The following is a 72089-nucleotide window of genomic DNA, read 5'->3' as shown; positions in this document are numbered from 1 at the left end:
ATGATACACCAAACGAAATACATCAAGGAGCTAATAAAGAAATTCGGTATGGCAAACTCTAATTCTAAACCTACTCCTATGGGTACGGATAAGAAGTTGACCTTGGATGAAAACGGTAAGTGTGTCGATGAGACGACTTATCGAGGTATGATTGACTCACTTCTTTATTTAACTACAAGTCGTCCGGATATTATGTTTAGTGTATGCGTATGTGCTCGGTTCCAATCGTGCCCTAAAGAATCGCATATGATTGCAGTTAAGAGAATCTTGAAGTATTTAATAGGTGCATCTAAATTATATCTGTGGTATCCTCTTGAGTGTAATTTCGATCTCATAGGGTATTCAGATGCAGATTATGCAGGTTGTTCACTTGACAGAAAAAGTACTTCCGGCATAGCCACGTTTGTTGGACCGTGTATTATTACGTGGGGGTCAAAGAAGCAAAATTCTGTTGCGTTATCTACAGCTGAAGCTGAATACATTGTTGCTGGATTGGTATGTTCTCAACTTTTATGGCTTAAGCAACAGTTATGTGATTACGGTGTTAATGTCGGTTGTATACCTATTTTATGCGATAACACAAGTGTAATTATTATATCTGAAAACCCTGCACAACATTCACGAACCAAGCATATAGACATTAGACACCATTTTCTACGTGATCATGTAGATAAGGGCAACATAAGACTGGAATTTTGTAGTACAGAAAAACAATGGGCTGACATTTTTACCAAAGCATTGGCTAGAGAACGTTTTGAGATTTTACGGTTGGAAATTGGTTTAATTGGTGGCAACTAAACTTGTCACAAATATTTTATTTTCCATATGACTGACTAGTTAAGACGAGATTGTATGTCTGTGTTCGTATTTTCCGTTGCAAGTACATTCTTATATAGTATTTTATTATTTTATGAGAATATTCCATTTTCTATTCTGTTATATTTTGTGTTGTATACAAACCATATCTTTCATCACTTATACATTCTAAGGTTTAGAGCTTCATAAACCAATGACATTCATGATTGGTTTTATTTAGGATGTGAGTAGTACTCCTTACATGGCATGTAACATCAAATTGCATAAGCATGAAATTTGTCTCTTATTGTCTGTATACACTCGGTTTGTGGTGGTGACACATGTGGAGAGGCGACCCTTCCTTTATGTTTTACCTACTAACCTCACATTAGCTAAATTTGCCTTGTTTTGACCTATTTATTCGACTACATTCCATATAGCCTGCCCTTGTCAAGCTAGTCTTGTTGGTAAATTTGGAATTCTTGTTGTGGTAAATTTTGTTGCTTTTGTGATAGATATTGGAAGGAAGAAGAAAAAGATGAACTGAAAAAAATGAAAATGAAAAAAAGGAGAAAAATGCTATTATAAAAGATGGAAAAGCAGAAATCTCTTATTACTCCTATTCTTATTCATTTCCATATTACTTGAGGAGAAGTACTTGTTGATGTGAGTGAGTGTGTGTCGTACTTGGCATGGTGCATCATCTTTAATGTTGGGTTGGAAAGTGGAATATGGTTACTTTTGGTTGTGATCGGTGGTAGCTTGGCTTTTACCTCCACATATCCAAATTATTTTGCCCCTTCTTACCTAATTACTTCACCTCACATTACTTTGTAAGTCCTCGGCATGTGTTTTGGACCTCGATTGGTTGGAGTGTGTATGTACGGTCACTAGAGATATCTATCATGTTAGATTGCATGCATGCTTTTGTAGGTCGTAGTTAGGTGAGTGACTATTTCCACTCTCTTACAAAAATCTATACTCATCTTGGTTTGTATTACACACTCTATATTTAGAGCTTGCTTATGTTAAAGTCGTTCTTATGCTATAATACTTGTCTTGCTTAACATTTCTTGCCTCGGTTGATATCGTTCTAGTCGTTTTATGTATGTTCTCGTCTTTTCGATGATGTCGTATGTTCTCGTCTTTTCGATGATGTCAAGAGGGGGAAGAGAATGATCGTGACTTAAGTATTTGCCTAAGCTTGCTCCTTGTCAGAACCTTTAATCTCTTAAGGTCCTTAGAGTCTATACTTTGTATATAAGTGGCTTGTTCTTGCGTTCAACTGTCTATGACTTTATAGTATTATGTTGAGGGGGAACTTACACTTAGTCACAAATCGTAAGAGACTTGTCATCATCAAAAAGGGAGAATTTGTTGGACCATATAAATATATGATTAAGTTTTGATAATGACAAGTGTGTGCTTCGTTTTATATATGTTCTTGCTCGTAATCGTTTGTTTAGTCTTTGTTAGATTGACTTAGATTTACAAGTTTAGCAAGCAATGTTATAGCATCCTTGGCTATAACATTGAAGATTTGTGAAGCATCGTTCAAGTGATGTTATAGCAGCTTGAGCTATAACATTGAAGATTCTTAAAGCGTCATAGTAATTGTAACAAGTTTCAAGGATGATGATCACTCAAGCAAAAGGCTCGATCAAGTCTTTAACAAGCTCAAGATGAAGAGCTTATGATCAAGATAAAGAGATGATTCTACTACTGAAGATCTCCAGAAAGATTAGCTAGTATAGGTCATCATTCGATAACGGTAATTTTAGAAGTAATCTTGACAAGTAATGTTATAGCTGTTTTATTTATAACTTTACTAGTTGAACTCAAAGTTATAGGTGATTCTACTATAACTTTGAGCTGCAATATAAAGAACACGATTTTAATGTTTTTAAAATATATTTTTCAAAGCTTAAATAAGAAAATCTTTAAAGAAAAGTATGTTTATAGTCGAGTGAGATTTGGGACATGATTAGATCAAATGCGTTTGAGATTATCCTATTGATTAGTAAAACAACTTATGAGTTGTCATGCTATCTAGGGGTTTCCTTTAATTCATATCTAAACCCTAATTATCTAACCTAATATCTTTGCTAGGGTTTCCGTTTGGGTGGCCGGCCTATGAGCCGTTTTGTCCTCCTTATTCGAATACTCTTTGTGCAAGTTAGAGTTTGGAATAAATCTTAGTAATAATATTTGGTTAAGATATTTTATCTTCATATATTATTTGATTTATTCTTTTCCATTATATAAAGATATTATTAGGTTAAAATTAGATCTCCTACTTACTATATACTTCACACATGATCTATATAGTATCTAGGGTTTTATGGTAAAAATATTAAATAAATATTTGTTAGAGATATTTTATCTCCTTATATTTATTTTGTATCTTTTATCTAAAATAGTGTTGGATTAAAATAGGAAAAAGATAGATCTTATTCCTTTCCTAATCTACACGAGATCTAGGGTTTAGGTAAAGATCTTAGATAAAATATTTGTTAAATATATTTTATCTCCTTATATTTATTCCATATCTTTTGGTAAGATAATATTAGAATAAATAAATGGATTAAGATCTTTTTCTTACTTGGATAAGAACTAAAGTAGATCAAAATAATATTTGTTAGAAATTTCTTATATCCTTATATTATTTTTATTCCTTCTTACTTTCCAAGATTAAGGAAGATTTGACCTAATCTCTTTCTTGCCTCTCACGACACACACACGGCATCTAGGGTTTTCTTCCTAAACCTAGATCTCCTCTCTACTATAAATACAAACACTTATTCATTCTTTCAAAATACTTTTCAACCTTGAGCTTTAAAAAATATCCTTGCAAACAATTTAAGTTTATCATTATTTTGCAATCGAAAATTATTTTGAAAAGTCGTGTTGTTCTTTATTGCAATTACTTTTGAAATTAAGTTATTGGATAATAGCGCTTAAATATTGTTTCTTACTCGTTCATATTGTGAACACTAGAAGAACAATCAAGCACTTTCTTAGTAACTTAAGATAGTCAAATCGAATATCTAGTGATATTCAAATTGAGTTATAACTAGAGTTAGTTATACGAGTGGGTTGATAATTTTGTAATCCGGAGAAAGGTACTAAAATTATTAATCGAGAATAGTGGACGTAGGCTTCGACGTGTGAAGCTGAACCACTTCAAATATCGTGTGTCCTTGCAGTTTTTCTTTTCGTTCATTTCATTACGTTCTTAATCACTTAGTTAATTAGTTAAAGTTTAATCAATAAACTTTAAGTAATTAATCATTGATATAAAATAAAAAGTGGGCATAAGTTTTTAAATACTCCATTCACACCCTCCCCCCCCCCCCCCCCTCTCGAGTATTTCGGGTGTAATAAACTCTTCATAATCTCTAAACAAGGAAAATCTTTCGAATGAGAAAACTCTATCACTCACGAGTGCCATTAAAATCACTCATACTCTAATATCCTCAAAGCGAGTAGTGCTTACTACCAATCACAACTCTCAAGCATCAAAAAGTTTAATATAAAATCTCGATGATTCTCGATATATATCTAGTATCCAAACTCATCAATCTCAAACCTTAAACTCTGACTAAACTGTCATAATTCTATCCAACCTCAATCTCATGACCAAAATCATCAGCCTTACTCGCAAGACCCAATCATTCCCTTTGAACACTTATAACCACGACTTTCCTAAGCATCAGAGGAACCATATTCCTTTAGTTAAGCTAGTACCTATTGTACCACAACATATTTGCCATCAATAACGCATTTCCATCATTGCCTAGTAAAAAAATAACAACATCGTACAACTATCATCGCTTGTGCTCATATAATCACCAAACTTATAACCTCAATTTGTATTTATAGTTTACTATCCATGAATATCATCTCAACATCACAAATCCACAACAAGACAATATGAATCTATGTCCTTTAAATAAATACTCATACTCTTAATGAAACGCTTTATCCCAGATAGAACAAACAAACATCTATATGCCCTCAAACATTCTTAGCTCAGTATAATACCTTTAATACTCTTTCTCCAAAACTTTATTTGTTATCTCAATTAACACTCGCATACAACTATGTTGCTAAGTTCTCAACCTCAAATAACCAAACATCGATCTCGAAATATCTAACATCGCTCGCCAAAGGATCCAAGCCTCCACTACGAGATGATCACAAGTAGCTTTAAATAAGGAAATTTAAAATTTTTCACATCACCATGAAAGAATAAATAACTTGCAAACCAAAACAAAACATTTTCGTGCAATAACACAAGGCAAAAGAACAGATTATTTTGGGAAGTAAAAGCTTAGAGAGAAATCAATATGAAAAGGTAAATACATAAGTTCAAAGAAGAAGGAAACTGGAGTTTAATAAAGAACAAATAGAGAGTAACGATAAATAAAATAGACACCGGACAAGGATAAATAGAAACTTTTGGCCTGAAGGTTCAAATAAAAGAGGTATGGTTAACACGTGCAAGGATGACAAGAATAGGCGACTCCAAAGACTAGTTCATCTACCCGAAAATGACACCTTAAGATAAAATAAATAAACAAATAACCAGGGTTTTACAATTCTCGTACAATTATCACTTAAGGTAACAACGTCTCTTAACATCCTTCCGTCGTATCTCCATAATTCCTCAGAGCCAACAAATCTCTATATAACTTCTCCGTTAACAATCACTACATCCTCAAATTATCAACCCTCAACATCATAAACTCTCACGACCATCAACTCTCAAATCCTTCCACTCTGAAACTCCATCCGATCACACTTAAAGAATCAATCCATAGCAATCTCTATACCCTCAAAAGATGAACACCACAATACTAAGTCAACCCTAGAGCACTTTAACATTGACATCTCACAAGTCCATAAATTAATGTTTGTCTCTCTCAAACAATCCTTTAAAACGTGTAATCAGTAAATAACTCCTCAACGGATAAATCATAAAATCTTTCATAACTCTCTAATAGTCATTAACGATTCTTACTCCTCAAGTATGATATTCCAATTAAAGACAAGCTTAGTCCTCCAAAATTCCCAACGTGCTCAATCTAAATTCCACGATAACATTCAATTCATTCCCCTTAATACTCTCGATCCTTAAATAACTCCCATAACCTTTTCTTTAACACAAGAAAAAAATCCAATAATTCTAACCAATAAGACCATAAGCCACTATATTCCCAAATATTCCACAAGATAAATCCACCTATCATGTCTCTCACTTCTAGTGAAACTGTGAAACCACAATCATATATCTCATGCCACATATCATCACTCTTTATCATTAATAAGGATTTCCTCAAGCACATAAAAGACTTAGAGATATCTAATCCCAAAGGAACTTCATTTTAACAACCACTAATCCCAAATTAAACTTCATCTCAACAACATCTAATCCCAAAGTAAACTCTTCGTTACCAAACTCATAATAATAATAAACGCTCTTTTCTTTCATACTTGAACATCCCAATCTGTTAATCAATCCTAACTTGATGTCTCAAGAAACAACAAGGGAATCAACCTCGAAATCACCTCAAACAAGGACAACACCAACAAAAGGATCCAAAAAGGATGAAAGTACGATACGAGTAAAGCTCGGGTTACCAGGGATTAAAAGTTTTGACCGACATATAACCAAAATGCACGACACGTAACATGCAAAGGATATCTTCAAAATTGACCAACTTTAACACAACAATGGATCCTCGAAAAAGTCATACGTGGAGAACGCATTCAATGCGATTAATAACGATAAAAATTAAAGCATAAACGAACAAATACACGAATAAAACATTTGACACAATTAATAACATTATGAAATGTTAAGGCATAAACAAAATAATACATGGACAAAACATATAATACAATTAATGACGATATGAAACATTAAGACACAAACAAACAAGTACGTGAATAACCCATGTAATACAATTAATAACGATGCGAAACATTAAGGCATGAAAAGTAAGTACATGAACAAAACATGTGATACAATTAATAATTAAACGAACATTAACGCATAAACAAACAAGTACATGACTGACAACACATGTAATAAAATTAATAACGATAAGAAACATTAAGGCATAAACAAACAAGTCCTTAATTGTTTCTACCCCATTTACTCTCACTCATTTACTAAGTCATTTATTTTAGTCATTAACTACGCGAGAGTTGGGAGCGTGTTCGCTCTGATACCAACTGTAACAACCCGATATAAAGGAAATATCAGAGTATAATACTGATAAAAGGGTCAAGGTGGCGGAAACACCTGACCAATCCGGTTCGCTACTAAATCCAAAACAAAACTAATACATTATTCAAAGGTTCTTAAAACATAAAGCAAACTCCTATTTTATTATTAAACTCGCTTCACATATTCCCCAAGCAAGCATAAACCAGTCAGCAACAATCTGAACAACCTGAGAAGGGGGTCGACAATTAGTCGGGAGTAACTAGATGTTCTCCCAGTCATGTTTACAACAATTGAATATAACTAACAATTATTAACAATTGAAATGCAAAACCAGTAAACATGTGAGACCATCTATACTCATGAAAACTGGACACCAACATACCATTGAACAATGACAAAGATAAACATATGAAATGATAACTCCAAGTCAAACAACATGTGATGACGCACAAAGACATATACCATATTACGACATCATACGAATCATAGTTCCATCATAACCACGACATATAGGAACAGACCAAACAACAAAGCACAATGTATAGAATGAACGCCGTTAGAGCGATTAACGAACTGCCTCCATTCAATGGTATGGGCCGATTAACGAACTGCACCCACAGTGGACCGATTAACGAACTACATCCACACTATGTATAGCGTATAACCACTGCCTATATGCCTAAGACCTGGCCAGACCTCTCGGTGCAATAACTGTACACCGAACGACACACGGGGACCAGAGCGATTAACGAACTGCCTCTGACCAATCCCGAACATAAACCATAACAAATCCCCGAAGGGTAGCCTTAGTTCATTCCGGTAGTATATAACTGATACTATCGTCATCTATACATCAGTATAACTGACTGTACCAAAATGCATGAACAACATCATGACACAACTCGCAGAAATCGACTTTAAAGAAAGGCACAAATCGAAATCCTTGAAAACGTCATGAAAGACTCTTCTTCGTTTTCACCCATTAAAGTAAGAGACCTTAAAGGTAAGTCAAAAGGTCCATACAAATACTTCTCATAAAAATATTTGGAGATTAACATGTTGTAAAGATAAGAGCAAGGATTGTGAAAATATAATTTGTGTATGATTTTGAGAGAAGGAAAGATATTCAACAAAGGAGTCAAAGGGAGAAAAGAGAACAAAATAAAGGAAAAGTGGAGGAGGTCGTGCGGCTGGTTTCACGTGAAAAACAAATAGGTTGACTTAGTTGCTTGCTAGGTTAATTCTATTTATAAGGAGATTAACTAATGGGCTTTGGGTCCATTAGCTCATACAATGGATCATCTGATTATAAATCCGATTGGACCATATTAAAACGCAAGGAGAGCTTATTATAGAAAAGAAATTATTAAACTAAAATAGTAAAATCGTGCACAGACATTTTAACCCTCCCAAAAGTAGATTAAAACGAGAAATAATAAAATAGAGAATGAAGACGATAAATATAAATATTTCCAAAATATATTCATCCACTTCGAAATAATTAATTTAATAAAATACTTTTATAATAAAATATTATTATAAAATACGGGGTGTTACATACTGCACCGCGCACTCCGCAACAAAATGGCATTGTTGAGCGGAAAAATCGTACTATTGTTGAAATGGCCAGAAGTATGTTAAAGGCAAAACAGCTTCCAAATAAGTTCTGGGCAGAAGCAGTTGCTACAGCAGTTTATCTTCTAAATTTATCACCCACAAAAGCAGTTCTTAACAAAACACCTTATGAAGCATGGCGAGGTTCTAAGCCTCAGGTAAGTCATTTAAGGTTTTTGATTGTGTAGCCTATGCTTTAATAAAATCCTATCGCCACAAGCTTGATGAAAAATACGAGAAATGTGTGTTTATTGGTTATAGTATGAAATCTAAAGCATATAGGTTATATGATCCTGTTAGTAGCAAGATTATTATAAGTAGAGATGTGGTGTTTAATGAAGATGCTAGTTGGCCATGGAACAGTACTGATGATAGAACGGTTCTATTTCCCGAAGATGATGAAATGCCAAAAGCGACAATTGAGGAGCCTGAGAATTCAACTTCTTCACTGGAAAATGGTGGTGGCTCTAGCCATAATTCACCAATTTCAAATCCTTCTGCTAGCACAATTCAAGCACCGCCCAGCTCACCATTAAATAATTCATCTCCTACGAGTTCATCTTCAAGCTCGTCCGAAGATACACCTCCTAGGCGTTTTAGATCACTTCGAGATGTGTACACAAACTGTAATTTTGCTTTATATGCCTCATATCCCGTACTTATGATGATGCTGCAGAAAGTAAAAAATGGCAGGATGCAATGCACGAGGAGATGAAATCCATTGAGAAAAATGCTACTTGGGAGTTGGTAAATCCACCCGAAGGGAAGAATGTGATAGGGTTGAAATGGATGTTTAGAACAAAATATAATGCAGATGGAAGTGTACAAAAGCACAAAGCACAGTTAGTTGTTAACGGATATGCACAACAATATGGACTTGACTTTGATGAAACATTCTCACCCGTGGCTCGCTTTGAAACGGTGAGAACTTTCTTGGCCTTAGCTGCACAACTTAATTGGCCTGTTTTTCAGTTTGATGTGAAGTCAGCTTTTTTAAATGGAAAATTGAATGAGGAAGTATATGTGTACCAAACGGAAGGTTTTGTGAAAAATGGAGAAGAAAACAAAGTTTACAAGTTGAGAAAGGCTTTGTATGGTCTTAAACAAGCTCCGCGCGCATGGTATAATAAAATCAACTCTTATTTCCATGAGTCTGGATTTACAAGGAGCAAAAATGAGCCGAATCTTTATATGAAAAAATGTGGTAATGAATTTTTGGTGGTATGTCTATATGTTGATGACATGATCTACATGGGATCGTCGGACTCAATTGTTGCCGAGTTCAAATCTTCTATGATGAATAAATTTGAGATGTCGGATTTGGGATTGTTACATTATTTTCTTGGTTTGGAAGTGAAGCAAGATGAAAATGGCATTTTTATATCTCAAGAGAAATATGCAGTAGACTTGGTTAAAAGGTTTAATTTGTTGGGTTGCAAAACTTCAAGAACTCCAATGAATATAAATGAGAAATTGTCATCAAATGATGACACTGGTGATGTTAATGTCAGATACTATCGACAAATGGTAGGTGGCTTAAACTATTTAAGTCACACTAGGCTTGATATTGCATATTCAGTGAGTGTGGTTTCCAGGTTTATGCATAATCCGTCAAAACAACATCTTGGAGCAGTTACAAGAATTTTGAAGTATATAGCCGGCACCACCGAATATATAATTTTCTATTCAAAAGTATCAGACTTCAAGTTAGTCGGATACACAGATAGTGATTGGGTTGGTTGTCTTGAAGATCGAAAAAGCACTTCGGGTTATGTTTTTACTCTTGGTTTAGGAGCTATTTCATGGAGTTCAAAGAAACAAGAGATGGTAGCTTTATCCTCATCTGAAGCAGAGTATGCGGCAATTTCTTCAGCTACATGTCAAGCTATTTGGCTTAGACGGTTGCTAAAAGATCTCCTCTATGAGCAAAAGTCTCCTACAACTATTTACTATGACAATAAAGCGGCAATATCACTGACGAAGAATGCCGTTTTTCACAGCAGGACTAAGCACATTGATATTCGTCATCATTTCATTCGTGAAATGGTTGCAAAAGGAATGATCAGGCTGAAGTTTTGTGGAATAAATCAACAAGTAGCGGATATCCTAACGAAGTCACTTTCAATAGCAAAAGTTGACGATTTCCGATCACAGATGGGTGTTTGCAAGCTTTGAAGCAAGGGGGTGTGTTGAATAATGCTTCAAATAAGTTATTACAATAATAATGCGTTAGTATAAAGGTGAGTTATTGGTATTATGAGTTAGTGTGTTAATGTTGAGAATAAGTTATTTAGTTTATGATAGAAACGTAGAAGTATTTATTTATTTTATATATTTAGTTTTTACGTTAAAATATCATATGTAAGGCTATATAAAGGCCTCTAATTTACTTGTAATATGAATCAAATAATAAACAATTATCTCCTTATATTTTTTACTCTCTCCTTTACCAACACAACTGCTTCTTCTTCCTCTTCTTCTTTTTCTTCTTCTTCAATTTTCCTTCGTTTCTTTGCTCTGTATCTTCAACAATCATATAGGAGTATTAACAAAAGGCTACAGAAATAAAGTTCTAGAGAAATAAACACCGACCTTTCTTTTCCCCCCCCCCCCCTCTGAAGGAAAACTTTCTACTACTTCCACCCTTATTCTGCCTACCATCCTAGTGTGGACATCGGCCCACCTGCAAGCCCGGTCGATCTGTGGACGTGCAGTGGTCTTTTGAAAGCCACGCTCGGCGGCGTAAAAATGCTTTCGACCGGATCGTTTTCGATCGGTCGGTTTTGTCTCGGTAAGGGTGTCGAAATGATTAGAGATGTTCGGAGTCGCCACCAAGCATTTGTGGGATGCTTGGAACCCGTTCGAATCCACTTTATACCTTGGTCAAACGAAGCACAAAGCAGTGTTTGACATAGGTACTAAAGATAAGGAATCGTCCCTCTTTAGCATCATATCTCTAGAATGACTCTCGTACGCCCTGGATAAGGTCGTCCACTATCCAAAGTTTCTGAGTAAGAGGTGAAGGTACGTATTGGGAATCCCTTTAATCAGACACCCAATCCCGCCCGCGGTAGCGGCCTCTACTGATCGATCTTGGTTGGTTGAATGCAAAAGTTGATAAAACGGTTTAAATGCATGAATGCGCATCCAATAATTTAAACCTAACATGTGAGAGCTTTCTAAGTCGGTTGATTTAATCCAAGTATCAAGTATAAGATGTCGGGTTGGATTAATGGTTGATTTGCATGCAAGGCGGAAATTAAACATCCATTTACCGTATTAGGTTTATGGTGCATAATGTGATCCATTTGTCTTAGTAAGGCATTTTACAAATGTGATTTTGAATGAGCAAATAGTCATCTGATCCGTCCTATATCCGGGTTAACCGGAGTCGGGATCGTCCTAGACTAATGCTGGAAGAGGAACAGGCCCTGTGCCAGACGGCCATATAAGGCGCGAGCACGCCGGCGATATAAGGAGGCCTCCCCTGGTTTTGAAAATAATAAATAAAAGGCCTGTTTAGGCGCGGGTCAGTCAACGGTTATATGCCGTGCCCTGACCATTTGAAAAACGTTTATAAAACGTGTTGAAAAATGGGTATTTGAACCCGTTTTGGTTTGAAAGGATCGTTTAGACCGTATTTGTTGATTTGAGGAACAAGACTCGAATAATCATCATTATTTTGATGATATTCGGTGTCGGGTTCGACTTGGCAAGCTTGACATGAATAGTTTTGAAAATAATTATGAACTAATTGTTTTAAGTTTATTTGAATATAATTAGTCAATACTCATCATCGTACCCGGGTTAAAATCCGGCATGGTATGTGGAACCAAGGATGACTTTGTGTTGGTGACTAATATGTTTATTTTGGAAATGTAAATAAATGATGAAAGGCTTTAAAATACCTCTCAAAATGTAAAGAAATGAAATAAGGCTTTAGAATACCTTTTAAATGTTATTAACCAAATATTATCACCGGAACACGGATTAAACCGTCATGGTATTAAGAACCAAGGGTGAAAAATGCTTTATGGTTAAAATTTGTAAAAAATAAATAAAAGGGTTTGAAAACATTCGAAATGGTAAAAACCGATTACAAATATGAAAATAGATTAATGAGGAAGGACGAGAACAAACACGGTTGAGTTCTGACCTGGGCACCCCATTGAGGCGCGGGCCTCTGTGCAGAACAAGGGGCTTCTGCCTCAGGCCAAAACTCAGTTGTGGCTCGTCTATCCTATGTTTTGGATCGTGTTATGCATGCATTAGCATGTTGTAACACCCCTAATTTCCATAATATAATTCTTTAATTTTATTTTTCCCATATTTTATATTTTATTTTTTTCGGGAAAATATCCGTTTCTTGTCTTTTGGGCTCGTTGGGCTCGAAAAACGGTGAAGACCCGTTTCTTCTTGGGTCTCACGTGTTTCTTGGTGTAGATGGGTAAGTTTTGGGCCTAAACCTAGAATAAACCCATAAGCTTCTCTATAAATAAGAAGGGAAATCAAACCCTTGCTTCTCTTTTCTCACAAAACCCTAAACCTAAATTCTCTCCTCCTCCTTCCTCTCTTGTGCCGCGCGCCCCTTCCTAGGGTTTCGTGTCGTTCTTCCTTTGTTCCTCCTTCCTTCAGCATCTTTCGTGCTTAGATCGATCCTACTTCTTGGATTTATCTATCTTCTTCGTAAGTTTTATGTTTTCGCATAGTTTTATAGTTTTTATATATATAGTTAGTATATTTATTAGATTCGTTATCTTTGGCACGTGGATGATTTCAATGAAGGCGTGGAAGTTTCTCCTGGAGAGGACGTTTATATCGTTGAAGACGATCTTTAGGATTATTTGCTTAATAAGGTAACTAGGTGTTTTCTTTTAATTGTGTTTATGTCAATTGATGTAATTAATATGATTTAATGAATGTTTTGTATGATTAGTACATGTTTGATTGTTTATTATCATGTTAATTATGTTTTCACATGTTTGTATATGTTTTAATGTATTAATTATATATCGTATGTTGATTATGTGTTTATTATGGGTGTCATGAGCGTAATTAGGGTTTACGAATAAACCCTAGTGGCGGCATGATAGGCGGCCAAGGGTGCTCTCCAAAGTTATAGTTAAAGCTAGTATAACCTTGATGATGATTCATGAGTTATAGCTAAAGTTAATACAACTTTGGGTGGCTAATCTAGTTATGGCTGGAGCTACTATAACGTTGAAGTACGAGTTCAGGTTATAGCTGGAACTAACATACCGTGAGATTTATGGCTCAAGGTTATGGTTGGAACTAGTATAACTTTGAGTTTCGTGTCAAGGTTATAGTTGAGGTAAGTATAACTTCAAGTTATATATGTTGAAGTTCTAGTCGAGGTTACTATAACCTCGCATCCAGGGTCCATGTTATGGTTAAGGTTACTATAACATTGAATGGTTATTGTTAAAGTTATAGCTGAAGTTACTATAACATCGGTTGCTTATACTTGTTTCATATGTTGTATTATGTTCAACATGTTATGTCCTTGTGTTGCATATATCTTTGGGTACTCTTGTTCATATGATAAGTAGGATGGTCAGTTATACTATCCTACGAGTTGAGTCGTGATGTTGTTCACGCATGTTAGTACAGTCAGTTATACTGTGAATTGGTTTGTTTGCTGGTTTGAATAGATGACGGTAGTATCAGTTATATACTATCGGAATGAACCAACGCTACCCGTTGATGCGGGATTTGTTTGGTCTATGTTCGGGGGTGGCCAGAGGCAGTGGTTATACGCTCTGGGTCCCGAGTGTCGTTCCGTTTACCGAGACTCTGGCCAGGTCTTAGACATATAGGCAGTGGTTATACGCTATACATAGTACCGTGGAGGCAGTGGTTATACGCTCCACACCGATGGAGGGAGTGGTTATACGCTCCGTCAGCTAGAGGCAGTGGTTATACGCTGTGGCAAGTTAGAGGCAGTGGTTATACGCTCTAACGGGCGTTCGCTCTATTCGCTATGCTTGATTGCTAGCTTTGTGCCTTCTGTTGCTGTGGATTGTGTGTTACCATGTTCGCTATGCTTCAATGCTAGCTTTGTGCCTTAGTTTGTTGTGGGTCGTTTATCACTACTAGTCTTGTAAGTGTTCATGGTCTAGTGGTTGCATATGGTCTAGGTTTGCATGATTGCATTCGTTTAAGATTGATAAGTCATGGTAAGCTTTGTTGGGTCTTTCATGAGTATAGATGATCTCGCATGTTTACTGGTTTTACATTTCATTTGTTAATGATTGTTGATTATATTCAATTATTGTAAACATGACTGGGAGAGCATCTAGTTACTCCCGACTGAATTGTCGACCCCCTTCTCAGGTTGTTCAGGTTGAACGCTTGTTGCTGTCTGGTTGATGCTTGCTTGGGGAATGTGCGAAGCGAGCTTAATAATAAAAATAGGAGTTTTCTTTAATGTTTTAAGAACCTTTAGATAATGTATTATTTGTTTTGGATTTAGTAACGAACCGGATTGGTCAGGTGTTTCCGCCACCTTGACCCTTTTATCAGTATCGTACTCTGATATTATCTTTATATAAGTTTTTCCTTTGTTTTATAATCCGGGTTGTTACAGTTGGTATCAGAGCGAACACGCTCCCAACTATCGCTTAGTTGATGACTAAAATAAATGACCTAGTTAATGAGTGAGAGTAAATGGGGTAGAAACCAATAGGATTCGTTGTTTTTCTTATGTTTGTAAAGTGTATGAGTAGTTGTTTGGAGTGGTACCTAGGTTCTACCACTTATAACGAGATTTCGTTCTTGCAGATGGTACTTAATGGAAATGGTGAGTCTGATGAAGATCGCATCCGGAGACTAGAGGTCGCTTTGGCATCTATGGCCGAAGGTTTCACCAATCACCTCAACAACAACACAATAACAACAACAACAACAACCATCCGCAACCGACTGTGTTTGATCGCTTTGCTCATCACCGTCCTCCTACTTATGATGGTGCGAATGATCCTCTTGCTTTGGAGGCTTGGATTCGAGAGATCGAGAAGTTGTTCCTTGCTACTGGATGTCCCGAGGATCAGATGGTGGATATCGCCACCTATTATCTGAAGGACGAGGCCGAAAACTAGTGGGCTCTTGCTAGAGCTGGTCTGGAAGTTCAACCAGGATATGGTTAGGCTGTCTTCTCTAAAGCGCTGAAGAAGAGGTTTTATCCCGAGGAGATGTGTTGGCAGAAGGAGAAGGAGTTCCTTCGTCTACAGCAAGGTTCCATGACCGTTGAGGAGTACACCAACAAGTTCGTGAAGTTGTCACGTTTCGTTACTTCTGTAGCTATGGACGAGGTTTCGAGGACTCGTCGCTACGAGAAGAATCTAGCTCCTAAGGTCCGGACTGCTATGTCTGGTATTCCTTCAACTTCTTTCCAACAGGCTTATGATCGTGCTCTTAGTATCTATGATTCAGTTCTTGCTACCGAGGCTGACGAGAGCGCAAAGAGTAAGTTCGTGAAGAGGCCTTATGTTGCTCCTAGTTCTTCCCATAAGAAGCAGAAGTTCGAGGTTCGTCCGTATACACCGCGTGATCAGAGTTAAGCGAGGGAGGGCATGACTTGCTACAAATGCCGGAAGCCTTACCATCCGGGAAAGAGTTGTGCTCCTGATACTCCGATCACATGTTACACATGCAGAGCTCCGGGACACAAGGCTGTTGATTGTCCCCAGAAACCGAAGGCGGAAACGCCGAAGGTTGAAGCTCCGAAGGCTGGACGAGTGTTCGTTATGAGTCGTGCTGAGGCAGATGCTAATCCAGATGTGGTTACGGGTACCTTTCTCGTTCATTCTTTATCTGCTTTTGTTCTTTTTGATACGGGTGCATCGATGTCTTTCGTATCCGAATCCTTTTCCGTCCGTGCTGGACTCTCTTCTTCTTCATCCGTTCATATCTCTATATCCCTTCCTACGGGCGAGATTGTTTCTTGCTTCATTCTTTTCAAGGACGTACCTGTCAGTATCGCAGGGGCGATCCTTTCTGCCGATCTCGTCCAATTCAAACTCGAAGAGTTTGATGTGATTTTGGGTATGGATTGGTTATCTCGCTATGACGCTAGGTTCCTGTGTCGTGATCAGAATGTGGGATTTATCTGTATGCATCCCTTTAAATTTAAGGACTATAACGAGTTTATCATGATGAAAGCATGTCATAAAATAAATTGCATAAACAAAAGGGTAAAGAGATGACGAAATAACCTTCGGTCCTAGCTTATATGGCCTATGAACAATATCGCAATGATATTCTCCTATCAGTTGCACCCAAGATGATATGAGAAATGCCCTTTGATTATGCTAGAATCGATCCAAAAATTACTAATTAATTTTTAGGTTTTTTTTGTGTTTTTCGTAGAGATGAGAGGCAAGGATTAGGTTAGAATGAATTAGGTTAAAAAATGATCTCACCTCACCTCTTATTGTAACCGAAAATAAGAAGGATGAGGGAGATATTTTTTTTTCTAAAATTCTCGGCCCAAATCCCGAAAAATAGAAGAGATATCTTTCTCTTTTTCGGTTATTCCAAAAATGTGTTAAATTGTCATCTAGTGAGGATCGAACCCATGACCTCTTGGTTTGAGTACCCTCACTATTACCACTATGACACATTCATCTTGTTGATATTAAATATAACCGATTACATTTAATTACGAATTAACAGATTAATTCGTCCAAGCTAACATTACATACATTTAATTAAATCTAACTTATTATATTCAATTTACGAATTGACAGTTAATTCGTCTCAACTAATATTATTTAATCTTCATTAAATAATTGTCTCATCAACACATTGACTAACTGTTTAGTCATATAAGGCATCAATGTGATCACATTTCTATAACCATATCTCTCAAACACATCCTATAGGTGTGACCTTTAGGGACCAGTTGATCACCGCCATCTGTATGATAATAACGTCAAACTTTCTAGCAAGCCAACCGTTATTAGGTAATCGTTAATCAACTGATTAAATACGAAGTATACCCTTGTGAACATGTAAGAGATTTACAAATGTTATCACACTAATTTGTGGAGGACACAAGCTCCAACAAACTCCCACTTGTCCTCACAAGTGTATGTGCGATAACCGATTCTCATATCCTAAAATTTCTCCCACTCAATGTAAAACAATTTGCAAATCTGTATTCACAAAGGTCGTATTTTACAAGCGATCATCATCAAGAGTGGTTTCCCCGACTAGAGAGTAACTTAACTGATAAACGAATCAACATTCGAGCATGGCCATGCATTTCAGTTACAACTCCTCGAGTGGCCCTGAGAAATAACTATACCTGATAAGGGTTGGATATTTTCCTCAACTCGAATCTTGCAGATGTAAGCACAATATGAAATGACCCAGAAAAAATCTACTTAGCCTCCAGTTACGGCAGACCGTGAGAAAGAAACCAAAGTCACCCAAAAACTGCCTTAATCTCAAGAGACAGTCGATAGTCAAAACAATCGACTCTAGGAACACAATGGATGTCCTATCCACGACCTGGCACCGAATGTTTTTAAACATTTAGGACTCCATTACGTTGTCACAAAAAGTTGTCCTACGAGGTATCGTAATATTCTCGCATCTGTGATCGATCAGTCAACCGTTTGACTTATGGCTCGTTGAACCCACCATCAATCGACTGCACAATATAATAGCCGGAGTTATCAGCTCACATTGGCGATTACGGACCAAAACAAATATAATGTAAATCAGTTCACTTTGTGGCGTTCAATGTTGTCAGTACAATCCACATGAAAACAAAATATTATAATAAAACGATGAAGTTATAAATAGTATATGAAAAGAATAATGTATCAAATCCATAATCAAGTACTACAACTCAGGAACACGTTTAATTCCCATGGAAATAACGTGCCCTAAATGCTTATCATAATTCAACGGTTTAGTGAGAGGATCCGCGATGTTATCATCCGTCGCAATCTTGTCTATCACTATCTCCTCTTGCTTCACGTAATCACGGATCAGGTGAGCTTTCCGATGTACATGTCTAGATTTGTTGCTAGACTTTGGCTCCTTAGCCTGGAAGATGGCACCTCTATTGTCACAATAGATGGTGATCGGGTCATTCGAACTAGGAACTACCGTAAGTCCTTGTAAGAATTGACGCATCCATATCGCTTCCTTTGTTGCCTCCGAAGCGGCATAGTACTCGGATTCAGTAGTAGAATCTGCTACAACACTCTGTTTGGAACTTTTCCAGCTGACCGCAGCACCATTAAGAGTGAAGATGAACCCGGACTGAGATTTTGAATCATCTCGATCCGTTTGGAAGCTAGCATCTGCGTAACCGGTTGCGCATAGCTTAGTATCTCCTCCATAAGTCAATACCCAATCCTTAGTCCTCCGTAGGTACTTGAGGATGTTTTTAACAGCTATCCAGTGTGTTTCACCTGGAGTCTTTTGGTACCGACTCGTCATACTCAATGCATATGCCACATCTGGACGTGTGCATATCATGGCATACATGATCGATCCTATGGCAGATGCATAAGGAACACGACTCATGCGCTCAATCCCTTCAGGCGTCGTGAGTGACTGAGACTTGCTCAACTGCATCCGAGTCGTCATTGGAAGGTTCCCCTTCTTGGAGTTGGTCATACTGAACTTCTCAAGAATCTTATCCAAATAAGACTCCTGACTAAGTGATAACGTCCGTCGTGATCTATCTCGGTAGATACGGATTCCCAAAATGCGTTGTGCCTCACCCAGATCTTTCATCTGGAAATGGTTCTTCAACCATACTTTAACCGAAGATAGGAGAGGAATGTCATTCCCAATCAAGAGTATGTCATCGACATACAATATCAAGAATACAATCTTCCTCCCACTCGACTTGATATATAAGCATGGTTCCTCGACCGATCGAGTGAAACCATACTCTTTTATCACCTGGTCGAAACGATGATTCCAACTCCGAGAAGCTTGCTTAAGTCCATAAATGGAACGCTTAAGTTTGCATACTTTCTTAGGATGTTCTGGATCTATGAAACCTTCGGGTTGCACCATGTACAACTTTTCCTCCAAATAACCATTTAAGAAGGCGGTTTTCACATCCATTTGCCAAATTTCATAATCATGAAATGCGGTAATCGCTAAGATTATCCGAATGGAACGTAGCATGACTACAGGTGCAAAAATATCATCATAATACAATCCGTGCACTTGAGTGAAACCTTTTGCCACAAGTCGTGCCTTATAGGTATCTGGTTGCGCGTCTACAGAACGCTTTATTTTGTAAAGCCATTTGCATTTTAGAGGTTTTACCTTATTAGGTAAATCAACTACATCCCATACGTCATTCTCATACATGAAGTCCATCTCGGATTGCATGGCTTCGATCCATAGCTTTGAGTCGGAACAGGTCATGGCACCTTTATAGGTAGCGGGTTCATTACTCTCTAGGAGTAAAACGTCATTCCCCTCGACCATACCAATGTATCTGTCCGGAGGATGAGAGACTCTACCCGACCTCCTAGGTTCCTCAGGAATATTAACCGTATCATCAGTTGGAGGAACAACTTCCTCCATCCGTTCCTCGGTTGTTGCTTCTGGAATCTCCGACAGCTCGAAGGTTCTATTACTCGTTTTGTTCTCGAGAAATTCTTTCTCTAAGAACGTCGCACTAGCCGCAACAAAAACTCGATGTTCGGTAGGCGAATAGAAGTAATGACCAAATGTTCCTTTTGGATAACCTATAAAGTATGTCTTGACCGATCGCGGGCCGAGCTTATCCTCGTGTCTCCACTTGACATAAGCCTCGCAGCCCCAAACCCGAATAAAGGACAAGTTAGGGACCGTTCCCTTCCACATTTCATATGGAGTCTTGTCGACAGTTTTAGACGGACTTCGGTTAAGTATAAGAGCAGCTGACAAAAGAGCAAAACCCCATAATGAATCAGGCACTACCGTGTGACTCATCATGGATCGAACCATATCAAGTAAGGTTCGATTTCTTCGTTCGGACACACCATTTAATTGAGGTGTTCCAGGTGGAGTTAAATGTAGAACGATTCCACAGTCTTTAAGGTGTCGATCAAACTCATTTGAAAGATATTCGCCACCCCGATCTGAACGGAGTGCTTTAACCTTTCTACCCAGTTGGTTCAGCCACCTGTTCTGGTATTCCTTGAATTTCTCAAAGGACTCACTTTTATGCTTCATTAAGTAGACATATCCGTATCTACTCAAATCGTCCATGAAAGTGATAAAATATCTATAGCCATCTCTAGCGGTAATTAACATAGGTCCACAAACATCAGTATGTATGAGTCCTAATAGGTCACTAGCGCGCATTCCTACACCTTTGAAGGAAATTCGAGTCATCTTGCCAATGAGACATGATTCACGCGTGCCATATGTAGAAAAATCGAATGCGGGAATAGTCCCATTATCGACGAGTTTCTTCACGCGTTTCTCATTTATGTGTTCCATTCGACAATGCCATAGATAGGTTTGATCTTTGTCACCAACCTTTATTTTCTTATTATTCACGTGTAATACTTCCGTGGTTTGGTCTAAGATGTAAATTCCATTCATGGAAACTGCTTTGCCATAAATCATTTCATTGAAAGAGAAAATACAGCAATTATCCTTTATTGAAAATGCAAAACCGTCTTTAGCAAGTACGGAAACAGAAATAATGTTCTTAGACAAACTGGGTACATAGTAACAGTTATTTAAAAATAACTCAAAACCACTAGGGAGTTGGATTACATATGTTCCCTTCGAGACAGCAGCAACTCGTGCTCCATTCCCGACTCGCAGGTCCACATCACCTTTTTCGAGAGGTATGATGTTCTTTAGGCCCTGTAATTGATTACACAGATGAGAACCACAACCAGTATCAAGTAACCAAGTTCCGAAACTTGCATGGTTAATCTCAATCATATGAATATAAGACGACATACCAACAGGAACGACGCGGCCTGCTTTGATGTCCTCACGATAGACGGGACAGTTCCTCCTCCAATGTCCAGTCTTGTGACAATGGTGGCACTCTATGTCACCGCCCTTGCTCTTTGCCTTGCCCTGTGAGCCACTCGTCTCACCAGGCACACTCTTACCATTTCCTGGCTTTTTAAACTTGGGCTTACCTACAGCTAGGTCGCCATGAGCCTTGACCTTACCTTTACCCTTGTTTGAAATCATGAGAACATCCTGCTTCATGCTCCCACTCAATTTCATATCCTTCTCGGTCTGTACGAGAAGGGAGTGTAGCTCATCAGGACTCTTTTTCAAGTCATTCATGTAGTAGTTCGCCCTGAATAGGGCAAAACCATCGTGAAGAAAATTAAGCATTCGGTCAATGACAATGCTCTCATTGATTTTACAATTCAGTGCCTCCAGCTTCTCGACATTCTCAATCATGTGAAGAATGTGTGGGCTAACCGGTTGGCCCTTCTGGAGTTTCGCATCAAAGAAGCGACAGGTATGCTCATATGTAACGATTCACGGTGCTTTTGAGAACTCGTTAGTGAGCGTGGTGAAAATCTTGTTTACACCTTGGGCAATGAAGCGTCTCTGCAAATTGGTTTCCATTGCAAAGATGAGTACGTTCTTTATCGCACCCGCTTCCATAACGAAGTCACTATAAGCGAGTGACTCGTTGACTCCTGCATTGGGGCCTGGGTTTACCGGTATTGGCTCACTTAAGTACCTGAGCATACCGTCAGCAATGCAGCATTCCGTAGTGCTGCCTCCCAGTCCGCAAAGTTGGACCCGTCATTTTTCAGACGTGTGAACTGATTCATTTGGTCCATAAAAATTTTAAGCCAGGACGCGCGATCAAGTGTTGCACTAGGCATTGGGATTTCATTATTTCCAGCCATTTGTTGTAACAGTATTATCAAAAATAAGAGTGTTCTACACTGTGAAAGAAGAATAAAAATAATAAGCATGTGCATCGTTTTGATTTTAAGTCTAATGAACTAATGTCATAACGCGAAGACTCAAGCATTTATACAATTGACCTCCCTCAAGAATTATATAAATGATCCCAAGACTCAATTCTCTATAAATTGATAAGCTAACCTTTTAGCTAATTCTACCGTTAGAATTCTTGGTCGATAAATTTCTGTAAATTCTATCTTTTAGTCCATCATAATCACGAGAAACTCTTCGGACTATAATGTTGAGATAAACTAAGTCAACAGAACTACTTACCCAACGTAGAAGGGGTCATATTATGCCTACCGACGAAGAAGGGATTCATAGTTGTTTGCCCTTATAAAGACTAATCTCAATCTCCGTTTTAGAGGAAGATCCCATCAACTTTATTTTAATTCATTTTAAGTGAACTAATATCTAGCATGCGAGAATGAATAAACTAAGGTGATGGCTTAAAAATGTGACATCTGTATATCCATGAAAACTAACATACAATCTATATGAGTCAATTTTCATGCATTTTAGTAGTAGGTGGTTTGGTTTTAGGCGAAATATGATACATAAACTATCATGTGAATGAAAAGCAATAGGAATGAAAAACGTAAAAGCAATAATAAAGTCCTAGTGTGGCCTATCCTATCAAAATGAACATTAAATACAAGTTTGGAATCCATCCTTGGACCCGAGATGCTTGTCTCGATGTTCCATCTTGATCCATGTAGCGGGAGTGAGCTCCAATCTCCATCTTTAGTCTTCTTTGAAAATTACAATAAATAAATTTACATAATAAATCTATTTATTACATTCTAATTTCAAAACCCAAAAACTAAAGAAAAATAAAGGAGATTCGAGATATCATAATTACATTAAAAATTATATTTCCTTCATTACGAAAATATAATTTGACTAAGGCCACACTAAGTATTACAAATTACAACCGATTGCAAAAAAAATACGTAAATAAATTCATTCAACGATTCATTCAACAAAAAAAATAAAATGCATCAACTAAAAATAAATTAAACATACATGACACAATTCCTTAATTATGTTGATTAATTTATCCAAACCACCTATTTAAATTAACAAATTAAGCGACAATTCCTCAATTGATCACATTAATTTCAAACTTAATTCATATTAAACTTGTAATATGAATTTAATCCATCAATATTTTAAACTGCTTTAAAATAATTAGGTATCTTTAAATTGTGAACCGTTTCACAATAACTAATTGGCCAAAAACAAAAAAAAAATTTATCAAAGTTCTCGGCATAATTAAGGAAAAACAAAACAAGCATGTTTCTTATTTTATACACGGTTTTATCTGTAAAAACCGAAACAAGAAAAAAAAATTTTTTTTTTTTTAAAATCTGTCCCCTGTGAACAGTAACACGTGAACAGTAACAACAAGAAAAAAAATTCTTTTCTCGGATGCTTTTCAAATCGGCATAAACAAAAACAACCGCAAAAAAAAACTTTAATCGGTTTTTCCTGAAAAACCGAGAGAGAAAAAAAAACAGAAATATTTTTTTTTTTAATATTGTTCATCCGTGAACAGTAAAGAAACAGCAGAAAAAAAAATTTCACGGCTATAAAAAAATTAAAACAGCCCCAAAATATTTTATCAATTCGGCAAAATCGATTTCCATTTACATCTCGATTTAATAAATCGAAACATCTACAAATTATCATATTATTATCTTAACCGATTAAAAACAATAATATGAGAATCAAATGGAAATAAAGCAACAACAAAAACGCAACAATCTGCAAAAAAAAAATTCCTCTCGGCACAAAATTTTTCCAGCCGAACCATTAATTTTTTTTGAAACCCTAATGTTGTTTACAAACGATTTTATGAAAATCATCAAAATTAAAATTCGTGGCCTTGGCTCTGATACCACTTGTGGGATTTATCTGTATGCATCCCTTTAAATTTAAGGACTATAACGAATTCATCATGATGAAAGCATGTCATAAAATAAATTGCATAAACGAAAGGGTAAAGAGATGACGAAATAACCTTCGGTCCTAGCTTATATGGCCTATGAACAATATCGCAATGATATTCTCCTATCAGTTGCACCCAAGATGATATGAGAAATGCCCTTTGATTATGCTAGAATCGATCCAAAAATTACTAATTAATTTTTAGGTTTTTTTTGTGTTTTTCTTAGAGATGAGAGGCAAGGATTAGGTTAGAATGAATTAGGTTAAAAAATGATCTCACCTCACCTCTTATTGTAACCGAAAATAAGAAGGATGAGGGAGATATTTTTTTTTCTAAAATTCTCGGCCCAAATCCCGAAAAATAGAAGAGATATCTTTCTCTTTTTCGGTTATTCCAAAAATGTATAAAATGTGTTAAATTGTCATCTAGTGAGGATCGAACCCATGACCTCTTGGTTTGAGTACCCTCACTATTACCACTATGACACATTCATCTTGTTGATATTAAATATAACCGATTACATTTAATTACGAATTAACAGATTAATTCGTCCAAGCTAACATTACATACATTTAATTAAATCTAACTTATTATATTCAATTTACGAATTGACAGTTAATTCGTCTCAACTAATATTATTTGATCAGCTCCGTGGTGCTAGTGTGTTCTCGAAGATCGATCTGAGGTCAGGTTACCATCAGATTCCGGTTAGGAATGAAGATATTCCTAAGTCTGCTTTTTGTTCAAGGTATGGCCACTATGAGTTCGTGGTGATGCAGTTTGGGTTGACGAATGCACCTGCCATTTTCATGGATCAGATAAACCGCACTTTCAGCGAGTATTTGGATAAGTGTGTCGTGGTGTTCATAGACGACAAACTGATTTACTCGAGAGATGAGGCTGAACACGAGAATCACCTTCGTGTTATCTTGGAGATTTTGCGTAAGCAGAAGTGGTATGCTAAGTTCTCTAAGTGTAAGTTTTGGTTAAGGGAAGTTACCTTCTTGGGTCATGTGATATCTGGCGATGGAGTTATGGTTGATCCGTCGAAGATCCGAGCTGTGGTCGATTGGGAAAGTCCAAAGAATGTGAAGGAGGTTCGGAGTTTCCTTGGACTAGCTGGGTACTATCGTCGGTTTGTGCATGACTTCTCTAAGATCGCGAGACCGATGACTCAGTTAATGAAGAAGGAATCTAAGTTCATTTGGACTGAGGCTTGTGAAGCTGCTTTTCAGGAGTTGAAGATAAGGTTGACTACCGCTCCTGTGTTGACTCTACCAGAAGAGGGCGTTGAGTTCGATGTTTTCTGCGATGCGTCAAAGTTTGGGTTGGGTTGTGTCTTGATGCAGAAGGGTAAAGTTGTGGCTTATGCTTCCCGACAGTTGAAAGTTCACGAGATGAACTATCCGACTCACGATCTTGAGTTAGCAGCAGTGGTGTTTGCACTTAAGCTTTGGCGACACTACTTGTATGGAGTCTCTTGCAACTTTTATCCGGATCATAAGAGCTTGAAGTATATCTTCACTCATAGAGATCTTAACATGAGGCAGAGACGTTGGTTGGAACTGCTTAACGACTACAAGATTGAGCTGCAGTATCATGAGGGTAAGGCAAACGTGGTTGCCGATGCTTTGAGTCGCAAGGTGTGTCATGGTATGAGATATGTATTAGTGTTACCTGATGACTTGAGTCGAGAGTTCCAGAAGATGAGCCTTGAGGTAGTTCTTCCTGGTACTTTAGATTTGAGTGCGATGGTTGCTGAACCCGAGATCCTTCATGAGATCCGAGTTAAGCAAAGAGAGGATGAATACTTAGAAGGAGTTCGAGTTGATATAAGCGAAGGACGTGCCAAAGACTTCGACGTTGGACCTGATGATGGTCTACGATTCCATGGTCGTTGGTGTGTGCCTAGCTGTGAGGTCTCAAAATGTAAGATTCTCAAAGAGGCTCATAGTACTCCCTATTCGGTTCATCCTGGTGGTGAAAAGATGTATAAGGATCTGAAGCTAAAGTTTTGGTGGCCTGGTATGAAGAAAGAGATCGCCGAGTTTGTGAGTCGTTGCTTGGTTTGTCAGAAGGTCAAGTTCGAACATCAGAGACATGTTGGTCTACTGCAACCCTTGGAGATTCCCACTTGGAAATGGGATTCGATTTCGATGGACTTCGTTATGGGTTTGCCGAGGTCGCCGAGAGGAATGAATGCGATTTGGGTCGTGGTTGATTGTTTGACTAAGGTCGCACACTTCATTCCGATGAAGGAGACTTGGAGTCTCGAGGAACTAGCGAATGCATATCAGCGTGAGATCATTCGTCTTCATGGGGTTCCTAAGGATATCATCTCCGACCGTGATCCAAGGTTTTGTTCTCAGTTTTGGAAGAAGCTTCAGTTAGCTTTGGGTAGTGAGCTTAAGATGAGTACGGCTTTTCATGCCGCAACTGATGGTCAGACTGAGCGTACGATTCAGACGCTTGAGGATATGTTGCGACCTTGTGCTTTGGAGTTCCAAGTTAGTTGGGAGAAGAGTTTACCGCTTGTGGAGTTCTCCTACAACAACAGTTACCAAGCTAGTATTCAGATGGCTCCGTTCGAGGCACTTTATGGAAGGAAGTGTCGTAGTCCTTTGTGTTGGGACGATTCTAGTGAGGCTGTCGTTCTTGGCCCAGAGTTGGTCCAAGAATCGATTGAGCAAGAGACTTGGGAAACCGAAGCGTCTATGCGAGATAAGCATCCACATCTTTTCGAGTGAGGTAGTTCTCTTACCAAGTTTCGTGGACGAAACTTCTTTTTAGGGGGTTGGATTGTAACACCCCTAATTTCTATAATATAATTCTTTAATTTTATTTTTCCCATATTTTATATTTTATTTTTTTTTGGGAAAATATCCGTTTCTTGTCTTTTGGGCTCGTTGGGCTCGAAAAACGGTGAAGACCCGTTTCTTCTTGGGTCTCACGTGTTTCTTGGTGTAGATGGGTAAGTTTTGGGCCTAAACCTAGAATAAACCCATGAGCTTCTCTATAAATAAGAAGGGAAATCAAACCCTTGCTTCTCTTTTCTCACAAAACCCTAAACCTAAATTCTCTCCTCCTCCTTCCTCTCTTGTGCCGCGCGCCCCTTCCTAGGGTTTCGTGTCGTTCTTCCTTTGTTCCTCTTTCCTTCATCATCTTTCGTGCTTAGATCGATCTTACTTCTTGGATTTATCTATCTTCTTCGTAAGTTTTATGTTTTCGCATAGTTTTATAGTTTTTATATATATAGTTAGTATATTTATTAGATTCGTTATCTTTGGCACGTGGATGATTTCAATGAAGGCGTGGAAGTTGCTCCTGGAAAGGACGTTTATATCGTTGAAGACAATCTTTAGGATTATTTGCTTAATAAGGTAACTAGGTGTTATCTTTTAATTGTGTTTATGCCAATTGATGTAATTAATATGATTTAATGAATGTTTTGTATGATTAGTACATGTTTGATTGTTTATTATCATGTTAATTATGTTTTCACATGTTTGTATATGTTTTAATGTATTAATTATATATCGTATGTTGATTATGTGTTTATTATGGGTGTCATGAGCGTAATTAGGGTTTACGAATAAACCCTAGTGGCGGCATGATAGGCGGCCAAGGGTGCTCTCCAAAGTTATAGCTAAAGCTAGTATAACCTTGATGATGATTCATGAGTTATAGCTAAAGTTAATACAACTTTGGGTGGCTACTCTAGTTATGGCTGGAGCTACTATAACGTTGAAGTACGAGTCCAGGTTATAGCTGGAACTAACATACCCTGAGATTTATGGCTCAAGGTTATGGTTGGAACTAGTATAACTTTGAGTTTCGTGTCAAGGTTATAGTTGAGGTAAGTATAACTTCAAGTTATATATGTTAAAGTTATATTCGAGGTTACTATAACCTCGCATCCAGGGTCCATGTTTTGGTTAGGGTTACTATAACATTGAATGGTTATTGTTAAAGTTATAGCTGAAGTTACTATAACATCGGTTGCTTATACTTGTTTCATATGTTGTATTATGTTCAACATGTTATGTCCTTGTGTTGCATATATCTTTGGGTACTCTTGTTCATATGATAAGTAGGATGGTCAGTTATACTATCCTATGAGTTGAGTCGTGATGTTGTTCACGCATGTTAGTACAGTCAGTTATACTGTGCATTGGTTTGTTTGCTGGTTTGAATAGATGACGGTAGTATCAGTTATATACTATCGGAATGAACCAACGCTACCCGTTGATGCGGGATTTGTTTGGTCTATGTTCGGGGTGGCGAGAGGCAGTGGTTATACGCTCTGGGTCCCGAGTGTCGTTCGGTTTACCGAGAGTCTGGCCAGGTCTTAGACATATAGGCAGTGGTTATACGCTATACATAGTACCGTGGAGGCAGTGGTTATACGCTCCACACCAATGGAGGCAGTGGTTATAAGCTCCGTCAGCTAGAGGCAGTGGTTATACGCTCTGGCAAGTTAAAGGCAGTGGTTATACGCTCTAACGGGCGTTCGCCCTATTCGCTATGCTTGATTGCTAGCTTTGTGCCTTCTGTTGCTGTGGATTGTGTGTTACCATGTTCGCTATGCTTCAATGCTAGCTTTGTGCCTTAGGTTGTTGTGGGTCGTTTGTCACTACTAGTCTTATAAGTGTTCATGGTCTAGTGGTTGCATATGGTCTAGGTTTGCATGATTGCATTCGTTTAAGATTGATAAGTCATGGTAAGCTTTGTTGGGTGTTTCATGAGTATAGATGATCTCGCATGTTTACTGGTTTTACATTTCATTTGTTAATGATTGTTGATTATATTCAATTGTTGTAAACATGACTAGGAGAGCATCTAGTTACTCCCGACTGAATTGTCGACCCCCTTCTCAGGTTGTTCAGGTTGAACGCTTGTTGTTGTCTGGTTGATGCTTGCTTGGGGAATGTGCGAAGCGAGCTTAATAATAAAAATAGGATCTTGATTTAATGTTTTAAGAACCTTTGAATAATGTATTAGTTGTTTTGGATTTAGTAACGAACCGGATTGGTCAGGTGTTTCCGCCACCTTGACCCTTTTATCAGTATCGTACTATGATATTATCTTTATATAAGTTTTTCCTTTGTTTTATAATCCGTGTTGTTACACATGTTATGGTCATAAAACAAGCAAAGACATGATAAAAGAAGGATTTTTACACCCTCATACTTACATGTTTAGTTATGGCGAGAAACCGACGTAAGTGTAACAACTCGTTTGGTCGGAAAAGACTCGGTTTAAAACCGTTTTGGTAAGTAAAAAAAAAGTGTTTTGTTAAGATTAGTGACGGTGTACTGGTCGAAATGGTCGGTCAAGTGATTTAATGCACGATAACGGTACCAAACAATGTGTAAGGCTTGTATTTACGATCGGTAGGTCGTAAATACGCGTCGGATTGTGACTTAAGAAGTCGAGTCGGGAATTTTAAGGGAGAAAAGAGGGGGCGGACACTCGCGTAACTTCTCAAATGGGGGCATTTGAGGGGTATTTATAGGAAAATGAGTGGTTGTGTGAATTTTGAGCGACGTGGCCACCTGGGCTGCTCAAAGAGGCGCGAGCCACGTCGCGGGTCTTCGAGTTGTCTTGTCGCTTTCACACAAGTGCAATCAATATTTGTTCTATCGTAGGATTTGTAGTCACATGTTTAGTACTTGACCATTCATGAATCCGGGAAATCTTAGTATAGAAGGTTTGAAATGGTTTGTTTTTTGTGGTTGACTCGGTTTGACTCGTTGTTGGAGTCGGGATTTGAATTTTTGAGTCGGTTTTTGGTCCGGTGTCGGTTTTGACTCTAGTTAGTGTCATTGCGACCCCGTCGTCGTGCATTAAACACTCCAGGTACTTTTGAAAAGTTTTGAAATGTTTTATTTTCGAAATCGTTTTAAGTTTTCCGACGTAAAGTTGTACACAAACTGTCGATCAAACGCCGCGATTCCAAAACATGTTGTAGTCCGATAATCATCGGGTGTTTGTTGGAGTCTCAGCAGATACTGGGTATCTACACCTAGCTTCTCTCCGGCGCCGCCAGGGATGTGGCCATCTCACGGCCAATCTCTGGCGGCCTCTGATGCTTAACCATGGTTTCTTTCTATTTAACTTCCCACCGACCTATCCTCCCCTATATTTGTGCCCCCTTTTCCTTGGTTGTTTCTCCGTTTCATATCTGATTTCCAACTAAGTGTATGCGTCTTCTTACCTCTTTCGGCTTGTCTCTTTTGGATGGTATTCTCCTCTCCCTATCTATTTCATAAATTGGGGGAGTCTCTTTTTCTAGGATTTCCAGATTTGATTTTAAGGTTTTTCGGCAGTTTGGCTTCCCCTTTGACAAATCTTTGTTACTAGACGACGCGGATTATTTCAGCAGTCTGCTTTGCTCATCTCTTTGATTTATATCATCTTTGTCTTTCAATTATCTTTGCTGCTTGGTGCAGCTTTTTTTTTCTGATTACTTATGCTCGTGTGTCGAAATTGGTGTTTTCTAGCCGAGTTATTATGTATCCGTCTTTCTTGATGATACGTGCATTTTAAATAGTCTTTTTAGCCTATTTTTGCACGTATTTCCATGTACTTTTGTACCGTTTTATATTGCATTATGCCCCGAAATGGCTACTTTTGTTCGTTTTGTCTGTTTGTAGGAATGTACCTGAAAGTGGTGGAATCGTACCCTTTTCGTCCTGTTTTGCATGCATTTTGAGAAGACGGGAATTTTAGAGCGAGATACTGCATTGGGATGCGTGGAGAAATGGTCAACGAAGCAGTCGGCGACGAGTTTGAAGCTGTTTTGGAGGAAGAACACTCGATCGAATGCTTTTCTTGGTCGATCGAGTGGTTTCACATTCTGAGGAGGTCGATCGAGTAATTTATTCTACTCGATCGAAGTGCTGTTTTGAGGCTTTCCTCGATCGAGTAAGATTTCTTCTCGATCGAGAGGATCTTATGCTGAAGTCCTCGATCGAGGGGTTCTAAACTACTCGATCGAGAGGATTGGAGTTTACACGGGCCTTAATTAACCCGTGTTGCTTATTTTAGTTATGGACTTTCTATTTTCTATTTAAGCATCGTGTGATTAGGTCATTAGGACTGCTTTTTGATCGCTTAACACTTCTTTACGCCACTCTTATTCTTAATCTTTCCCTAAACTTTTCTACTGTAAACTTTGCTTTTGGGTTATTTTGCTTAGATCTTGGTTGTTCTTTACGCCGGAATTCTTGTTATTGTAATCCTTCTCTCCTTCTAATCTTAATCTTGCTTTTATTTGCTTTAATTCCTTTGTTCTTCTCTTCCTTAATTTCTGCCCTAATTTGTTTATGCATTATTATTATTATTTCAATATGTTTATTATTAGTTATTTCATCATTATTGATGTTGACAACATTAATAGCATGAGTAGCTAAATCCATTCATGTTGGGATTAGGGGATCTATGGTAGAATTGTGACGATGCAGCGAATAGGCTAGATGACTTATTTGTGAGAATCTGTACCCATGGCAATTTAACTATAATACCGACTTAGTTGAGTGCACTGTAATACTCCGTATTTATAAGTCTTGGGGTACTCTATCGAGTAGGCCTTACTCTGTCGAGTAAGGGTAAGTTGCGAAATAAAATAGTTTCTGACCTGTTGGGTACTCGATCGAGTAGCTGGGGCACTCGATCGAGTAGGGGGGGTACTCGATCGAGTAGCCGGTTTTACGGGAAGTTTTCCTTGCGTCGAGGGTAAGATCTATGTATCCTTTTTGTTGTCTTTCCTTTATTTTGGTTAAACCCTAATTTAGAGATTGGGGGTTTTATGTGTAGTATGTGATTTGGTAGCCTCTATGTGTTGTATGATAGGAGGAGGGTTCATAGAGGAGGCTTTTTGATTCAGTTGTAGAGACCGTCTGATTGTGTGCATACCAGGTAGGATTTCCTACTCAGTATTAGTCCCATAATGGGATATTGGTTGATGTATTGTATTTGGTTGTTTGATATAATAATTGTATTGTGATTGTGGTGGTGATCGTTGTTGATGGTTCTCGAGATGCGTTCTCGGCTGAGTGGGGTCACTTGCGGGAGTGGCTTCACGCCCTAGTTTCGCCTTCTTTGGAACCCGCCACAGAAGGGATGTGCACATTAATGGACAGGGTTATCGCTCACTATGTGGAGCGGGGATTTGGTGGGTATGGCTGCGGTCCCACTGGCAGGGCTGGTCCAGTGGACAGTCAGTATTGAGATGATGGAATTGGTTGATTGTGTGTGTGTGTGTGACAGTTAAGCTGTTTGTTTACCTTATCGTTATTGTTTATATTGATTGTGTGATTAGTACTAACCCCGGTGTTGTTTTGTAAACCTGCGGTGATCCATTCGGGGATGGTGAGCAGATATTTAGCAGGTATTGAGATGAGTACTGGGATAGCTGGGATGCCACGACATGATGATAGGAGTCTTCCGCTGTAGCTTTTAGTTTATTTACATTTCAGTTAGAACAGTCAGTTTGAGAACAATGTATCGTACTTTTGGTTTGGTTTTGAGGATTGTATCTATTCGCTAAATTATTTATAATAAACGTTGTTTCTTCATTGTTGTTTGATTATCATTGCCTCGGGTAACCGAGATGGTAATGTCTTCATACCTGAGTGGTCCTAGTAAGGCACTTGGAGTATGGAGGTGTTACAAATGGTATCAGAGCGACGATCCTGAAACCTGTAACCAATGAACCTAATGAACATAGGGAGTCAATTAAAATGAACCCGGGGTAAAAGTTGTGGGAGTTAATGCAAAGGCTTGGGAGACGTCCTAAAGTCGCGGGGTTGCCCTACAACTTTGAACCGGTCACATGGGGAAAGTGTTTGTTGAGTCATATGTGTGCTTGGTTAACTTGTGTAACAATGTGATGAAGTGTGCGATTGTTGGGTGTTGAAGGAGAAGTTGAGAATGTGAAAGAAAAGTGATATATGTGTAGACTTGTTGTTGGAATAACATGTTGGATGTTTACAATGTGGCTTTAATAGCATGATATAATGATTTCGTAGATCGTATGAAAGGATGCGTAGTAATATATGCGTAATTATGATATAATGTTGGTTTTATAAAGTTTATAGCATGTTAGAATATGATATAGCATGCGGGTAGCGTTTCTGAGTTAGCATGACTCGATCGAGTGGGACTGACTCGATCGGGTGGGTTTTTGACGATTTTAAGTCCAGAATCGTGTTTTTGGGTACTCGATCGAGTAACTATGGGTACTCAATCGAGTAGGTGATCACTCGATCGAGTAGCCTAGGTCGAGTAGGTAAGAGATCAGAAGGTCTGTTTAGGGTCTGATGTTTGGGTACTCGATCGAGTATGTAGGGTACTCGATCGAGTAGCCTGTTACTCGATCGAGTATGTTTGGGCACTCGATCGAGTAGGTCCTGGGTGGCGTGTTTTCGTGTTTTGAAGTTTAGTACGTGTGTTCATATCTACCCTTTCTTATATGTATAGTTTCAAGATGCCGCCCAAGAGAACTGCTTTGTATGCGAGAGCTGAGCTTATGACCACGGATGACATAGTTAAGATGTTAGAGCACCAGGATGCTCTTACTGAGACCCTAAAGAAAGTGAATGAGGATAAGAATAAGGATAAGGAGAAGGAGGTTGATCATTCTAAAATCAGCCTCTACATAGCGAGGTTTAACCCGAAAGAATACAAGGGGGTTGGGGAGCCTAACCTTCTTGATAGTTGGCTGAGAGAGATGGAGAACATATTGGATTTAGTTCACTGTCCTGATGAGATGAGGGTGGAATAGGCTGCGTTCTATCTGAGGGAGGCAGCAGGCAAGTGGTGGGATACAGTGAAAGTGAGTGCCAAGGAGATATATACAAACCAAGGGTTATCTGCTATACCTTGGGAGGAGTTTCGTAGGGCTGTGAGGAAGGAGTTTGTACCGGAACATGTGAGGAGTAAGTTGAGAGAAGAGTTTGATGGTTTTAAGATGACCGAGATGTCCGTGGGTGAGTACTACAGCTGTTCAATGAGAAGTCTAGGTATCTTTGAGGATATGGGTTTGAGTGAGGAGAATCTAGCATTGAGGTTTGAGAGGGGGTTGACCCCTAAGATTATGGATAAGTTACCCGTGGGAGTCCTTACTAATGTTAAGGAAGCTTATGAGAGGGCGGGGAGAGCCGAGAGGTTGGTGGAGATGGCTCGGGAGAGGTTAGGTGGTGAGAAGAGGAAGTCTGAGAGCGAGGGTGGTGGCCAATCTAATCACAAGAAAGGCAACCACAATCGGTCTAAGGGATTTTCTTCGGGTCCGGGTTGATCTTGGGGCTTCCTTTGGGCGTGGCCGTGGAAGTGTGAGTAATAGTTGGGGAGTGACCTGCTATGGTTGTGGTGGTGTAGGCCACAAGAGACATGAGTGCACAAGTGCACCGGGATCTTTCCAGAGACCTGCACAGAGCTTCGCGAGCAAATGACCGGGCTGGATCATGGCCAAACCGGGAGGTCGAGTTACAGAGTGGAGGCAACCGCAACGGCGGTAATTCTTATCCGAAACCACCAACGAACAACAACAACAATCAAGGGTCGGGTGCTAAGTTTCGACTACTTCGCCAAGATCTTGTCCGGGAGGTGGGCGGAAGACCGATGGCAAGTTATTCATGATGGAGAAGAAAGCGGTGAGGAAGATGCGCACGTTATCACCGGTACATTCCTTGTTATTGGTATTCCTACCTTTGTTTTGTTTGATTCGGGGGCTTCTCAGTCGTTTGTGTCTTCGAGTCATGTTAAACAGTTGGGTTTGAGGGTATATGAGTCTGTTAGTGAGCAAGTTTTCATACATTCGGGTGAGTCTGTATCTTGTGGGAGATTGTTTAGAGATGTATCTATGATAGTTAGGCAAGTTGATTTCCCTGTAGACTTGCTAGAGTTTCCTTTCGACGGTTTTGAGATGATAGTTGGGATGGATTGGTTAGGAAAGTATAAAGCTAAGATAGACTGTCATCAAAAGAAAGTGTCTTTAAGAGGTCCTAAGGGTGTTAGTGTGTCTTATCGTGGGTTTCTAGTCAAACCCAAAGTTAAGTTGATTGCAGCTGTCACCTTGAAGTCTTATCTGAGGAAGGGGTGTCCTTTGATCTTATGCCATGTGAGAGATGACCGGATAGAGAGTCCGACAGTTGATGAGATACCAGTGGTGGGAGAGTTTGCAGATGTTTTTCCAGAAGAGATTCCGGGGTTGCCACCGAAGAGGGAGATAGATTTCACCGTTGAGTTGAAACCAGGGACGGGGCCAATCTCTAAGGCACCGTACCGTATGGGTCCTAAGGAGATGGAGGAGTTTAGGAAACAATTGGATGATCTAATAGAGAAGGGATACATTAGACCAAGTGTATCGCCGTGGGGAGCACCAGTTCTTTTTGTGAAGAAGAAAGATGGGAGTTTAAGGTTATGCATAGATTACGGGGGTGAGCCGAACCGAGTGACGATAAAGAACAAGTATCCTTTGCCAAGGATAGATGACCTGTTTGATCAGTTGAGTGGTGCAACAGTCTTTTCTAAGATTGATTTGAGGTCGGGGTACCATCAGGTGAAGATTAGAGAGGTGGACATACCGGCCGACTTTCACGTCAAGGTATGGCCATTATGAGTATGTGGTGATGCCGTTTGGGTTGTCTAATGCGCCAGCAGTGTTTATGGATTTGATGAATAGAATTTTCAGACAGTTCTTGGACCAGTTTGTAGTGGTGTTTATCGATGATATCTTAGTCTACTCTAAGACTAAGGAGGAGCATGAGGAGCATTTGAGGATCGTGTTGCAGACTTTGAGAGATCATGAGTTGTATGCTAAGTTTGTCCAAGTGTGAGTTCGGTTAGAGAAAGTTGCGTTTCTGGGACATGTAATTTCTAAAGATGGAGTAGCTGTGGATCCGGCGAAGATAGAGGCAGTGACCAAGTGGGAAGCACCAAAGAATGTTGCTGAGGTTAGGAGTTTCTTGGGTCTAGCTGGATACTACAGACGGTTCGTGAAAGATTTCTCCAAGATAGCTAGACCTATGACAACGTTGATGAGAAAAGAGAACAGGTTCCGTTGGGATGAGAGTTGTGAGACGGCGTTCCAAACATTAAAGGAGCGTTTGACCACAGCTCCTGTCTTAGCATTGCCTGAAGGGAGTGAGAACTTTGAGGTTTATACAGATGCCTCAAAGAATGGGTTAGGATGTGTGTTGATGCAGAATGGTAAAGTGATTGCCTATGCTTCTAGGCAATTGAAGCCTTATGAGGAGAACTACCCCACTCATGATCTGGAGTTGGGTGCAGTGGTGTTTGCTCTCAAGATTTGGAGACATTACCTTTATGGGGCAATCTTTAAGGTATTTTCGGATCACAAGAGTCTCAAGTACATATTCACGCAGAAGGAGTTGAACATGAGACAGAGGAGGTGGATGGAGCTGATTGGCGATTATGACATGGAAATCATCTACCATGAAGGGAAGGCCAATGTTGTAGCTGATGCTTTGAGTAGGAAGAGTGTACATTCTTTGTGTACAGCTCTATCTTTGATGAGGCTGAGAGATGAGGTAGCGAGTTTTGGGATACATATGATGCAGAAAGGAGATGCCATGGGTGATATGACAGTACAGCTTGAGTTTTATGATGATATTCGAGGTAAGCAGGCTTTGGATCCTAAGATAGTTGAGTGGAGAGTTGGAGTAGAGAAAGGGACAGTGTCCCGCTTTTCTATTCATACAGATGGTAGTTTGAGGTTTGACGGTAGGTGGTGTGTTCCTAATGATGAGGAGTTGAAAAAGACTATCATGACAGAGGCACATTGTACACCATATTCAGTTCATCCAGGTGTTCATCCAGGTGGAGACAAGCTATATAAGGATTTGAAGAAAACGTTTTGGTGGCCTGGGATGAAGAAAGAGACAGCTGAGTTTGTGTCCCGTTGTTTGACATGCCAGAGAGTTAAAGGGGAACAGCGACGACCACAAGGTAAGATTCAGTCTTTAGAGGTACCTGAGTGGAAGTGGGAATCCATTTCCATGGATTTTATTGTGGGTTTGCCAAAGAGTCAACAAGGTAACAACATGATTTGGGTGATAGTGGATCGTCTGACCAAGTCAGCTCACTTTGTTCCAATGAAAGATACATGGACTAAGGCACAATTGGCTATGGCCTATCGAAAGAACGTGCTTAAGTTACATGGAGTCCCTAAGGACATAGTGTCTGACAGAGATGCGAGGTTTATATCGAGGTTTTGGAAGGAGTTGCAGGAATCGTTGGGAACAACTTTGAAGATGAGTACGAATTTCATCCCGCGACAGACGCGGCAGATCGAGAGAACAATCAAGACTCTTGAGGATATGTTGCGAGCTTGTGTCATGGATTTTGGTGGTAGGCGGGAACAGAGGTTGGACTTGATAGAGTTTTCTTACAACAACAGACTATCACACGGTATTGGTATGGCACCGTTTGAGGCTTTGTATGGGAGGAGATGTAGGAGTCCAATCTGTTGGGACGATAGTCTTGAGGCAAAGTGGTTTTAGGACCAGAGATGGTACATGAGATGGTGGAGCAGATTAAGATGATCAGGGAACGGATGAGAGCGGACTCAAGACAGCAAAAGAGTTATGCAGATCTACATCGCCGGGATATAGAGTTTCAGGTTGGGGATAAGGTTCTTCTGAAAGTGTCTCCTATGCGTGGGGTTATGAGATTTGGGAAGAAGGGCAAGCTGAGTAAGAAGTTCATCGGTCCTTATGAGATCTTAGAGCGATTTGGAGAGGTTGCTTATCGTCTGGCTTTACCTGCTGCTTTAGAGAGAGTGCATAATGTGTTTCATGTATCGCAGCTGCGAAAGTATGTGAGTGACCCGTCACATGTGTTAGAGGCAGAGAGTTTAGAGCTAGATGAGTCCTTATCATATCTTGAGGTACCTAAGCAGATTCTTGACCGAAAGGTTAGAAAGACTAGAAGTGGTGAGACAGTTCTGCTCAAGATCCTTTGGTCTAACCACGAGACCGAGGAAGCTACATGGGAGGCAGAGGATATCATGAAAGAGCGTTACCCTTTCCTTTTTGATCAGGTATGTATGGTTACGGGGGCGTAACCTTGTTTCTTTTAGGGGGGTAGGAGATGATCGCGAACAGTTTTTAAGAGTTTTATACCCCTTTTATATGTTGTGTCGGGATGTTTGTCGGGATTAGTTGGGTTAGTAACACGTTTTATGTCGAATTTTGTTTAATGGTTGAGTCGGGAATGTTGTGGGAGTACCTTTGTTTGGTAGTGGTTTGAACTTCGGGGACGAAGTTCCTTTTAAGAAGGGAAGACTGTAATACTCCGTATTTATAAGTCTTGGGGTACTCTATCGAGTAGGCCTTACTCTGTCGAGTAAGGGTAAGTTGCGAAATAAAATAGTTTCTGACCTGTTGGGTACTCGATCGAGTAGCTGGGGCACTCGATCGAGTAGGGGGGTACTCGATCGAGTATCCTTGGGTACTCGATCGAGTAGCCGGTTTTACGGGAAGTTTTCTCGGGTTTTGTTAATTATGCGATTAAGGTATTTAAGCATCGTCGTCATTGTTCTAAATCACTTTTACAAAACCTAAATTCCTGTTTAAGAGAGAAAGCAAGCAAGTTCATCTTCTTAATCGCATTCTTAGCAATTCCCGGAGTTCAGACGGTCAGTTCTTGTCGTTGTTTATACCGTTGAGTTCCTTGCGTCGAGGGTAAGATCTATGTACCCTTTTTGTTGTCTTTCCTTTGTTTTGGTTAAACCCTAATTTAGAGATTGGGGGTTTTATGTGTAGTATGTGATTTGGTAGCCTCTATGTGTTGTATGATAGGAGGAGGGTTCATAGAGGAGGCTTTTTGATTCAGTTGTAGAGACCGTCTGATTGTGTGCATACCAGGTAGGATTTCCTACTCAGTATTAGTCCCATAATGGGATATTGGTTGATGTATTGTATTTGGTTGTTTGATATAATAATTGTATTGTGATTGTGGTGGTGATCGTTGTTGATGGTTCTCGAGATGCGTTCTCGGCTGAGTGGGGTCACTTGCGGGAGTGGCTTCACGCCCTAGTTTCGCCTTCTTTGGAACCCGCCACAGAAGGGATGTGCACATTAATGGACAGGGTTATCGCTCACTATGTGGAGCGGGGATTTGGTGGGTATGGCTGCGGTCCCCCACTGGCAGGGCTGGTCCAGTGGACAGTCAGTATTGAGATGATGGAATTGGTTGATTGTGTGTGTGTGTGTGACAGTTAAGCTGTTTGTTTACCTTATCGTTATTGTTTATATTGATTGTGTGATTAGTACTAACCCCGGTGTTGTTTTGTAAACCTGCGGTGATCCATTCGGGGATGGTGAGCAGATATTTAGCAGGTATTGAGATGAGTACTGGGATAGCTGGGATGCCACGACATGATGATAGGAGTCTTCCGCTGTAGCTTTTAGTTTATTTACATTTCAGTTAGAACAGTCAGTTTGAGAACAATGTATCGTACTTTTGGTTTGGTTTTGAGGATTGTATCTATTCGCTAAATTATTTATAATAAACGTTGTTTCTTCATTGTTGTTTGATTATCATTGCCTCGGGTAACCGAGATGGTAATGTCTTCATACCTGAGTGGTCCTAGTAAGGCACTTGGAGTATGGAGGTGTTACAAATGGTATCAGAGCGACGATCCTGAAACCTGTAACCAATGAACCTAATGAACATAGGGAGTCAATTAAAATGAACCCGGGGTAAAAGTTGTGGGAGTTAATGCAAAGGCTTGGGAGACGTCCTAAAGTCGCGGGGTTGCCCTACAACTTTGAACCGGTCACATGGGGAAAGTGTTTGTTGAGTCATATGTGTGCTTGGTTAACTTGTGTAACAATGTGATGAAGTGTGCGATTGTTGGGTGTTGAAGGAGAAGTTGAGAATGTGAAAGAAAAGTGATATATGTGTAGACTTGTTGTTGGAATAACATGTTGGATGTTTACAATGTGGCTTTAATAGCATGATATAATGATTTCGTAGATCGTATGAAAGGATGCGTAGTAATATATGCGTAATTATGATATAATGTTGGTTTTATAAAGTTTATAGCATGTTAGAATATGATATAGCATGCGGGTAGCGTTTCTGAGTTAGCATGACTCGATCGAGTGGGACTGACTCGATCGGGTGGGTTTTTGACGATTTTAAGTCCAGAATCGTGTTTTTGGGGGTGTTACATGCACGCTTCTAAGTTACTCTTTAATCTGGTTAAATTTATTCCTGGATCGGAAGATTGGACTAAATAGACCTGCTATGAACAGTAGACTACCCTAATGAGGACGGAAGTTAAGTTAGTGGAAATCTAGGATAGAAAGTGGACCGGAAGGACCTTTCCAATATCCGTCTCACAGTAAATTATCTAGACTATTTGCAGTTGAGTCATTAGACTATCGTAGTGAACCGAAATCCCGACATGTTCCCTCTTTATTGATCATCTTATTCACATTTTCTTCCCTTTACTGCTCTTTCCTTGCTACTCTTTCCCTTAAGCCTTTTTGGTTTAGAAAACCAAATTCAAACCCCCATTTTGTGACCAAATAGACGGGCCTTTAACAGATATCTTGCCTCCCTGTCGAGATCGACCCGACTTCCCTAGCTATAATAGTTAGTGCCAGTTGGTTATTTTTGGTAGGTATACGACTAGCCTGTCAAATTTTGGCGCCGTTGCCGGGCAGGCAATAGCCCTATCTGTTTCTGTTTTTCGTTTATTTTTATCCGTCTCAGAGAATTTTTATTCCTTGAGACAGTTCTCATTTATCTCTTTCAGTGTTGTGTATGCCCAGATCAGACAGGTCGGAGTTAGTTTCAGCTGATTCTGAGCCAGAGAGACTGTTTAGGCATAGACTCCGTCTGCAAAGAGAACTTCCAAAGGAAGACTTGAGTACTTTCGAGCCCGAGCTACAGCATTTTCTATTTGCAGAAGATCAATCTTAAGAAGAAGATAATCTTATTTCTGCCAACCAACCAGTAAAGATGCCAAATATTGCAAGTCACTCGGAGCCTAAAGCATCCTCTATTCTTAAGGATTTCAATCTCCAGACTGAGGACGGCAACACCTTTGATATCCATCCGTCTTACATTAATCTGGTATTATGTTTTCATTTGTTTCATGACTCTAACATGCTAAAACATGCATAACATGAACCAAAACATGGAATAAACGAGCCAAAACCGATTTTTGGTCTGAGGCAGAAGCCCCTTAGGTCGCCAACTGGCTCGCGCCTAAATGGGGTATTCAGACCAGAAATCAACCGTGTTTGTTCTCGTCATTTCCCTTAATCCATTTTTCATATTTGTAATCGGTTTTCACCATTTCAAATATTTTCGAACCTTTGTTGTTTTATTTCACATGTTTTAACCATAAAGCATTTTTCACCCTTGGTTCTTCATACCATGACGGTTAAATCCGTGTTTCGGTGATAATATTTTGTTAATGACATTTAGAAGGTATTTTAAAGCCTTTTATTTCATTTCTTTACATTTTCAAACAAACATATTAGTCACCAACACAAAGTCATCCTTGGTTCTACATACCATGCCGGATTTTAACCCGGGTACGATGATGAGTATCGACTAATTACATTCAAAATGGACTTAAAACAATTAGTCCATAATCATTTTTCAAAACTATTCATGTCAAGTTTGTCAAATCGAACCCGACACTGAATATTATCAAATAATGATGATTATTCGAGTCTAGTTCTTCAAATCAACAAATGCGGTCTAAACGACCCCTTCAAATCAAACCGGGTTCAAACACCCATTTTCAACACGTTTTATAACGTTTTCTAAAAGGTCAGAACACGGCACATAAACCGTGGGCTAACCCGCGCCTAAACAGGCTCCCCATTTCTCATTTTCAAAACCAGAGGGAGGCCCCTTACACCGCCGGCTGGCTCGCGCCTCGTATAGCCGTCTGCAGTACAGGCGATTCCTTCCAAAGATTAGTCTAGGACGATCCCGACTCCGGTTAACCCGGATATAGGACGGATCAGATGACTATTCAAACCATATTTGCAAAATGCCTTACTAAGACAAATGGATCATGTTATGCACCCTAAACCTAATAGGGTAAATGGATGTTTAATTCCCGTCTTGCATGCAAATCAACCATTAATCCAACTCGACATCTTATACTTGATACTTGGATTAAATCAACCGACTTAGAAAGCTCTCACATGTTAGGTTTAAATTATTGGATGCGCATTCATGCATTTAAACCGTTTTATCAACTTTTGCATTCAACCAACCAAGATCGATCAGTAGAGGCCGCTAAACGCGGGCGGGATTGGGTGTCTGATTAAAGGGCTTCCCAATACGTAACTTCACCTCTTACTCAGAAACTTTGGATAGTGGACGACCTTATCCAGGGCGTACGAGAGTCATTCTAGAGATAGGATGCTAAAGAGGGACGATTTCCTTATCTTTAGTACCTATGTCAAACGCTGCTTTGTGCTTCGATTTGACCGAGGTATAAAGTGGAATTCGAACGGGTTCCAGGCATCCCACAAATGCTTGGTGGCGACTCCGAACATCTCTAATCGTTTCGAGACCCTTACCGAGACGAAACCGACCGATCTAAAATGATCCGGTCGAACGCACCTTTACGCCGCCGAGCGTGGCTTTCAAAAAAGACCGCTGCCATTGTCCACAGATCGGCTGGGCATACGCAGGTGGGCCCATGTCCACAGATTGGCGACTCCGCTTGGGAAAACTAGGACACTTACGTCTTTGTGATCCCTAGATGGTGAGACTCGAACGAGGTCTTGGTTGGAATGCATTAATTGATATTACGGTCACGGTCGGGTTCCTTGTCCGGGCCCACAACCTAGCCCTTTTCGACCAATTGGCTCGTCTCGTCGGCGTGAGTTTTCTCATCCCCGCGTTTCGAATCCCGATTGAGTCAAGCATACCATTGAGGTTACACATTCCTGTTTCGTCAAAGAGCTTTCATCACTTTCGAGCACGAGGCTAGGGCACCCTCCTTACACATTTTGTTTGGATTGGTATCACTCTCGCAAATCGGGGTTTGATTGCTTGGTGTGTAACTCACCCTTTTAAGCCAAAACCCGTGTCAGCATAATGCATAATATAATGAACTGTGAGTGCTTATGTGCTATCTGATCATAAGTCCTTCCGTGTCATTTTCAAACTTTCAAAAACACCCTGTTCGCGCCGTTATAATGGCCATTTCAAACCTCGGTCTTTCGCCGACCGATGCACGCCTTTCTAGGCCGTCGTAATGACGATTTTCAAACCCGGTTTTGTATAACCATTTCAACACGCCTTTCTAGGTCGTCGTAATGATGATTTTCAAACTCGGTTTTGTATAACCATTTCAACACGCCTTTCTAGGCCGTCGTAACGACGATTTTAAAACCCGGTTTTGTATAACCATTTCAACACGCCTTTCTAGGCCGTCGTAATGACGATTTTCAAACCCGGTTTTGTATAACCATTTCAACACGCCTTTCTAGGCCGTCGTAATGACGATTTTCAAACCCGGTTTTGTATAACCATTTCAACACGCCTTTCTAGGCCGTCGTAATGACGATTTTCAAATCCAGTTTTATATAACCATTTCAACACGCCTTTCTAGGCCGTCGTAATGACGATTTTCAAACCCGGTTTTGTATAACCATTTCAACACGCCTTTCTAGGCCGTCGTAATGACGATTTTTCAAACCCGGTTTTGTATAACCATTTCAAATCACATTTTTACGCCGTTATAATCGCCGCGTCTAGACACGGAATTTAACCCGTTTCGCGCCGACAATGGCTTTCTTTCAAAACCCGAGAAACGCACACACCCTTTTCTCGAGACACTTTCGGGATCCCGAGGACCATGCACCGTCCCCGAGACCTTTTGAAACATTTCAAACTCGATTTTCAAAACATACAATTTTGAATTTCAAAAACCATCTTTGGAAGCAACACACTGTTTTCCGAGCCGACTCAAACTCAAACCGTCTTTTGCAAATAAACTTAAGACAACCCTTTTCAACTGATCGACTTGCGGAGATTTCTATCTTCGGATGCCGCCCATTAAAGCGACAAATGAATATTTTTGAAAATTCCTATTTTCGAAAACTTCAGTCCACCATTCCAATTCCGCCTCGTGTCTATCGAGTCAAAGCAAACGCACTTATGGGTCTTTACTTATGAGTCGTCTCACCACAAGACCCGTCCAACGGCGTCACGCCGTCATGTTGGACTCGTGTCAAAGGTTCGGTCAAACACCGTCACGTCATAAATCGAGTCAGCACCGAGGGACCACACACGGTCACCCCGTCTTGTTGAGTCGATCTTTGTCTCGTCCTTTGTGTTGTCTGCGTTCAGTCTTGGAACCGTGTCGGATTGAGTTGTAATGTGAGCCATTTTTCTGCCTCAGAGCCATGGCCCCGTCTTCAACTTCGTCTGTCAACCACAACAACAATGATAACAAAAGAGATGTCACAACTGATCAGCTAGCCAGCCTGCTTACCGCTCTTAAGGTCACCCTGGTCGCGTCGAGACCCATATCGACGCCCTCGAGAACAAGGAAATTGGGGAACATAATACCCCACCTCTAACTGAAACTGAGAAGAGGCTGAAACTCTTGGAAGAACAACTCCTAGCCCGGGGTAACAATATCCACCTTGAAAATAACCGAAGGTTCGAACCTGTTGGGGACCGATTCTCGACAACTTCACCCTGACTGATGTGCCTAAGTTCAAGGGGGTGGAGGACCCACTCAACCACATCCGTGCTTTCAAAGACTACATGGCCATTAAGGGGGTCAAACAGGAGCTTTTTACCAGGATCTTCCCATCCTCTTTGGAGCCGATTCCTCGCCAATGGTACTACTCCTTGGACCCGAAAAACCTTACCACTTGGGATGAGATCGCAGTTGAGTTTGCCAAACAGTATGCCGACAATGTCGAGATCCAGGCCAACACCCGTACTCTCGAGGTGCTAACCCAAAACGACAAGGAAGGATTCACTGAGTTCCTAACCCGTTGGAGGAGGGTGAGTACTTAGTTGGTCAGTAAGCCGAGTGAATCAACTCTGGTGGAAAAATTTGTCAACAACCTCCGCCCGGTTTATGCCAACCTACTGAGGTATCAGAATATCAAAACTTTTCAAGATCTGCATATTCTGGGGACACGTATTGAGGACGACCTCCGAAAGGGTGTCTTAGCAAAGACCACTGGCAGGGGTTATCAAGGATCCACCTTAACCGGATCTCGCCCTTACGGTCAAACAAACAAGATTGATGAGGTTAACCTCGTCGAACCATCTGCCAAGAAAACTGAACGCCCCCAGAGAGTGTTCACCAACATAGGGTCGACTTATGCAAGTGCCCTAAAAAGGCTCATGGACCAAGGGAAGCTACAACCAATCGGGCCCACCCCGGACCCGGCCGACGCCAAGAAGTCCCGATTTTGGAACCCCAACGCCTACTGCTAGTATCATCGAGGGAAAGGGCATGATACCGAAAATTGCTTCAAACTCAAGCACCTCATTCAAGACACGATTGAGAAGGGAGATTTGCCTATACCCCCACCAACTAAGCCGAACAACAAGACGAACCCCCTGGGAATTCACGCCATCTCTGACGATGAGCCGACCCTAGACTGCTCTCATCTCATCTTGCCGATTGACGACGAGGTGAATATTCTGGAAAAGGATCTTTCAGACGGAGTGTTTGTGTTCAGTGCTGCCACCATGTTCGCTATGTTTCAGCAAGTTGAAGAGGCCATAGGCAGCCTCTCTGAGAGAATCACCCGACTCGACGACGCCTACCGTCGACTCATCTTCAATCCACCAACACCGCGTCCGAGGGAGAATTCCCCAAGCATTCAAAACTACCCGCCCCAGGATGGATTGCTCCCGCGACCATTCTGGCATAGACCTCACGAAAATCACCCTCAAAATAACTACCCTCAAAATAACTACCCTCAAAATAACTACCCCCATAAAAATCGCCCTCACAAAAATATCCCCCACAAGAACTACCCACCGAGGAATACCCCTCCAAGGTATCCTCGAGACCCTGAAATTAACGGCATATGGCGGGATGATGTTGAGGATGTCTATGTCATCCCGGGGAAGGAAAAGCGGACGAAGGAAATCGGACATCTCACCCGGTCCGGACGTCCCTATCAGAATCCGAGCAACCCAGCGGTCGTTCCAACAACGAATGACCAAATCGTCCCAGAGGTGGATACTCAACCAAAGGCTCCCGAGAACTCAATCAAATGACTCCGAAAGCAAAAGCCGAAATCTCAATTTGGCAGCTGATCGCAACGTCTTTTGAGCATCGACAGGCCTTGCTGCAGGCCTTGGGAAAATTAACCGTGCCCTCCACCTCTTCCCCAGAAGAAATAGTGGCACACATGACGAGGGACGCCCCTGATCTGAGTAACCCGGTCGTCTTCTCCGACGAGGATATCCCCCTGTTCGGAGCCAATCATAACCTGGCCCTGTACATCACCGTACAATGCCTCCAGAAAAATATACCAATGGTCCTCATGGATGACGGTTCCGCCGTGAATGTCATTCCTCTCAAAACTGCCCACAGGCTGGGTATTAAGGAATCTGATTTAATCCCAGCGAATCAAAGAGTACGCGCCTACGACGGCACTCGTCGCAAGGTCGCTGGGCTAGTCACTTTGACCGTCGCAACCGGGTAACTAGAAAGACAAACCAGTTTTGAAGTGGTCGACATCGACGCATCCTTCAACATGCTCCTAGGATGTCCCTGGATTCACGCCGTCAAGGCAGTCATATCAACGCTCCACCAAAAGATCAGGGTCCCCTTCAACGGGAAAACGATCACGATCCCCGCTTCCCCAATCAAAGCAGTTATGAGAAGAGGGGTAGCCTCCCAAGCCATTGAGGAGGACGACAATGAAATGTGGGGTTTCCAAGCCGTGAACGCCATAACTGATGAATTGACAACCTCTGAGGGTGACCCGTTCACCAACCTCACGATCAACCGTATCATGATGCGTCAGGGTTATTTCCCGGGTTTGCCACTCAATCCACTAAAAGACCCATTGCCTCCCTTGAAACAGGCTAAGGTCCCCAACATTCCCTTTGGGCTGGGATACGAACCTACCCATGAAGACATCCAGGAGATGAACCTCCTAATCCAAAAACGCAAGAAGCACGGAGTCATCCTCCGTCCATACCACCTGACTCTCAACGGATACTTTGTCTCCGAGGTAGAGTATAACAACCCGACCCACCACGGTCGTAACACAACCCAATAAGATGGGATATGTACCTTTGGGCCCATTACTTGTCCTCACTTAAGCCCAAAAGCACAAGGCCTTGTTACTAAGTGGTAGGTGGAATCCCTTATAAACATATCACAACCTCCTCAATTCCCCGATATGGGACAACCTTACTCTCAATAACTTGGGGTGTTACAATCTCCCCCACTTAAAGAACACAACGTCCTCATTGTGCCTCCAACTTGACCGCAGCCAAGCCCAGAATCCTCCCCCGCTAGGTGTGTGACCCGAGTACTCCCGACCACGGGCTCACCACACGGTCGCAGGGTCGCTCTGATACCATTTATAACAACCCGACCCACCACGGTCGTAACACAACCCAATAAGATGGGATATGTACCTTTGGGCCCATTACTTGTCCTCACTTAAGCCCAAAAGCACAAGGCCTTGTTACTAAGTGGTAGGTGGAATCCCTTATAAACATATCACAACCTCCTCAATTCCCCGATGTGGGACAACCTTACTCTCAATAACTTGGGGTGTTACAGAGAGTCCGAGCTCTACCACGGTTTTTCGGAACCAATCTATGACTCTGTGGCCAGGGCTAGATACCCGGGAGTGGAAGTCTTCCAGGACTGCTACTTTATCCCCGACAACATCGAAGCTGCATCAACTGAGTCCAAACCGTCACCATGCCTTGACGGACAAGCTATCACACTCCTATTTGGGGAAGATAAAGTCAAACACCTCGACTATGAGGACATTATCAACATCGCCCTGAAAGACAACCAATTTGATCCAACCGCCTTGATCTCCGATACTGACCCGGAGAAGGCTACCCAGGGCTGGAGGAAAACCATCAAGTGGACCGATCGCCGAGGCCGCATTCTCAAGATAACGACTGGAGAAGGCCCTATGTTCAAGGAGGGAGATGAAGAAGGATCTGAGTCTGAGTCTGAGTCGGAGTCAGAGTCTGTCACTCTGGATGTCCCAGTCAAGGTCCCCTTCCCACTGTTTTATCACAAAGTCGTGACTGATTCAGAGGCTGAGTCCACTAGGGTCACCCCCACTCCCATGAAAGGTGACAACCTGGAGCCTGTTCCAGGGGCCACTTCCTCTGTCGTGTCGCCTCTGACTGACCATGAGATGTCTGTCCTTTCCGAGCTTTTCGCTCGTGTCAACTTAATGAACGCTAAGTTTGCTTATGACTCGTCTCAATTTAACTGCAATGCAATTCTGAATGATTATGAGGAATTTGACTTGAGTGACTACCCACCTCACCTAGCCAAAGAACTTGACAAACGGGAAACCAGAACCCCTATCATTGAGGAAACCGAGCCTATTAACGTAGGAACCGACAATACACCTCAAGAACTTAGGATAGGGACAACCCTGGACCCCTCGGAAAGACAACAGTTCATTGACCTCCTCCACGAATACAAGGACGTATTTGCCTGGTCTTACAGAGACATGCCTGGGATTGACAGAGAAATTGCAGAGCACCGGATACCCATTAAACCCGGGGCTAAACCCGTGAAGCAGAAGCTACGCCGGATGCGTCCTGAATGGGCCCTAAAAATCAAGGAAGAGGTGGACAAACAGTTCAAGGCTGGGTTCATCAAAGTGTCTGAATACTCGGATTGGGTGGCCAACATTGTGCCCGTGCCAAACAAATACGGAAGAATTCGGGTTTGCGTCGACTTCAGGGATCTTAACAAGGCGAGTCCAAAAGACGACTTCCCTTTGCCACATGTTGACATTCTAGTGGACAACACTGCCGAACATGCTCTCCTATCATGCCTTTCGGCCTCCTCAACGCCGGAGCAACCTATCAGATTAAAATGGCTGAGGAAGACATGCACAAAACCGCGTTCACTACACAGTGGGGTACATATGCTACACGGTCATGCCTTTCGGCCTCATCAACGCCGGAGCAACCTATCAAAGAACCGCTACCACTCTCCTACATGATATGATGCACAAGGAGGTAGAGGTATATGTCGATGACATGATCGTCAAATCAAAAGAACGGGACGGCCACATCAATGCCCTCCGGAAATTCTTCGCTCGTCTGCGGAAATATAACATGAGACTAAATCCTCAGAAGTGTGCATTCGGGGTCACCTCCGGAAAACTCTTGGGATATGTCGTTAGCAAAAGAGGCATTGAGATTGATCCAACCAAAATCAAAGCCCTTCAACAAATGCCTCGGCCTAGGAACGAGAAGGAGATTCGGGGATTTCTCGGTCAGGTTCAATACATCAGCCGGTTCATTGCCAAGCTCACTGATACGTGCATTTTATATAGTCTTTTTAGCCTAATTTATGCGCGTATCTTTATGCTTTTATCGTGGTTTTATGCTACGAAATGCCCCGAATATGCTACTTTGGTGTATTTTGTCTTATTTGCAGGAATGGAACCAAAAGTAGTGAAATCAAGCCATTTGCCGTCCGTTTTGCATGCATTTGGAGGAAGAGTAGATTTGGAGCGGGAATTATAGCTGTCTTGGGATGCGTGAAGGTGTTTCGGGAGCTAAAAGGACAAGTCAAAGTCAAACTAACGTGAATTATGAGCTGCTGAAGTCAAGATCCACTCGATCGAGTGATTTTCTAGTCGATCGAGTGGTTTTAGGATGAATAATCAGTCGATCGGGCACTTAATCTAGTCGATCGACCAGTTCTTTTTATGCCTTTACTCGATCGAGTGATTTTCTCGGTCGATCGAGCAGTTTCTGGCTAGGTTTGCTCGATCGAGTGGTTTTATTCCACTCGATCGAGTGGATTTTGCTACGGGCTGGGCTTTTTAGTTATTCTCCGTCAATTAGGTTTAGCTAATCCTATATTCTTATAAATAGGAAGCTGAGGACGACATTTGTACTCTCTCTCATTCTCTTCTCTTCTCCCCCTTACTTGGTTACTGTTCGATACACTGTTACTTTTGTTCTTCATTTCCGGATCTTTTAATCTAGTAATTCTTTCTTCCCTTCTCTCTTTTTAATTTAATGTTTATTGTTATTATTTCTTTTATTCTTGTTTCCCTTATTTCCATGTCTAGCTAATCCTCCTTAGTATGTTAGGATTAGGGAAGCCCTGGTAACAACATGTTATAATTGACTTGAATAAATTAGCCTTGCGATAAGAATTGTATTAGGCAATTTAATTGTTATCAGGACGAATGAATGCATGCAGGAGACCAATAAATCTAGTTAACCCCGACCTGGATCAAAAGATTGGAAGGGAAGGCTTGCTTAATTACAATAGGGTATTGTAGTGAGGGCGAAAGCTAAGCTATTTACGCTCTAGGGCGGTTTAAGGACCGAAAGGTGACGACCATAGCTCTTCTTATCAATAGTTTAATCGTCTCAGTATACCCGATAGTATAGTTGCCACGGTGGACCGACTCCTAGCATATTTCCCTTCTCTTTCTGTTAATTTCTTACATTCATTTCTCTCTCGCCTATTAGTTTAGTTCAACAATCAATTCAACCCCATTTTCGTGACACCGATGCGGACCGAATTAAGCAGATAGATAGCAACTTAGCCTCCCTGTGGAGATCGACCCTACTTGCCGCTGACTTCTGTTAGTAGTAACTAGGAATTTATTTTTGGTACAAAACGACAGTATCAAATTTTGGCGCCGTTGCCGGGGAGGCGACGCTTTTTATCTGTTTTATTTTGTTTGTCATTTCGCCTCAAGGGAAGACTAAGTACCTTGAGGCCGTTCTTATCTTTTTCTTTAGTACTGTTTTGATAGGCCTACAGGTTTATTAGACAGGCTACTGAGGGAGATTATCAAAGGGAAGGCTTGAGTACCTTCGATCCCTCTTGCCAAGATGACATCTGTCTCCCGACTAATTGCTCAGTTTGAAGCCCAAGCTGAAAAACCTGCTAGTTGGGAAAGCAAGAAATCTTGGGGATGTGGTACTGCTGAGCGCAATGCAGCTGTAGTTGTGGGGCCACATCCACCCTATCAATGGCCACCGCAACAAGATCCTCCCGATATACGAGAAGAAGAATTTGCGGAGCTGAAGTCCTTGATGGAGACACTTGCATTCCAAGCGCAAGAATATGTCTCGCGAGTTGATAAGCTCGAGTCTGTAATTGCTCAGCTAGCAGCTGAGATACAGATAGAAGAGATCGCGGAGCTGACATATTTATTGGGGACGCTTGTATCCCAAGTGTAAGAGAGTGATAGATATATGGACGCTCGAATCCCTGAGCTGGAGTCACGCATCGCTCAGCTAACAGCTGAGATGCAAGAAGAAGAGGTATACCTTGCTAAGAGCGGTTTTTCCCCTGAGGAAACCGTGTTGCCCAATGCTGAGGATGGCCTCTATGACTCGGATGACGAGTTTCTATCACATTTCACCGCCCCACACAAAGATTTCAGCCCTATGCAAGAAGAATCACTCGATCGAGTAACTGAAAGTGGTCGATCGAGTGAATTTCCAGTAGAAAGTCCTCGATCGAGCAATATTTCTACTCGATCGAGTGAAATGCAGGAGGATAGTTCTCGATCGAGTGATTTTGTTGCTCGATCGAGTGAAATGCGGGAGAGAAGTAGTCGATCGAGTAAAAATTCTACTCGATCGACTGATTTGGCCAGCAAGAGCAATGATATGATAGTTGGGTTCGTTTTAGGCGACGATTTTGACGATGATGACGGTTACGGTGAGCCACCCTTATTCAAAGCTGAGTCGGATACACTTGAAGCTGAGATTTATGGGCTGAATTCCACTGAGGGCGACGAAAGGACAGCTGAGCCGGTAATTGCTCCTAGCACGGAAGAGGTAATAAACTCTTTTATCTATGATTCCGTCATTGAGAACGACCAACCTGAGGTAGTAAACGATAATTTTATTATTGTTTGTTTTAATAGTATATTGCCTCGTCTGACTCGTGCTATTTCTTTTAATGCTATACCCTCTCACATGTGGATGCGTAATTTAACGATTTCTCACCGTCCTCATCATTTCATAACTGTTAATCTAAAACGGGGCCCTACTTTATTGACGATTGCTCCCGCGCTCCTCTATTTTGTGGATAAATTTAGGAGCGCTCATAGGAAATTTGTTCGGCTTAAAAAGTTTAACATTTTTATTTCCTATTTCTGTAATCCACTTTTGTGCTACTTATGCTTTTGTGTAGCACATGCGCAGATGTATGATTTGATGCTGCGCGCTTTGAGTTGTTTTGATTGTGACTAATTAGAGGGGCTCGAAGAAAAGAAGGTCGAGCTGGGACCTGACTGAAGCTAGCGCTACCCGGGAGGCAACCCGGCGATTTTAATTTTGCTTTTTATTTACCTTCAGTTGTAATAAATGGTTTTTATACCATAGACGATCTCAGTATGCTTGTTTAGTTAGTTTGCGGGCTGTTTTAATTGCGTTTTGCAGGAATTACATTGAGGATCACTCGATCGAGTGGATTTTCTACTCGATCGAGCACTGTTGCTGTCGATTTCACTCGATCGAGTGGATTATCTACTCGATCGACCACCTGCAAGATGAGGAACTACTCGATCGACCACAATTCCCTTCGATCGAGTAGTTTTTGGATGCCCTTTCGCGTGTTGACTTGAATTAGCTTCCTGAGACGGTTTTCCGGGCCTTTAGAAACCTCCCATGTTCATGGTCGGTTTGGGGAGGTCCCCTTATTCGCGCATTTTGTGAGTTTTTCCGCTTTTACTTTTTTTTTTTTTTCTCTTTTAGTTTGCGTTTCCTTTCCTTGTTTTGGTACAATGGGGGCATTGTACGGTTTGGTTTGGGGAGGTTATGCATCCATATCTGTGTCTGCATGTTGTTTTTATTGCATTTCTGTTATCACGTTTAATTATTCTTTCATGCATTGTTGTTTTAATTAATTCAAAAAAAAATCATATAAAAATCATATAAATCATAAAAATTTCAAAAATTTCATGTTTAATTTAAGTCGGAACGCTTGAACATTGACGCTACTTTGAATCCTTACCTGAGCCCTGTATATTCTTGACATTTAGTTGGCATGATTATGTGCATAATCTACGAGTTTTTGTTTCTCTCTTATCTGAACGAATAGACTTGATTCATTATGTCGGCAAGCTACATTACATTCTGAGGTTAGAGCTTCATAAACTGGTGACATTCATGACCGGTTTCATTTAGGATGTGAGTAGTGCTCTCTTTAAGGCATGTAACATCAATTTGCATAAGCATGAGTCTAGTCTTCTTAATACCTGTATGCATTCGGTCTGTGGATGGTGACACATGTTAGGAGAGGCAGTTCCCTTATTTCGTTCCACCCATGAACCCCACATAGCCAAATTGCCTTTTTGTCCTATTAACTACTTTCTATAATACTTCCTACCCTAGCCAAGCTAGTGACGAGTAGTTGTTGGAATGTGCTATTGCAATATGGTTATTTTATCTGATTTCAGAGGATGGTGGAAGAATCAAAGGGAATGAAATAAAAAAATTGTTGAAAAAAATGAAACGAAAAATGAAAAAAAAAAAACGAAACAAGAAAAGAAGAAAAAGAAAGAAAAAATCATGTGAAAAAGAAATGAGAATTGTACAAAGATTTTCACTCCCAAGTCTTATTTATATCTTATGGGGAGTTGACGATTCCTGGTGTTTTGTGAGTTTAGTGAATAGTTTTGCACCGTTTCATCTTGCTATATTGAGTACGAAGTTGGGATGCAGTTTATATTTGGATTCGTTGTTGCGAGCCTGGCTATTAACCCCACATATCCAAATTCATTTTAGCCCCTTCTTACCCATTACCTCACTTACCCAAATGTAAGTCCTCGGCATGTGTCTTGGTCATTAGTATGGTTGGAATGCATATGTACGGTTGTAGAGACTTTATTCATGTTAACTGCATGCATGTTATTATAGGTCGAGCTAGGTGAGTGTCTTTACTTCTTCCTATCTTTCACATATATACTCACCTTGTGCCTAATTTTAAGTGACGAGCGACCCGTGAGAGTCCGATATCTTTTGAATCTTGCAAGGTCGACGGTTCAGTAAGTTTGAAACATTGATTTAACTCGTTTGTACTTCTCATTTGCCACTTTGTCATTTTGTTGCATTAAATTGGTTTTCGTGGGTGATTTGTAGCTGATGCGTTGGTCCCGTTCCACTGTTGTTTCTTAGTTGCATTCATATTTGCTTAGGGACAAGCAAAGGTTTGGTTTGGGGAGATTTGATACGTGCATTTTATATAGTCTTTTTAGCCTAATTTATGCGCGTATCTTTATGCATTTATCATGGTTTTATGCTACGAAATGCCCCGAATATGCTACTTTGGTGTATTTTGTCTTATTTGCAGGAATGGAACCAAAAGTAGTGAAATCAAGCCATTTGCCGTCCGTTTTGCATGCATTTGGAGGAAGAGTAGATTTGGAGCGGGAATTATAGCTGTCTTGGGATGCGTGAAGGTGTTTCGGGAGCTAAAAGGACAAGTCAAAGTCAAACTAACGTGAATTATGAGCTGCTGAAGTCAAGATCCACTCGATCGAGTGATTTTCTAGTCGATCGAGTGGTTTTAGGATGAATAATCAGTCGATCGAGCACTTAATCTAGTCGATCGACCAGTTCTTTTTATGCCTTTACTCGATCGAGTGATTTTCTCGGTCGATCGAGCAGTTTCTGGCTAGGTTTGCTCGATCGAGTGGTTTTATTCCACTCGATCGAGTGGATTTTGCTACGGGCTGGGCTTTTTAGTTATTCTCCGTCAATTAGGTTTAGCTAATCCTATTTTCTTATAAATAGGAAGCTGAGGACGACATTTGTACTCTCTCTCATTCTCTTCTCTTCTCCCCTTACTTGGTTCTTGTTCGATACATCTTGTTACTTTTGTTCTTCATTTAGGATCTTTTAATCTAGTAATTCTTTCTTCCCTTCTCTCTTTTTAATTTAATGTTTATTGTTCTTATTTCTTTTATTCTTGTTTCCCTTATTTCCATGTCTAGCTAATCCTCCTTAGTATGTTAGGATTAGGGAAGTCGTGGTAACAACATGTTATAATTGACTTGAATAGATTAGCCTTGCGATAAGAATTGTATTAGGCAATTTAATTGTTATCAGGACGAATGAATGCATGCAGGAGACCAATAAATCTAGTTAACCCCGGCCTGGATCAAAAGATTGGAAGGGAAGGCTTGCTTAATTACAATAGGGTATTGTAGTGAGGGCGAAAGCTAAGCTATTTACGCTCTAGGGCGGTTTAAGGACCGAAAGGTGACGACCATAGCTCTTCTTATCAATAGTTTAATCGTCTCAGTATACCCGATAGTATAGTTGCCACGGTGGACCGACTCCTAGCATATTTCCCTTCTCTTTCTGTTAATTTCTTACATTCATTTCTCTCTCGCCTATTAGTTTAGTTCAACAATCAATTCAACCCCATTTTTCGTGACACCCGACAGGCCACCGAATTAAGCAGATAGATAGCAACTTAGCCTCCCTGTGGAGATCGACCCTACTTGCCGCTGACTTCTGTTAGTAGTAACTAGGAATTTATTTTTGGTACAAAACGACAGTATCACTCACTATGATCTGTGAACCGATATTCAAGAAGCTTCGTGCCTCCGATCACACCGATTGGGACGACGACTGTCAGAAGGTGATGCGACCATAATTGGCGCATATTTAGCCCCCGAATTACCATTGTTTCTATGCTTTTTAGTGCCTATTTGGGTCATTTCTTATCTTTAGTTCTTTGTTTTGCATATTCTTTGAGATTTTGATCCCTTGGTAGGAGAGGAGTAAGAATCTTGCATTTTCATGGCAAAACAAGGCTAAATTGATCATATTCAATGACCAAGCATCAAGGAGAGACAAGACTAGAAGGCCTTTGTACATAGCATAGTAGAAGAGCATTGTTGAGAAAAGGATCCTTGAGTCCCCAAGGAAATCCCCAAGGAATCCATGAAGAAAAGGGAAGAAAAAGAAGAAGAAAAGCTTTGAACTACAATCCGAGCGGATTGTAGAGAATCCGTCCGTCCTCCCGGTCCGTGCGTCCTCACCAGGAATCCGCTCGGATTCCCCATGCCCAGTCCGAGCGTCTTGTTCCTCGATCCGCTCGGATCGTCCACCCAGATCCGGCCGTCCCGACTCCCAGCCGCACGGATCACAACACAGCACAGTTTCGTTCTTCAAGCTACGAAATGGAGAAGCCCTTCTCTCGGACAATCCCGGAGGCTCCTTGCTCAACTTAAAAAGTGTAATTACTAGTTTAGCCCTTAGTTAACCCTAATGCATCCTCCCTAATTTTCACTATAAATACCCCATTAGTCTAATTAGAGGAGCATGTTCTTCTTATCAATAATTAGAGTAGTTAATATCAATCAAATCTCTCTTCAATATTGTAATCAAATATTAATCAAGTTTTAATCCAAGTTTTAGTTCTTTAATCTCTCTCTAGTTCTTCATTTATTTTGGGTAATTAGAAGATTATTGGGTTTATTGGGAGATTGACAACCTTCCATCAATCATCAAGTTCTTCTATTATTCTTGCTTTATTATTGGAATCATTAGTAGGTATAATCTCTTAATCCCTTTTTAATTATTGCTAATTACTTTCATTTATTCATCATGTTTCATTATGTTAGTATGATTGACAACCTTTCTAGCATGATCAATATGATAATGAGTGAGTAGTCTCTTAGCTAGGGTTTAATGGGTGATTAGGGGAAACCAACATGGGGAATGATTCATGCTTAAATTAATATGCTTTCATATCTTATTTGCTTGCTTGTTTTGATCTTAATACATGCACATGTTATATTTGATGAAATGCTAAGCCTATGAATCCTTGCATTTACTATCATCTTCTATCCTTTCAACTTGACTTGTAAGACATAACCCAACTCGAGTCTTGTTAGACCATGCATGTGTTAAGTAGGGAAGATTAAGTCGACTTGTAGGTGTTGTACAATCCAAGAGATTCGGCTCAGGGACCCAAACTTTCCTAGGATTGTAAGATATAACCCAACTCAATCCATCACAACAATAATTGCTTGCTTATAATTTGAGAACATGTTTGTATGATCATATCCCATGATTCCCCTATGAACCCATGACACCCTAGTGCTTTTAATCAATTGTTTACACCCTTATTTCATTTACCTTGTTAGTTTATTTTCATTGCTATTTTAGTTTAGTGACCTTCTACATCAACCCAATTTGTGACACCCCTAGACACCACTAGTTACAATAGAATCTTCATTTCAATACCCGTCCCTTGGGATCCGACCTTTACTTGCCTCTTTACTAATTGTAGAGTTGTTTGTGAAGTATAAATTGTGTTTTGTATCGACCATTGACCAACGACCACATATGCTTAATTGTGAACACCAAATGGTTTCGATCAAAAATGGCGCCGTTTGGGGGACGGTGTTTAATTGATTTAAGATTTCTTTTATTGTTTTTAGTTGTGTCTTTTTCACCTTGGGAAGTAAAACTCCTCAAGGTTTGTTCTAATTGTTTTCTAGTTGTTTGATATTTTGCATGTCTAGAAGGTTACAAAGAGATTTGTTACCTTTTGACCGTGAAATCGAAAGAACCTTGACGAATAATAGGAGACTTGTTAGGAGGAATTTGGGAGGTGTTGGTGAAGTTGTTCAACCCACTAGTGAGTTTGTCAATCCTTTCGCAATAGAAGGAGAAGAGAACCCATTAAACAATACCACACAAAATCCACCTACAATGCCTAAATTCTCGTCACACTCTATACCCACCGAGGAGGACCTACCAAATGGTACTCCTACCCCACAACATCTTACCGGAAACTTTATTGCCAAGTCCGCCTTCATCCAACTAGTTGAGAGGAGCCAATTCGGGGGAATGCCTAGTGAGGACCCTCATTCTCATATGGAAACATTTTGTGATTATTGTGAAGCTATCTCTCAAACGGGCGTGACTCAAGACCAAATAAGATGGGTCTTATTTCCTTTTTCGTTAATCGGAACCGCAAAGCAATGGTTGAAGGGCCTTGATAAGACCACCCTTGGAATAGATTCTTGGAAGAAGCTAGCTCTAGCTTTCTACAAAAAATTCTACCCGGAGAAGACCAATATGCTAAGAGCTCAAATTACGGGTTTTAAGCAAAGGGATGAAGAGTCTTTGTATGAAGCTTGGGAGCGGTTCAAAGGTATTTGTCGCTCATGTCCTCACCATGGACTTAGCGAATGGTTTTTAGTGCAACAATTTTGGAATGGTTTATATGAAGATTCAAGGAACATTCTCAATATGGGATCAAATGGAATGTTCACCGAAGTTGATGACAATCAAACATGGAACAAGATTGAGGAAATGGCGGTCCATAATTCGCAATATAGTAGGCCTCGCAAGGCTACTAGAGGAGGAAAGTATGAAGTGGACACCGTTACTCAATTGGGTGCTCAACTTAGTGCTCACATTGACACAATCAACTTGAAGTTTGAACAAGCTATGGCTAGACTTGAGGAAAGCTCAAAATCATCAAAGCATCATGTCAATGCCATGACGGCATCCTCATCAATCCCAAGCGGGATATGTGAGAATTGTGGAACCTTGGGTCATGACTCAAGTGAATGTAGGGGAACAACCGAACAAGTCAATGCTTTCCAAGCTTACAAAAGTGGCACCCCTTATTCAAATTTTTACAATGAAAACACCAAGTTCCACCCAAATCTCTCATACAAGAGCCAAAATGTCCAAAACCCTCAAATTACATACACTCCACCACCCATGAGAAATCAAAATCAAAGACCCTTTTTCAATCAAAACCAAGGCTACCAAAACCAAAATCCATACAATCACCACAATGACCAAAGTTTTGATGTCCAAAAAGCGGTCATTCAAATGCAAAAAAATCAACAAGAATTCTTCACCCAAATGCAAAAGGATAGCCAAGCGAAGGATACCACCATCAACAACATTCTAGCTCACACCAAGATGTTGGAAACACAATTGACCCAACTAGCATCTTCAAGCTCATCAAGACAAAAGGGGCAATTACCACCTCAAGGTAATCCCCCTAGACATGAAACGGTTAGTGCCATTCACTTGAGAAGTGGTACAAGATATGAAGCACCGAAAAAGCAAGTTGAGGATGAAGTTGTGACAGCTAGTGAGAATGAAGTTGTGGTGGAAGGTCCCAAGGAAGGGGAATCATCAAAAGAAGAAAGTTCAAAGAAAAATGAAGACAAAACCAAAGAAAAGGAGCCCATTGTGATTAGACTTCCTTTTCCAAGTCGTCAAGCCAAGCCCAAATTTGATGATCAACTTGGAAAGTTCATGGAAATTGTGAAGAACTTAGAAGTCTCAATTCCTTTCACGGAATTAATCAATCACGTTCCGGCCTATGCAAAGTATATGAAAGATATCCTCACAAAGAAGAAGTCAATCCGGAAACTTGAGACTATCGCCTTCACTAAGGTGAGTAGTGCAATTCTTCAAGGGAGTTCACCTCCAAAGTTAAAAGATCCGGGAAGCTTCTCAATACCGTGTACCATCGGCGACACAACGATCAACAAAGCCTTATGAGATCTAGGGGCTAGTGTGAGTGTCATGCCGTATTCGGTAAGTAAAAGGTTGGGAATGGGAGAGCTCAAATGTACCAACATCACTCTTCAAATGGCCGATAGATCGACGAAGACACCGCTAGGGATATGGGAAGATGTCCCCGTGCGAATTGGGAAGTTTTTCATCCCGGTGGACTTTGTCATTGTTGATATGGAGGAAGATTCCAACATTCCAATCATCTTAGGAAGACCTTTCCTACACACCGCGGGTGCGGTAATTGATGTGAAACATGGAGAGCTCACTCTAGAAGTGGGAGATGAAAGCATAACTTTTAATCTTGACAAGACCATGAGAGCTCCCCGTTTGCATGAGCCATGTTTCATGATTGATCATTATAGCCGAAAAGATGAAAAGAAGAAATCGGAACTCCAATGGAAGAAGAAAGTTGAAGATGCTCCATTCAAAGAGCAAGTGAATTGTGAAAAGGAGAGCTTGCAAAGCTCATCAAAATCAACCAAGGAAGAAGAAGATGGCCTCATTGGCCAAGAAAAGAAATTGGGAGAGTTGTCTCCATCCAAGCAAGAGATTTTCAATGATCAACTCAATGAAGTTTGTGGTCTTTGGGACGACGAATTTGAAGGGATCTTTAATCCCTACATTGGGCATGCCATCGATCATGATCAACAACAAGGGCCACGGTCTATTGAGGACCTCTACCACAACAATGAACAAGCTTTTAATTACTTCTTCGAGGTGTTGAGCAACATCAACAACACCTTGAACATGCCCCTTGACATCTCATCAAGAATGAGAGTTTGGTGGAGTCCTCCCTAAACCACCACTTGTAAATATTTCTAACTCCCTAACTTACACTTTAATTTTTGTATTGCATTTTTGTCATTTTTGGATTTTATTCACTTTGATCAAAATAATTGTCATGAAAAGAGAGAAGTGAGGGAGGGACTAATGATTTTAATTGATGTGTAGTGCTTTACCGTAGTGTGGGGATGGAAATTGCCTAGGCTATTCATGCCTTAGTAGTGCCCCGCAATGAAGAACACAAGATTTGAAAGAAAGAAAGAATGATAAGGGAATGCGTTGGTGCACGGATGGAAGGCGAATCCGTGTACACAAGGACCAATCCGAGCGGATTCGACAATCCGCCCGTCTGCAGTGGATCCGAGCGTCCTGTTGAGAAGACGACGCCGTCTTGGGTGGGCTGAAAGCGCAAATTCTTGTCGATGAAGAATCGAGCGGATTTCGAAAAGACGCCGTCTCTCGAGAATCCGTCCGTCTTGTGATCAATCCGCCCGTCTTGCGGTGAAGAAAAACAAAGAAAAATCTCGGATAAGAATCCGTCCGTCTTGTGATCAATCCGCCCGTCTCATCCAAAAAGAATCCGAGCGGATTCTCCAGAATCCGCCCGTCTCTAGGCGGGATTTTTGAAAATTTGAAGCTGAAGAATCCGAGCGGATTGCGCCTAATCCGCACGGATTGTCCCCTGCATTCGAAAATGTCGAGTTCTTTAAATACCCACCCCACCTTCATTCATTCATTCATTCACTCATAAACACTACCCATAACATCAAAACCCTCATCCTCTCCATCTCAAAAACAAAAACCCTCAACAAAACTCACCAAAATCAAATCAAACCATCTTTCAAATAACAAATCAATCACTCCATCTTCATTAACAATCAAAACCAAGCACAAAATCTTCACCTTTGAATTGATTTTTGTTCTCATAAAGGCAAAGCCTTTCACCTTCAAAATCAATTTGGGCATTCTACAAATTGAAGATTTTTGATCTTTTTCTTGGTTAGCTCATCAAATGGCTAGAACAAAGGGAGCAACAAAAGCAAAAGCAAAGGCACCAAAGACTACAACTCTTTCTCAAAGGCAAAAAGCTCTACAAATGAAGAAAGCTTTGACAATGGTGGTATCAACACCAAGCTTGGAAGTGCAACCACCTCAACAAATTTCTATGGAAGCATCACCCTCTACTCCGGTAATTAATCAACTCTTGCATTACCCGGAGGTAACATTCATTTCCGATTCTCATAGAAATACATTTGTCAAGTTTGCCATGAAACAAATTCAATCCACCAAATTCATATGTCAAGATGCTTTAGAGAAGTTGGGTGTTCTTGAACAAACAAGAGTCTTTTTCAATGCCATGGGTTTAAAGAAATTGTTTGAAATGAAGGAAGTAACATACCCCTCCCTTGTCTTGGAATTCTTAAGTTCTTTAAAAGTGACAAAAGTTGAGAATAGGGAAAATATTGAGTTCCGTCTAGCTAACACTAGTAGACGCATTACCTTTCCGGAATTGGGTAAAATATTGGGTCTTAGCGATGAACATAAATTCTATAAGCAATATGGGAAGTATGATCCCGAGCCTCTTTGGGAGGCAATCTCCGGGAGGAAATTTGAAGATTTTAAAGCTTGTCGTGCTCTTTTGGTCCATCATCCGGGCATAAGAATATGGCACAAGGTTGTGGGAAATACCATAATTGCTAGGAAAGACACCAATCATTTTACGGGACTCGATTTTATCCTCCTTGAATCAACTTTGAATATTGGAAGAATTCACACCAAGCCTTACAATTCTTTGAGGCTATTGGTTGATAGATGGCTCCATGTAGATAGTGGGAAGAAGGGTCAAACCGTAATTGTTAATGGCGGCCTTGTCACGGTCCTCGCCAAGCACTTTGATCCTAATTTCAATAAGGATAGCAAGTACAAGGCTAAGGATGGTGGCCATCTTATTGATATGTCCACCTTGATTAACAAGTTTAAGTGGGTTGCTCACAATCCCCTTGATACCAAGTATGGGTGGCTTACAAGTGAGGCTCGATCATTCACTCTACCCGCAAAGATTTGCCGTCTTAGTGTCCACCGGACCAACTATTTACTCCCCCTATCCACGGAAGCCGAGTACATCATTCAACAACAAAAGGGTGATCATGAAACTCCCTCCTCTTCCATTGTTATACCACCTTACCCCTATGATTATGAAGAGTTCAAACCGCAAGGAGTTGAAATTGGAAAAGATTGTGTCACTCTTCTAATGCAAGCCATGCACAAGCAAGCTTATGAAGATCGGAAGAATGCTTATTTGGCTCAATATCCTCCCCTCCTACATCTAGCTAGGCAAGGACTCCTTGATCCATCTTGTCCTTTGCCTAGTTGGGCGGATAGAGAAGCCTTATTTCCGGGTGCATCTAGGGACGTGGTGGAAGGCAATGAGGTTGTTGGAAATGATGAGGAATTTGATGATAACATTGAGGAAGAAGCAAGTGGAGATGAAGAAAGAGATGGTGAAGATAATGATGAGGAAGATGGTGATGAGGAAAGCAAAGAAGAAAGTGCCAAGGAAAGTGGCAATATGACCACTTCTCATGAGGGAAGTGATGACGATAGTAGCATGATGGAAGACTAGCCTTGGAGATTCCTACTCTCCCACGGTTTGTCTATATCTCTTTGTATTTTATTTCATTTTGATCATTGTTGGTTTAGTCCTAGCAACATCAAAGGACTCACACCTCGGTTCCTTTGAGGTGTTCTTTATTGTTCCCACTTTTGTAAAATCCAAAATGACAATCTAGTCTCATGCATAGCATAGCATGTGCATGAACTCCCCCATGCTTTGACATTAGCAATAGTGTCTTACTTGGTTTGGGGAAGTTAATGCATACGCAACGGGAGGTAATTTAAATTATCCTCTCCGTCATAACAAAAAAAAAATCATGCATCATGTAGTATAGTTTAGTGTAGAATTGCATTTAGTATAGAAAATCATGCATCATCCTTGCATAATTTCCATCATTTTGGCCATTGAGGACAATGCCCATATTAGTGTGGGGATGGGAATTCTAACACTTAACTTTTATTCAAAAACCATAAAAATTTGAAAAATTGAAAAATCCAAAAACAAGTTCATTTCCCTTGTATATATTGTTTTGTATATATTGTGTTTGTTCATCCCTGTTCACTTTGATTGACTACGCCACATCCGAGACATGAGGATATTGAAGACCGCATGGTATGATCTTTCCAATCCCCTTTTTCCTCTTTATGTTAATGACTATGTGGCTTTATTTTGATTGATGCGGTATAACAATGTGAACTTAGGATTGCATCTAGTTTATATGGCATATTAGTTGGTAGAATCATTTGCATTAGGATGTTTATATGTTAGTTGCATCATGGCATGTAGTTTGCATGTTAGAAAATTTTGCGAAACCGTCTATTTGGGAAGCTTGACAAGTGTATATAGGCCCTAGTAGATGCTTTTTATTCTTAAGACTTTGCTTGTTAGAATATTTGTAAAACACCCTAGGATGTGTCATGCTAGTATCCTTTGACCCATGGTTTAAGGCCTAGTCAAGAGTACCTTGTGGTGTGATAACTCCTTGGCTACCGTTTATTCCAAGGTGACCCTTGAAACCATGCATACTTCTATCATTCATCCATGTTCTACCATACATTTTATCATCAAAGGGAATGGGCACAAAAAGAAATCAATTTGAGTTCAATGAAATGAAAAGTGAAAGAAAGTTTGCAAAAATGCATCAAAAGAAAAGAGGAGCAAAAATAGACTCCTAAAGCTTCAAATACAAGGCACCCTCGTTACTAATTGGGGTGACTTTGAAAATGTTCAAAAAGAAATGCAAAAAGTTGTCAAGTATTGAAATGCCAAAAATCAAAAAGAAGTGGCAAAGAAAGTGTTCTCAAATGTCAAATACCAAATGAAATTGGGGGGAAAACAAAAACAAAGCAAACTCCCAAAGTGAAACTCAAAATCTATCGATCCCTTTATCCATCGTATCCATTTTTGTGCATGGTAGAGAGGGGACGACCCTTCTTCTTGTCTAGGCAAGAGGGGGAATTCCGCGATCCTCCAGTGTTTCTAACACCATAGGGAGTCTACTCTTGACAAAAGCATTTAACGATTGAGGACAAAGGTACCCTAGCTTGACACCTTTTGGAGGTGATTTATTGGTATCCTTCTAGGCTTAGTAGTTTGAACAAATTGCATCTATGAAGGATTGTGTACCCTTGAATTGCTTCCCTTGTAGATAATTTCCGCCACTTAGATGAGGAAAGTGGCTATTCTTTTGTAGATGCATCCATTACTTGATTTTGTGTGCTTAATGTTTGGATGTGTCGCCATTTTGGCAAGACCCACCTTGCCTTGCAAGAAGGCATCCTACCTCATGGTTGTCTTGTTGTGAGTTGAAGGGGCGGAGTGAGACCCGCTAATTGTCTCATATCGGCTATTATTATTAGGTTAGTTTAGTATTGGTCCTAGTCTTTGTCACCTCTTTACTCGGGACGAGCAAAGGTTCGGTTTGGGGATATTTGATGCGACCATAATTGGCGCATATTTAGCCCCCGAATTACCATTGTTTCTATGCTTTTTAGTGCCTATTTGGGTCATTTCTTATCTTTAGTTCTTTGTTTTGCATATTCTTTGAGATTTTGATCCCTTGGTAGGAGAGGAGTAAGAATCTTGCATTTTCATGGCAAAACAAGGCTAAATTGATCATATTCAATGACCAAGCATCAAGGAGAGACAAGACTAGAAGGCCTTTGTACATAGCATAGTAGAAGAGCATTGTTGAGAAAAGGATCCTTGAGTCCCCAAGGAAATCCCCAAGGAATCCATGAAGAAAAGGGAAGAAAAAGAAGAAGAAAAGCTGCTGAACTACAATCCGAGCGGATTGTAGAGAATCCGTCCGTCCTCCCCAGTCCGTGCGTCCTCACCAGGAATCCGCTCGGATTCCCCATGCCCAGTCCGAGCGTCTTGTTCCTCGATCCGCTCGGATCGTCCACCCAGATCCGGCCGTCCCGACTCCCGGCCCGCACGGATCACAACACAAAGACGATTTCGTTCTTCAAGCTACGAAATGGAGAAGCCCTTCTCTCGGACAATCCCGGAGGCTCCTTGCTCAACTTAAAAAGTGTAATTACTAGTTTAGCCCTTAGTTAACCCTAATGCATCCTCCCTAATTTTCACTATAAATACCCCATTAGTCTAATTAGAGGAGCATGTTCTTCTTATCAATAATTAGAGTAGTTAATATCAATCAAATCTCTCTTCAATATTGTAATCAAATATTAATCAAGTTTTAATCCAAGTTTTAGTTCTTTAATCTCTCTCTAGTTCTTCATTTATTTTGGGTAATTAGAAGATTATTGGGTTTATTGGGAGATTGACAACCTTCCATCAATCATCAAGTTCTTCTATTATTCTTGCTTTATTATTGGAATCATTAGTAGGTATAATCTCTTAATCCCTTTTTAATTATTGCTAATTACTTTCATTTATTCATCATGTTTCATTATGTTAGTATGATTGACAACCTTTCTAGCATGATCAATATGATAATGAGTGAGTAGTCTCTTAGCTAGGGTTTAATGGGTGATTAGGGGAAACCAACATGGGGAATGATTCATGCTTAAATTAATATGCTTTCATATCTTATTTGCTTGCTTGTTTTGATCTTAATACATGCACATGTTATATTTGATGAAATGCTAAGCCTATGAATCCTTGCATTTACTATCATCTTCTATCCTTTCAACTTGACTTGTAAGACATAACCCAACTCGAGTCTTGTTAGACCATGCATGTGTTAAGTAGGGAAGATTAAGTCGACTTGTAGGTGTTGTACAATCCAAGAGATTCGGCTCAGGGACCCAAACTTTCCTAGGATTGTAAGATATAACCCAACTCAATCCATCACAACAATAATTGCTTGCTTATAATTTGAGAACATGTTTGTATGATCATATCCCATGATTCCCCTATGAACCCATGACACCCTAGTGCTTTTAATCAATTGTTTACACCCTTATTTCATTTACCTTGTTAGTTTATTTTCATTGCTATTTTAGTTTAGTGACCTTCTACATCAACCCAATTTGTGACACCCCTAGACACCACTAGTTACAATAGAATCTTCATTTCAATACCCGTCCCTTGGGATCCGACCTTTACTTGCCTCTTTACTAATTGTAGAGTTGTTTGTGAAGTATAAATTGTGTTTTGTATCGACCATTGACCAACGACCACATATGCTTAATTGTGAACACCAAATGGTTTCGATCAGAAGGCATTCGACAGGATAAAAGAAATCATATCCAAACCTCCTGTCCTCATGCCACCTCAACCGGGGATTCCTCTATCCCTATACCTGACTGTTACCAACACAGCCATGGGAGCAATGCTAGCACAAACAGTTGGCAACGAAGAGCGAGCCATCTACTACATCAGCAAAAAGTTCATTGAGTACGAGACGAGGTATACCCAACTGGAAAAGACATGCCTTGCCCTAGTATGGTCAACAAAGAAGTTGCGGCATTACATGCTCAGCGACTCGGTCCACATCTACTCCAAGATGGACCCGGTTAAATACATCTTCGAAAAACCCGTACTAAACGGAAGGCTGTCTAGATGGACACTCATGTTGTCCGAATTTGATCTCAAGTTTGTACCCCTCAAGGTTATCAAGGGAAGAGCAGTCGCTGATTTCCTAGTAGAAAATCCCGTCAACGAGGATCCAACGACCGACACATGGTCACTTCCTGACGAAGACATCCTTTGTGCCGACTCCGACACATGGGACCTATACTTTGATGGTGCATCTAATCTGAGAGGCTTCGGGGTAGGAATCCTTCTAATATCACCAGAGGGAGAACATGTTCCGATCTCGGTCAAGCTAGACTTTGCCGTCACCAACAATGCCGCTGAATATGAAGCATGCCTCATCGGCCTACAAGCAGCCATCACACTTGGCATCAAGAGATTGAGGGTCCATGGTGATTCCTCACTCATCATCAATCAGGTATCCGGATCATGGAAAATCCGATCGATGCCTTAGCTCCCTACCGAGCAAAGATCAATCAAGAGGCCGAGTTCTTCGACCAAGTCGACTACTTCCACTTGCCGCGAGAGGAAAATCAATTTGCTGATGCCCTGGCAAAACTTGCCGCGCTCGTCAACATACCTGACGACATGACATCGATGCCCCTATGTGTCGAGAGAAGGAGCGAGCCAGCTCACATTTGTGCCATTATCGACGACGAGGAAAGCCATGATGAACCTTGGTACCAAGCCATCCTCAATTACAAAACCAAAAACGAATTCCCTCCCAACTCTGATCAAAGAGGACAAAGAGCCATCCGTTTACTTGCATCACAATTCGTGATAAACCAAAATCAACTCTACAAAAGAACACCCCAAGGAATTCTCCTCCTTTGCATTGACCATCACAAAGCCAAGAAAGTCATGGGAGAGGTTCACGACGGAGAATGTGGCCCTCACATGAGTGCAATGATGCTTACACGGAAAATCATGCGGCTAGGTTACTACTGGACCACCATGGAAGCCGATTGCCGTAACTACGTTAAACATTGCCATAATTGCCAAATCTTCGCCAACATACAACACATACCACCATCCCTTTTATACACCATGACGTCACCCTGGCCATTCTCAACCTGGGGCATCGACATCATCGGGAAAGTCAACCCGATAGGCACCAAGGGGCATTGCTTCGTCCTCTTCGCCATCGACTACTTCAGCAAATGGGTGGAAGCACAGTCATATGCAGTCTTGACCGCCAAACAAGTGGCCAAGTTCATTCAAAACAACATCATCTGCCGATATGGGGTACCCCATGAAATCATCAGAGATCAAGGCTCTCACTTCCAGGCGGAAACTCAAGCTTTGCTGGACAAATACAAGATCAAACGACATCGATCATCCCCCTACCGTCCCCAAACTAACAGAGCGGTGGAGGCAGCGAACAAAACTCTTGTTACCATTATCAAGAAAATGCAAAACAACTACCGCGATTGGCCGAGCAAACTCCCATTCGCACTCTGGGGATACCGAACCTCCATTCGAACACCGACAGGCGCCACACCCTTCTACCTAGCGTACGATATGGAGGTGGTTCAACCGGTAGAGTTAGAGGTCCCATCTCTACGCATCCTACTAGAGAGTCAAGTCCATGAGGCGGAATGGATCCGTCGAAGGTACGAACAACTCACTCTTCTAGACGAACGGCGACTCAACGCCTTGCACAACGTCCAGCTATACCAACGACGTATACAACGGGCATTCAACAAGAAGGTCAAACCCAGAAACATCCAGGAGGGCGACTTGGTCCTCAAGTCAGTTCGAGCACCATTACCCGTCGATCCGAGGGGAAAATTCAAACCTAACCGGGCCGGGCCATACTTGGTCAAGAAAATACTTTCGGGGGGCGCAGTGAGACTGAGTGACCTAGACGGGGATGACTTTACAAACCCGACCAACCTAGACCAACTCAAGAAATACTACCCTTGAACCCTATCAACCAACAACCTAGCCTAGTTTTGCAACTAGCAACGACCTCAACCCTTTTCAAGTCAAGTTCCTCAATATGTTCTGATTTGAAATTGCATGTTTTATCAAGTCTAAGCTGCGGCACCTTGCCCGTTTCGAATGTCCTTTGATCCGTCAAAGGCAACGCCCATTTGCACTACAAAACAAACCCCCTGAACTACGAGCATTGTTTGATTTCACCTCTTCAGGTGGATACGTAGGCAGTCCCTCTTATGCCTGAGGGATACAACCACAAAACCCAATTCAAATTCACAAAACATTTCGAACTACGATCATGGTTTGATTTCACCTCTCCCGGTGAATACGTAGGCAGTCCTTTCTTACACAAGAAGGATACAACCATCCCCACAATCAAAAATAACCATTCCCACAATCAAAAATAACCATCCCCACATACAAAATCCCCATCGAAAAAAAAAAAGGAGAAAAGGGAAAACCATTCCCTTTCCCACCAAAATACAAAAATGAGCCTTTCTCCCTTTCCACAAAATACCACTTTCCCAAGTGCAAATGTTTAGGACGATTCAAATCGAATTGCCTTTACCAAATGGATGGAAGAAACAAGCGTTCACAATTTTCGACACGAGCAATCCTCTTATTTAATTAATAATGGGAGGGATTACAATTTCAACAACAAATAAAGCTCGACGAGTCTACAACTTGTCGAAGCTAAGGTGTCAACTAACACACCTCACATAGTAAAACTAGCACGAAACACACAATAACTAGCTAGTACAACATAATAAAAACTCACAACAAGAATACAACATAATAATAAAGTGGGTAATGGAGGTCTTCACTCTTCCATTCTACCCTTACCTTTTCCCTCGGGGTACATCTTCCCCTTGTTCTTCTTGTTGGCTCGCCTAGCATGGACTTCCTCCTCGGAACGGATCCTCAACGGATCTAGGACGGCGACGGCCTCCGGTCTAGCACAAGACCCCATATTCAACCCAAGACGAGCCAATGCACGGCCCACCATATTCTTGGGACCGGAACTCCTCCTCTTCGGTGGTCTCATCACATCGGGAGTAGCTCCATCAACATACTCCTCAAAGAAGGCCCGGTTAGCCTTGCCAACCTCTCGATACTTCAAGTCGACAACCTCGACTTACGAAATTTGGATCTCTCTTCCAAGGACGGAGCACCTGACCACTTGACATAAGCGGGAGTCACCCATGTCGTGGCAACGGGGTTCGGCACCTCCCAAAGTGGCCGAGTGGCCCACCACCTTTCAAAGAATTCCACAAGCTCGGAGTTCCGGAAAACATTCTCTTGGACAAGAGTATCTTGAGCGGGCACCTTTTGTTGACGCCCCATTTGCCTCATGAGCCTTTCGGGATAAATGAAGGAAACAACCTTCAAGCCCACCACCATCAAAGAATGAGGACTAGCACCCGAAGCGGGCAACCCCATGAAGGACCTCAAGTGCCACCACGGCACCACCTAACGGATATGAGGACCACCCTCCTCCGCCAATCTTGCGGCCCAATAGGACTCGGTGGAAGCAAAACTATCCGGGTACAACTTCTTCCTCATGGTAAGATGACGGAAGGAATAAGAAGAAGGATTAACCGGAGGCTCTACATACCTTAGCCTCTCCAATAGCCACACTTGGAGGATCCTTGGCGATCCAAAAGAGGGAGCTTCTCCACAAGAGCTTTCCTTGTCCAAAGCTTGGATAATCTCTCCAAGCACCAACCATGATGGATCTCTACCATGCTCCATTTGCTCAATCACATGGATAAAGGTCATGCTACCATGACATCTTGGCCCCTCCTTCTTCAAGACATCAACAAAGAGGTATACATGGACGAGGCAAAATGCAAGAGCCCTTCTCCTAGCCACCTCCGAGACATTAGCATCTAACCGATTCGAGAAGATGTTGATAAGAGCCAACATATCCACACCATGTGGAGCAAGAAGAAAGTTGATTTGGCTTGTTGATAAGCCCAACATGGAACGGAATTTCTCCTTGTAGCACAACAGAGTCGGAGGAAGCACCGGAGCACAACCCGGCCACCCACCAATGGCTCCAACTTCTTCGGCAAGAGGACAAATTTCACCTTTCGAGAAAACGAAAACGTGATGTTTCGAATCCCAAAACCGAGAACACGCTTCAAGAAACGAAGGTTGTACCTTGAGTTGGCGAAGCACCAACAATTGACCAACTCCCATGCAATCGAGTTGATACTTTTCGGGAGGCGACAAATCCCGACACCATTGTCGCAATGGGTTCTCAAAAGCATCCATGAAATATTTTTGTGGAAGAAGAAGAGGTTTTGTAGAGATGTTTTCGTGTTTCGGATGATGAAACAATGAAGTGCAAACGTCCCTATTTATACAAAATGATCAGCGCATTTTTCAGAAAAAGGGGAGAGCCGGCTTCCATCGCCGGGCTGCTCGCGCCTCTT

General features: G+C 40.8%; 1 non-coding gene across 1 annotated transcript; it reads right to left on the bottom strand.

Annotated features, from left to right (window-relative positions):
• Positions 1–58844: 58844 nt before the first annotated feature.
• Positions 58845–58951, bottom strand: LOC141593620 (small nucleolar RNA R71). Its single transcript, XR_012521695.1, has one exon. It is a non-coding gene; the product is annotated as a small nucleolar RNA R71 (small nucleolar RNA).
• Between the last annotated feature and the right edge of the window lie 13138 nt (positions 58952–72089).

This window comes from Silene latifolia, chromosome 7, assembly GCF_048544455.1.
Source record: "Silene latifolia isolate original U9 population chromosome 7, ASM4854445v1, whole genome shotgun sequence".
Taxonomy (NCBI): Eukaryota; Viridiplantae; Streptophyta; class Magnoliopsida; order Caryophyllales; family Caryophyllaceae; genus Silene; species Silene latifolia.
This window is presented reverse-complemented; position numbering and strand designations above follow the sequence as displayed.